Source organism: Pteronotus mesoamericanus, unplaced genomic scaffold, assembly GCF_021234165.1.
Source record: "Pteronotus mesoamericanus isolate MK-2021 breed Mesoamerican mustached bat unplaced genomic scaffold, CSHL_Meso_final contig_269, whole genome shotgun sequence".
NCBI classification, from domain to species: domain Eukaryota; kingdom Metazoa; phylum Chordata; class Mammalia; order Chiroptera; family Mormoopidae; genus Pteronotus; species Pteronotus mesoamericanus.
In genome coordinates this window covers 4,169,279-4,227,895 of record NW_026555114.1, presented here as the reverse complement: position 1 = coordinate 4,227,895, position 58,617 = coordinate 4,169,279, and the positions used below count along the sequence as shown (strand labels likewise).

Sequence of the window (58,617 nt, the reverse complement as noted above, 5' to 3'; positions counted from 1 at the left end):
CAGGGTATTAGGAAGACTACACTTGAATTACCTCAAAATCCTGTCCCATTCCTCTATGTTCTTCCTCAAAGTGACTGAACTGCTACAAACAAGTAGATTCAACCAGGCAGCCTACGTCCAAGGTCAAAGATCAAAACAGACATCTTTGAATGTTAACAGAGCTAGAAAGGTCATTCAAGTTGAAAATACCTCATGAAGTATGTAAAATTCCTAAAACCTCAATTCCTCCATTCACAAACCGAGTCCCAAGCCCTAATAATTCTATAAGAAAATTGACCTTTATTTCTTAACTGAACATTAAGTTTCACTGAAGAGCAAACGTGTACCTAGGAGCCAATACTGAAAAACGGCTAAGGGACAACGCATACTTAAAGGCAAGTTTTACAGAGAGCTGGATGGAATGCGGTGGCTATGTAAACATCCGGACAAGTCACATCCACAGTAAAATGTGAGTGTGTGTGACCCTAAGACAGTCACAGGTCTACATCGGCCAATGTTAGGGTTTTTGAAAACTATGCTCTTTCTACAGAAACTTTTTAGAGGTTTACCAACAAAAGCAGGAGTGCCTCCCCTCAAGTCTGGGGTGAACTGATACCTACCCACGTCATCAGTTCAACTTGGTGGCGGCCCAGGAGTCTGCGATGGGGCCTCTCATGGCCCAAGTCACCAAATGAGACCGTGTCTCATTTATTATTGGGTTGGCCAAAAAGTCTGTTAAATTTTTTTCCATAAAACAAAAGACACACTTTTCATTTTCACCAATAAATTTATTGATGTGGATATTTTGAATATGTTGGCTGTCTCCCACGTGGTATTATGTTGATTGTTCTCAATTAATGTCTCGATCTGATCACTGTGAACTTCAGCCGGTCTGCCCCGCCATAGAGCATGGCCTGGTGAGAAATCTCCAGCACGAAACTGCACAAACCACTTTTGACACATTTGATCAGTCACAGCACTGTCTCCATACACCATCCAAATCTTTGTGTTTCAGTTGTGTTTTTACCTTTCTTGAAATAATAAAGCATAACACACCAAAAATGTTGTGTATTTCCATCTTCAATATTAACATGGCTGCACAAAAACTCATCAAGTTTGAGAAGCTTTTTTAAACGCACACTGATATGATGGCAGCTGTCACAATACAATCTAACAAAACCGTTTCGAATGAAGTTAAAGACAACTAAGCACTTCTACAGCCATGTTATGGGGGAAAAAAAAACACTTCTTGGCCAACACAATAAAAGACAGTGATGCAAAGGGCTCTCTTTCCCCTCTATAACCGGATAAATATCACCAGAATCTATGAGGTTGTGGCACAGTGGCTGGGACAAAGGGTCTCTCCAAGCGTTTGGCTCTTCAGTGAGCTGGCATCACGACCCTCAAACATTTACCCACCATCAACTTAGTGCCAGGTTGTGAGGACACAGGAAAAACGGCATGACGGCCACCCTCTAGGAGCTCAGTCACATTGGGGCAACAAGACATGTACAGGAAAAGTCAAGTGGAAGTGATGAGTCCATGGGCGCCACTGTGGGCTGGGCCCGGGGAAGAGTATTTTGCATTGGTCTTTAATCCTCACTACAAGCCTGTGAGGCAGGTATCACTAACCTCATACTACATGGGAGGATACCTACATTAAGCTTCTCCAGAGAAACAACCAATAGGATTTACATAGATATATAGAAAGAGATTTATTAGGAAGGATTGACTCATGCAATTTTGGAAGCTGAGAAGTCACACAATCTACCATCTGGAAGCTGAAGACCCAGGAAAGCCAGTGATGTACTGTAGTTCCAGTTCAAACCCGACAGCCTGAGAACCAGAAGAACCAACAGTATGTGTCCGTGTCTAAGTCTAAGGGTCCAAGAACCAGGAGCACAGGTGTTGGGGGGCAGGGGGAGATGGATGGCCCAGCTCACACAGAGAAAATCCACCCTTTCATTCTATTCGGGCCTTCAACCGTCGGAGCGATGCCCACCCACACTGGGAAGGCGGTATCCTTTACGCAGTCTACTGATTCAAATGCTTCTCTCTTCGGGAAACACCCTCATGGACACGCTCAGAGGCAATGTTCTACCTGCTGCCTGGGCACCCCTTAGCCCTGCCAAGTTGACACAGAAAATGAACCATCACAAAACCTAAGCTCAAGGAAGTGACGTGCTGAGTTTGCAGTGTATAAGTCAGTCTGTTGGCCAAGGCCTGCTTCTGGCTGAGAAAGGACAACATCCTTAACCAGCTCCGAAGTCGGGGGGATGGGAGAAAGGGCCTTGAAGGATGGTGGACCCAGGCAAGCAGGGCAGAGCAGAGCGAGAGGGAAGGACAGGCCTGTGTGTAGGAGCAGCTGGCCGGAATGGGATCACTGGGCAGGGGAGCCAGGGCCCTCCCCCCTCAGGCCAGGTCAGGGAGCTAAGGGTCCACACACAGGCTGCAGGGAGCTACCAAAAGTCAGCAACCCAGACTGGTGAGATGAGGGAAGTGGGACCTGGGAGAGGAGGCAGAAGGAAAGAAGGAAAGAAGGAAAGAGTACCCTGTTGCTTAGGGACTTGGGGAGTGTTGACTTCCACGGAAGAAATGCACGTGAGCGTTAAGATATCCAAGAGTGTCAATGTTTATTTATAGACCGAGCCCCCACCTCACGTCAGTGCATTCTATACATAATACCCATGGTCTTACCGCAGCCCAGGCTACACAAGTATCCCCCGCTTTTTCAAAGTTCCCTTTCCGCCACTTCACTTTTATGCAAAACCGATGCTAGCACTCTATTCACTAACCAAGGAAATCTGAAGAGGATTTCCACTTCTATGAAAAAAAAGCAAGAAGTGAAAATTGTGCTCAGTGTTTGTTTTGCCGAGCGCCCTGGGAGAAGCAGCGAGAGCAGCCCCACTGAGCTCCTTCCCTGGGGAACCGCGCTCAGCGCCACAGCATCAAGCGCCAGAGCTTTGAACTGTGCCTACGAGCGGCTGGGCGTCATCTCGATTTATTCTGTGCACCTGTTAGCAGGATGCGTTGTCCTAAGGTATCGGAAAAGCCTAAGAGAGCTCATAAGGATGTCACACTTGGTGTAAAACTGGACATAATGAAGCATTTGGACCATGACAAATGAAATAAAGATGCTGCGTGCGTGTTGAATGCTGGGTCTGGGAACGCTCATCTTCACTTTAGGTCATTTTGACTTATGAGAGTGGGTTATAGGAACACTTTCCTTCCAGAAAGCTGGGGCAACCTGTCACTGCCTTGCAAGGAGAGCCGTGGAACAAAAGGAAAGAGATCATTCTTCACCCTTAAACTCAGAAAAGAGGCTTCTGAAACCCTCAGCAGAGACAACTGGTTGAGACAAAGTTCTTGCGTCTCCGAGCCTGACTGCAGGATCACAAGGGGGTGGGGGAGCTCTCCAGAACTCACTGCCCACCCCCAGCACTTTCTGTAGTGCAGGGAGGGCAGAGGAGCAGCGGCAGGGCAAGTTCTTTTTGTGCCTCAGTTTACTCATCTGCAAAAAGGCTCAATAGCCCCCCCACCTCCTGGTGTGTTGAGAGAAGAGAGTGAGTTAATTCACGGTAAGCAGTTAGAATACAGCAGCATTAGTAACCACTCAATAAATATTTTGATTACTATCATCACCGTGGAGGAATGATGTGTCTGAAGCAGTGTCCTGAACCTCCTGCAGCCCCACGAAAGGGCAGGACACCATCCAAGGTTTCCCAGGTCCCAGAGAGAAACAGAAGGGCTTCTCTGCATTAGCCAGCAGGGACATAGGACGATGAGGACCAGGTCCCTGGCCACTCTGTAAGACCTTAGAACTTCAAGGAGGGAAGGAGAAAATGCCGACTGGATGAGAAAACCTTCACTGACCTGGATTTCCCTATAAGGGCTAACACAAACATTCTGCCACAGCTGATACAGGAGATAGTCCTTTTTTGCACTGACTGCCGGCACCAAATCCGTTTCAATTGGGAAGTGCCAGCTCGCCGCTTGCTCCTTTCTTTCTCTCCAGGGCTGGCACCCCGCCTATGGTTCCGGAGAAGGGTGGACTAAAATCGGCAGCTCAAGATTGAAGTCAACCTTTTCCTGGGGCTCTTGGCAGCCCAGGCCCCTAAGATAAAGGACATCAGGCCAGGCCTGAACATCTGGGCACTTTGATCTCATGTTGGTCCCCCTGGCAGCCTCTCCTTACTTATCCTCTCTCCTTTCCCTTTTCCTCCCTCTTCCTGCCTTCCTTTCTTGGGGTCCTCCCTCAGGATGAAATCTTTACGTTACCCCTGCCACAGACTCAGCCCTGGTGCTCAAGGCAGCTTGGCAGGGCTCGGGCAGCCCTGTTCCAGGAGAGCCATGTGGTGTGGCTGGCCGGCTCCCCCCCGCTGCAGCCTGGCAGCACTGCCCACTGGGCCAGGCCAGCTCTGCCAGGACACCTGGGAGGAGGTATCTCTGCCCTGACAAAAAGAGGTTGTTAAAGGCTTGACACCGCTCGCCCATTCATTCATGGATTGAGTAGCTGTCACTGAACGTCCAGGTGGCCAGAACTGGGCCGGCTCAGTCCTGCCAGGGAAGGTTGGGCTCAGCGCCTGGCATACAGTGCCCTTTGCCCAGGCCCACGGGGATGGGTGTCAGGGCATCCTAACCCATACCCACCCCCCACCCCGGCAGAGATAGCATGTGGAGGAGGTGCTAGTGCTCAGTGAATTGACATGAGCAGGAAGGAGCCCCTGTCCTGCGCTCTGGTCAAACAGGGCCATGCTGGAACAAGAGGCAAATGGCCAGGCCCAGAGCCCCGCTCCTGCCCTTAGCCTCCTCTGGCGGGGGGAGCTTCCCAGCAACGAGGCTTAGAACAAGTCTGTGCTGGGGGCAGGAGGGTCGCCCAAGGCCCGTGAAGCGGTCTGAACAGCTTGTGGGTGGGGGCAGGGTGCCAGCGGAGAGGAATGAGGACAGGGGTGATTCAAACCTCTGGACCCTCAGCCAGCCTCTGCCTCGAGGCAGCACGGGGCATTTGGGTCCTCACTTGCTCAGCTGCCCCTGCCACCCTGGCAGCCTGTAACCCTGCCTTCGCCCTTCAGCTTCTCCCTCCCAGAGCAAGGGTTTTTTGCCCCAGGACGGCTCCCTGCAGCCGAGCTGCGGCCCGTGACTGGGGACTTAACCCAAAAAGGAAGCTGCAGGAGGGCCTCAGGCTTGACCTCAGCCTTGGACTCAGAAAAGCTGGGGTTCCCTGACTCAGAAAATGGCTGGATAAGAACAGGGTAAGACTTCTGAATGTGTTATCTTTTTTATATCATTTAGGCTTTGAACCATGTGACACTATTGCCTACTCAGAGCAGGAGAAACTTGTTTTTAAAAACCATGAACAAGGTAAAAGACACACACAATCTGACCACTGCTGCAGCCTCAAGCCAAACCACCTTCCTAAAAGGTCAGAATAGCCACTCCCATGGACTTTCCGCTCTGCTTAAACCACCACCACACTCCCCACCACTGTGCAACCACGCCCCTGCCTGCCTCCCTGCCCCCTGCCCCCCGCACTCCCCATCCCCCAGCTCCAGCCAGCTGGCCTCCCTGCCCGCCTCCTGAAGCATCTAGGACCCCCACAACAGGGCCAAGGGCACTTTCTGTTCCTCATGGCTGAGAACGTGGCCTCCATGTTTGCACTGTTCACCCCTCACCTACCTCTGGTGAGAGCCTCCCCAGCCAGTGTCCAAACCAGCACACCCTCCCCTTGGCCAGCTTTGGCCTTCCTCACAGTCTGGCTGACCTGGCAGAGCGGACCATCCTGTGCTGGCACGGCTGTCTTTGTTCCTTGCTGTATCTCCAGCTCAGGCATCGTCTGAATGAATGAAGGCAGGTCGGGGGGAGTCCAGCAATCCATTCCCCTGCCTCTGACTGGTTTCAGAGCCCACGCTCCCAAAGTCAAGTGTGCGCTTTCCTGAAGCTCAAAGGCTGCCCTGGAAGGTGGATGGAGGGCAGCCCCCACCCAGGGCTGGCCTGCGCAGCCCAAATGCTCCCCTCGGAGCCACATCCCAGGAATAACAGTAACAGCTGACGTTTATAGGGCTCTCACTGCATGAGCTCGAGGCGCTGCGCTAGCTGCTGTGCACAGATGACCTCACTTAATCCTCCAATATCCTTAGAGCAACCCTAGGAGGCGAGCCCTGTTCTCCCATTTCACACCTGGTGAAAGCTGAGCTAAGTCGCCCGAGCTCACACCCACATAACTCTCCAGGAATAGAGAGAAGGTGAGCAGGCCCAGAAAGGTGAGGCCCTGGAAGAAGAGACCAGAGTGAAGATGTCCCCGTGAGGCTCAGCGATAGAAACAAAATGGTGCACGGCAGAAATAATGAATGATGGCAGCTAAAAAATGGCATTTATCTCTTAAGTGATATGAGGAACAAGGCCCATCACAGGACGAGGCAGGAACCCTTCTCTCAAGCCTCTTAAAGGTGTTTTATTTGTGTGCTTTTCTTTTTAGGGTTTTTTTTTTTTTTTACAATAATGGCACATTAAAAAAAGAACTACAAAAAAAGGACCATGTCTTTGAGTCCATGTTCACATTGTCCCGCGCTGTGGCACCAGGACTGGCCGTACACTCCGCTGGGCTGGGATCCTGGCCTCTTGGAATGGCAGTCAGCTCCCTGCACAGGCCGTACCAGGAGCATGGGTGCTGTCCCTCTGGACCCCACTAGAGGGCGCGCACCTGGAGCCAACCAAGGCTCCCGCTTCTCGGAGGCCTCCCAGGTCTCTGGCAACACCCTCCTCTCTCTCCAAATCAGAGCCAGGAGCTGGAAACATTAAGGAACTTATTTTGGTCCCCACAGGGGACTCTTTAGGCACTTTTTAAAGCCCTCCCCCGACCGGCAGGAGATGACACCCCAGCCTAGCCCAGTCCCCCCCCAGGAGGTGGAATGTTTCTCCCCGGTCCTTTCTCTAGCCCACCTGACACCACTGGCGCCCTGGTTCTCAGGCCTGACCCAGACCGCCCCTACCATGCCCCAAGGCCACCCTAGCAGGCCCAGGAGTGATGGACACTTGACTCCTCAAGCTGACCCCAACCAAGAGCAAGAGGACTCCCCAAACCACAGGGCCCTGGCTCAGAAGGAAGAGCTGAGTGAGAAGCAAGGAGAGGAGCTGGGGGAGGGGCTCAGAGCTGAGGCTGCCAGGTGGGAAGGAGAGAAGCAACAGGCTGGCTGAGGGCTCAGCCGAAGCTCCGCAGGCTCCGCAGTGAGAAGGGGGTCCTGGGGCTTGGTCAGCAGGCCTGGGCAGGGGAGTCTAGGGAGAAAGAGGGAGAAAGAGGCAGAAAGAGGCTTCGTCCTGCCTCTGGTTACTGTGGGGGCACAGGCCCAGGTCAAGACCTTAGACCTCAGGACCCAAAAAAGGAAACATCACACTGCACTCAGCCAGTCTCAGCCCAACCCTCCAGGGAGGGAGGGGCCCTGCCAGCCCAGGCCACGCCCAGCCCCGACCCTGGCCCCCAAGGACACCCCTCCATAGGCCACCTGCCCTGGTAGCTGGTGGGGGGGCCCAGCTGACCCAGTTCCTCCTGCCGGGCCCTGCCCACGCCCTTAGCTCTACTCCTGCTGCTCGTTCATTTCCATGTCAGACACCAGGATGTTCTTCTCAGTGGCCTCGCTGGGGCTGGAGGAGCTGCGGCTGTAGCGGGCGCCCTCGAAGGCGCCACGCTCGACACTCTGTCGCCGCCGGTAGAGGATCAGGGCCGCAGTCACCAGTGCCAGGAGCAGCAGCACTGCCATCAGCACCACCACCAGGGCCGCCGGGTTCTCTGGGAGGGCTGCTGCGACAAGACAGGCACTCGGTCAAGAAGCCCCGCCACTGCCAGGCAGCCCGCTGCCCACCTCTCAAAATGTGGGGAAAAGGAGTCTCAGCCCTGCCTTCCACTCACCTGATGGGGGGAAGCGTCTCTCCTCAGCTGCAGGGAAGAGGGAGAGACCAGTTACCAGTAATAATAGAGGTGGTAGTAATAATAGGACAAGAAGCAAACACATCGAGAGACCCCCTGAGTGCCAGACACTTTTATCAGCTCATTTACTCTTGTAGGTAGTATTATTATCCCCATTTTACACATGAGAAAACTGAGGCCATAGAGTTTAAGTAAATTGCCCAAGGTCAGGAGTTGATTAGTGGTTTGCCCGGGGTTTGAACCCTGTCCATGCCCTTAACCACTGCAAAATGACGGGTTTGCTCTCTAGCTTGGAAATTTGTAGAAAGAGTCAGTCCTTTCTACAGGCCAATTTACCCAGGGGAGGGTTCCAGCGGCCCCAGACTTGTCTGTCTAAGTCTTCCCCTGCACTGTGTCTCCTGCAGAATGAGAATTGGCCCCTGGCCCCACCCCAGTGCCAGCTCCGTGGGAGTGGGAGAAGCAGGACGTGCGCCTGCCAGGGCGCTCACCTCGAGGGAGCTTGCAGACAACGCCCATGGTGATGTTGGTGCAGGCGCCAGGCCGCCAGAGCCCGCTGCTGCTCTGGATCCAGTAGCAGCTGTTGTGGCTCAGCATGCTGGGGCTCAGGCCGGGGGGGCCCCAGTTGGAGTAATTCACAGCTGTGTTGTCCTGCCAGACCAGGGTGCCCCCTATGGGAAAGAAGGCACTAAGGGGGCATGGGGGAGGACAGACAAGGCAGGGCAGGAGGAGGTGGAAAAGAGCAAACCTGTTCTAGAACCCACTCCCCCTCCCAAAAGCCTCACCCCCACCAGGCCCTGGTGAAGGGCATCTCCCCTACAGCCTGAGCGCTCAGCCTCCCCACCCCACACACAGGGTACCCACCTTTGGGGCTGAAGTTCATGCCGAGCCAGGCGCCCCGACTCTGGCCCTCAAAGCTCTGTAGATGCTCCCAGACAAACACGTTCTCCATCTCATCCCGAATGGACAGGACCGTCCCACCCACTGGACACAGAGAAGGTCCATGTCAGGATAGGTGGGTCCCCTGGGGTGGCAGAGCCCCACCAGAGGCCCCAGCCCCACTCTCTGGCAGCCTGAGTAGAGGATGGTGTGGAGTCCCCGCACGTATGTGTAGGCAGTAGAGAGATACCATGTAACGTTACACGTGGTCTACGGGAACATGACAGGGCGCTTATGTCTTAGCTTCTTTGGAAAGACTGGAGCGTGGGGACAGCGTTCATGGGGTGTACGTGTCCACGAGAGGGGTCACCTCCTGAAATGCCCGAGGGGGCTCTGGCCTGCCCTGCCCACCTCGCTGGCAGCGCTGCAGCGCCTCCTTGTGTCCCAGCCGCAGCTCCATGTGGAAGGAGTAACAGTGCTCCCGGAAGGGAATCCATGCAGAGTCAGCCAGGTCCTGGGGGCAGCTGCCATGGTAGCTTATTCTTCGGGGAGGAGGGGGCCCTGAGGGGGTGCAAAACAGAGGAAGTGGCCCAGAGTCCTCTCTGGAATGGTCTACATTTTGTCCATGCCGCCACTCCAGCGGGTGAGCACTCACCACTGTTAGCTCCGCACACCGCCCCCTGCAACTTGGTTTCACAGCTGGTAGTGCGCCAGGCCCCATCCACATCCACGTAGGCACAGCCCCCTATATGCTGGGGCTCCCTGTCCTGCCAGCTCACGTAGCTCAGCGGCTCCTCCGAGACCCAGGAGTACCTCCGGGAGCCCTGGGCAGGAGAGGCTATCAGGGTGGGAGGAAGGGGACCAGCCAGGAAGGTGGGGGCAGGGACGGCAGGGGTTAGGGAGGGGCACGGAGGGAAACCGGGGGAGTTTGGGAGCCCACCTCTTCACTGGCCAGCCCGATCCAGAGTGGCGTGCGCAATCCTCGGGCGGCCAGTGTGAGGAAGGCCTGGGTGTAGGGGTCAGGCACGTGTGCCAGGCTGGAGTTGCGGCTCTCACACAGTAAGAGGGCTTCATGCCAGCTCAGTGGTTTCTTCAGCAGCCGGAAGGAACCGTTGAGGTAGGAGAGCTCAGCCCCCGGGGCAGGGGGCGACGCTGCCGGGGATGGGCTCAGCAAGGGGTCTACAAGGAAGGAGAAAGGGCTCAGGTGGCTCTGCCTCCCTCATCCCACTCCCGGCATGAGGCTGGGGGAGTGCCAGACATGAAGCAGAGAGCAGGTCTCTACTGGGTACAGGGCTTACAGACTAACACTAAGTGTTAGCCAATGTTATGATTAATGATATATTCTTGCCAATTAATCAAGGAGCAAGCAAGTACCTTCAACCCTAGGAACCCAGGACAGAGGAACCCATGCAGAGAGTGGATGGAGCCTCAGATAGAACCTCAGATTGCTTGATGCCATGGATGCCTAGCATCTCGTTTTTCCTGGCCAGGCTTTCATACCCAAAACCTTCCTCCTGAGCCCCTCCGTGCTCACTGCCTTTCCCTCTGATCGGCACCGGGCCTTTCTGCCCGTGTTTCCCAAGCGGGCACAGGACTCTTAGGGTGCGGTCAGGAACCACGCTTCCTTCCTCCTGGCATGGCCACAGCATCTAGCCCAGTGGTGCTGGGGCTTCCAAGTTCACTGGTGGCATGTACCTGTGCCCTTCTGGCAGATGAAGCCATGCGTCTCCTCCGTGCAGCTCCGATCATCCCAGCGGCCAGTGAAGTGGGTTGAGGGGCTGTGCAGGGCCACCGCGCAGCTGGTCTGGGGGAGAGGAGCTGCTCAGGGGAGCCCCGACAGCTGCCTCCACCTTGTGCCACTGCCCCCAAAAGGCACTATCAGCAAAAAGGCTGGAAGAGGGGGGACCCGGGGAGTGAAGGCAAGCACCGCAAGCTAGGGCAGTGGGGCAGAGGGTGGGTGGCAAAGGAGAGGGGGTGTGGCTTCCTCACCGGTATGTTGCCACTGGGAGCCGGGCTAGGGCCCGAAGGCTCCCCTGGTGCCCAGTTGGCGTATAGCACAGGCTCTTGCTCCACCCACTGGAAGTCCCTCTGCGAGGCATGGAGGCCAATCCAAAGGTCAAAAGTCACATTGGGCAGGCTGGCTGTGATGAATGCTACAGTCCCCAGAAGAGAGAGTTATAAGCGAACAGGCAGCCCCCTGCTCACTCTGCACTGGCCACTTTTGGGGACTGTGTCAGAGGACACTGGGGCCTTGGGGCCTCCCCAGGGGCTGGCCCTACCTTGCTCTAAGGGGTTGGCAATGGTGACCAGCTGTGCCTCTTGCTGTTCACAGGAGAACTGTGCCTCTGACCACTTCACCCGGTCCTGGGGGTCCTGGCCCTGGATTCGGAAACACTGGCGGAAGGGGGATAGGCGTGAGGTCCAGCTCCACTCCCTGTCCCACAAACCCAGAAACGCCAGTGAGTACCCCCTCAGGAGCAGGCCCTGGGGAGGCTTTGGGGGCCTTCAGAACCAGGACACCTGGGTCTCCTTGAGCCAGTCTCCAGCGCCCTCTCAACCTGGCGCAGCAGGTCACATGCACTTGCCCACACTTCGGGGAAGTTTTAGTGGGAGGATTTCTTGGGGCCACCAAAGGCTCTACTACCTATGAGAACAGCACCTGGGCCAAGCACCACCTCACTTTCTGCTAAGCATCTTCAGAAATATTGTCTGAATTCTCTTGCCCTTTGAACATACATGCTTATCTCTGGATACTTTTATCTTTTTTTTTAAATTTTAATTATTTATTTTTAGAGAGAGGGGAAGGGAGGGAGACAGACAGGGAGAGAAACTTCGATAGGTCACCTTTCACACGCCTCCAACCAGGGACCCAGTCAGCAACCCAGGCGTGTGCCCTGACTGGGAATTAAACCGGCGGGCTTTCCATTTGCAGGCTGGCGCGCCATCCACGGAGCCACACCAGCCAGGACTTATCTTTATTTTTGAATGACCTTTGCACGGGAGCAGGTTCTAAATCTTGTAATTTTATGTTTGTCTTTTCCCACCTTCATTACTTCCATAAGGTCAAAGGAACCCCCTGTGTGGGAAATCTTTATCAAGTGAAGACTCTTTCTTTGGAAATAAATTATTTATAGTAATTTTCTGCTCAGAGGCAGTGCAATCAGGGGAAAAAAAAAAAAACATGTAAAATATATTCTGTTTTATACTAGGCGGAAGAAGCCATGAAAACACGTTTTTGGAAAAATTTAATGAAATAAGAAAATGTTCAAAATATGACACGGACCAAAAAACTGGGTATGAAATCATGTTATTTAGTACAAACTCAATTATGTGGAAAAAGGTGGGAAGGGAAACAACACATACTGATAGTTACTATCTCTGGAGAGTGTGAGTTTCCTTTCTATATTTTCTAAAGTTTTAATAATACATGTACCTTATTTCTTTCTCTTTTTTAGTAGAAAAGGTGTAATACTCGAATATTCTGAGAGGAAGAGCTCCAGGACGCTAAGAGGCTGGCTGCACTCCAATGTATGACAAAGGTTTATGGACTATATGATCGAAGGTTACCTAATCTAGTCTCCACAGTCAGGCCGAGCGGTCTTACAATATCCTGCAAAGAAACCTGGGTGGAAGCCAGGCTAATGGTGGCAGCACCACCAACACGGAAATGGTGACCTCCTCTTCCTGGAATCAGCTTCTTCCGGCCACTTGTAAAAACAATGGCAGCCTACTCAGGTCTGATCGATCGGCCCAGGGTGCAAACAGCCACTTTTCGAGGGACCGTTTTGAAAACGTGCTTAGCAGGGTAGCTCAGCTGGTTGGAGCTCAGTCCCCATACATCAAAGCTGTGGGTTTGATCTCAGGTCAGGGCACATACAAGAGGCTACCAATGAATGCGTCAATAAGTGGGACAACAAATCGATGTTTCTGTCTCTCTTCCCGTTCCTCTCTCTCTTTACAATCAATCAACATATAAAAAAAAACTTAAAAAAGACAACATGTTTGGAAACATACCGATTCTAATTAATATTATTGCCCCAAACTTTCCTACCTGCACACTCAAAACACTTGGGAGGAAAATTTTCTAAATGTTATTTAAAAAAAATAATAACCTACTTGATCAAGTCTTCTGACTAATTTTATGAGACAGATTAGTTTAAAATGCAGAAATTTACTTGTCAATTAAAAAACAAAACAAAAAAACACCCTTCATTTAACTGGTATAGAAAGACAGAAAGATGGAGAGAATGCCTTAGAAAGCCAAGCCACAGACATGAACTTTTTTCACTTCAATCAATTTGTCTTTTGTAAGACAACTTTTTAACCTGCAACAACCATTAAAATCACGTTTGGAAATAACTGGAACGTCATACAAGACCTGTGAGTCATGAATCCCGAAGTGTCAGACCAAGATTTTTTTGAAAGAGGAATATGCAACCACTGTGCTCTACATAATTATTTAAATATTAATAGTGATTATAATTGATCATTGAGTGAGCACAATGATTTTTTCATACCACTAATATAGAAAAAGTTAAAAATATAAAAATACTGTATTTAAACTTTTAGCTCATGCTTTACATTCTTTTGTTCTTGTGCATATTTTCATATATATGTCACATTAGTATAAAGGCAAATATATTTTTTGTAGACACATATATAATGTATATGTATATATAATGTACATATATAAGGTACATATATAATGTATATAATATACAATGTATACACAAACTTCAATATTTTGTTTTACTAATAGGAGTTTATTGTCAAAATGTTTAACAACCGCTGATCCAGAAAACACTAAAACTCTTTGGACACCTTATTTACTGGTGGTTCAGAAAATGTACTACACTGAGTCATTTTCCAAAGAATCTAGCCATGGCTGTGGGGCCAAGTGGGAGAGGTTGATGGGACCAGTAAGGGGCCGTGACGTTGACATTCAAAGGCCAGGGCCCCTGAGGCTGGGCCTGCTCCTAGTCACACCCTCTCCCCTGACTCCCAGGTACCCCTCACCTCCTACCTTGTTGAGGAACTGGTTCCAGCCAGAGGGGCAGCCCCCCAGGACCGTGGGTGGCAGGTCGGGGGGCTGCGTCTTTCTGGTGCTGTTGCTGCGCTTGCAGACGTAGGGCAAGGCCGTCAGGCATCTCTGGTCCCCCCAGTCCTCTGCAGAAAGCGGAGGAGAGGAGAGTCACTGCGAGCTCGGGGCAAGGAAGGCACCACCCTCATCTCAGGCCCTGAGAGGAGGCTGTGATGAGGCTCAGGTCTCTGCACCCAACTTTGAACTCAAGTTCTCTGGCTGCGGGACCGTAGGGACAGGTCCTCCCCTCTCTGGTCTAGACCTTCTTGAGTTGTGGGAACTAAGAAGAGGAGAAGAGACTGAAGGCCCTGCCCAGGCTCATGTTACTGCCCCCAACATCAACCCTCTCCTGGGCTTTTGCGCCCTCTCCGCCCCCACCTCCCCCTCACCTCGGCTGGCGGTCATGTACACGCACTTCTTATCTTTGCCGATGGGCCGGGGCTTGCCAGGTGCCCAGGAGATGAAGTTTATAACGGAACCATCTGTCCACCTGCAATGGCACCAAGCAGGGGTGACCCCAGCACTGGCCCCAGGCCTCACTGCCTCCAAATGCAGCACAGAAGGCCACGGGGAAGGGGACGGGGAAGGGCCCAAGTTCAGGAGCTCATCTGTAGGCTGAGGAGCACTGCTGTGCTCAGTGCGCTGGGGACCCAAGGACTGGTGCCTCCAGGCAAGGCCCCAGTCTCCCTGGGCACCAGTTTCTCTAACTAAGGAAGAAGTCTAAGGATCCCAGGTCCGGGCTCCAAGGACAACAGTGTGCTGATACCTGCACGGTCCTGTCCTTCCTGCCTGAGTGCGTAGTGGGCAGGCCCTGCATAAATGAGGCCCCTTCTGGACTGTCATATGTACTTGCCCATGTCCCGGGGGGACCTTATTCCTGAGTGACTCCAGCATCATATGAGTTGCCATGACTTAGTGCCCGATAATGTGCTGGATGCTGTGCTAAGGACTTCGCATACCTTATTTCGAATCCTCACAACAACCCCTCTAAGCAGTTCCCTTTATTCTCACATTCAGATGAGAAAATTGAGGCCCAGGAAGGTTAAGTCACTTGCTTAAGGTCACACAAGCAGGGAGGGGCAGATTTAGATTCAGATCTAGGTCTACGTGTATCTGTGTTGTGCAGCCTCCCTACCTCCAGCCCGGGGCCGAGGCTGGCCATCCATGCAAGTGCCCTCTCCCACACCTGCTGCCCCCTGCCCTCGCCCTCCGCCCCCCGCCCCCTACCTGAAGCGTCCATCGCTCTCTGAGGTGTGCAGGCCAATCCACCAGTGTTGCTCCTGGCCCCGGGAGAACTAGGCAAGGAAGGCGGGCAGGTTAGTGTTGGCAGGGCCTCTTCTGCTGCTGGCCCTGCCCAAGTGTGCGCCCACTTCTCCCTGTGCCCACGTATAGGCCCACCTTCTGCAGGTTGTGTCCCAGGAAATCCAGCTCAGCCTGGCTGTGCACAGAGGCCAGCTCGGCCCGGAACCACGTACAGATGCGCTGGGCCTGACTCCACATGGAGTGGTGCTCGAAGAACTTGTACTCAGCATCCTGGAAACGCAGCCACTCCCGCCGGCCTGCAGGGGTAACGCTGGTGTGGAAGAGCTGGCCAAGCTGAAGCTGCCTGCCTGGCCTCGGGGGGCGACAAGGTGGGTCCAGGGCAGAGCGAGGGCAGGCAGGTGGGCCCACGAGCCCACCCGACCCAGGCTGATAGGGCTGCAGGTGCCCCGTCTCTCAGCTGGAACCCCTAACCCTCTTCTGTGCCAGCCAGGCCCTGCCCTAGAGGTGCTGCCCCTTCCCCTCTGGACTGCTATGGGGGGTGTGGTGCGCAGGGGGCCTCACCTTGCGGGCTGACATCAGGCTCCCGCACGTCTGCGCCTGCAGGGACAATGTAGACAAAGACGCTGCAGGAAAAGGAGCCCCGCCCGTGGGTTCCCAGCCTTAGCCCTTCACCCCATCCCCAGTCCCCCAGAGCCACCCCACTCAACCTCGAGGGATCTTGCAGATCCAGTCCAGCTGCGTCTCGCACTGCAAGGCCACCCACTGCAGAGAGGCCAGGTCGAGCACTGCACAGCCCCGGATGTCGTCATCATCATGCCGGCTCCGGTCAAAATTATGGTAAGAGAACTAAGGACGGAGGTTAGAGTGGGAGAGGGTCCTCCGGCACGAGGTGCAGGCCAACCCCACCTCCGGAACAGAGACCTGGCCTGAGTTGGAAAACCCCAACCTGGGCTGGACGTCCCCACCGCCCTTCTTTCCTTTCCCTGCCAGCTCGGGGCGGAGGCCTCACCTGTGATAAATCTCAACCATCTCCAGGCCCCGTCCCGCCCCGCAACAGACCTCGCCCACCACCAAGACCCGACCACCCAGGTCCCCGCCCTCCCGCTTCAGGCCCCCTCACCCCGAGGCCGTCGCTCCAGCGCCAGCTCTGGCCTGCACTGGGATCTCGACGGTTCAGGCCCATCCAGAACCAATGCTGCTCATGGATCTCGGGCTCAGATTCACTTCAGCACAGCCCAGGGGTTGAGACAGAGAGAGTGGGGTGAGAGAAGTTAGGTGTCAAACGTGCCCCCTGCCCCTTGCAGCTCTGGTCTGGGCAGTCCTGAGGGCCTGGGGCCTCTCCATCTGGGCTTCAAGCTCACCAGGGAAGGGGGGACACTGACCGTGGCGCCCAGTTCAGGGGGTGGTGGCTGGTCTGGCTCACTTCCCTGGCTTCCCCTTGGGCTGGGTGTGCTCTGCCAGCAAGACTGGAGGCTTTGACTTTAGGGAGTTTAGGAAGTGGATGCGGATGGATACACCTGGGCTCTGGAATCAGCTAAACCTGGATTCCAGGCCTGGTTCACCCTGTGGACCAGCTCTGTGACTTTGGGGAAATAACCCAACCTATCAGTCCACAGGGTCAAAGATAATATCTACTTCCTAGGGTTACTAAGAGGATTAAATGAGGATTAAATGTTTAGCACAGTACCTGGTGCCTGGTGTGAAGCGATCAATATGAGCTATTATAATTACTAGTCAAATAATGTAATCATGATGTTCGCTGGGAGGAGATATCCCTGGAATTAAGATCTCAGGAAGCCTGGATCCATCGGGACCTTTCCCAGAGCTAAGGGGACCACAGGTGCTGTGTGTGTGTCATCGGATGCCCAGGGCCCACAGGACAGAGATGGAGTTCTGGAGGTACCCCACAGGCAAATGCTCACTTTTGTAGCCTTTCTCCTCCTGTCTTTCAGGACAAACATTTTGTCAAGGAGTGTGGGATGGTGTAGGGTGGGAGGGGGGAACATTTGACTTGGATCAGCTTCTACAAGCTTTTGCAATAGAGAAGGAGGGTTGGGGAGGTCAGTTACTTGTATAGAAGTGTGTGAGTCTGGGGAGGCAGCTGTTGCTGGCTCTGTGACGCTGGTGGGCAACCCTGGGTCTCGGGTCCCAGGGAGACCAGGGCTACTTGAGGGGGACAGAATGGTCTTGGCACTAGGAGCAGATACACAGGTCACTCCAAGCCCTCACACAGGCCTCATGGGAGTAGCCTTCACCCTGCCTTGCAAAGCCAGGAGTCACACACACGTGCACACAGGCCACTGCCCCAGGCTCAGTACCCGAAGATCTTGTTGAGCATGTTGGCCACAAAGTGCTCCTCCTCATAGCTGGCCAGGCTCAGCAGCTGGGCCCCCAACTCCTGGCAGGCCCCCTGGGCCTGGACCCAGCTCTTCTTGTCCTGCAGCCGCTCTGAGCTGAACACCTGCAGGAGCAGAGTCCAGCTGTCCAAGCTGTCCCCAATGGCCCACTTCCCCAGGGGACACCTGCCCGCCCTGACAGCAGCGGGGACCAGGGCTGGGGCCCCACTGGACAGCGGTCCAGGCTGGTTAAGACACATCTGCTCAGGAGAGAATGAGCCCCAGAGGAGAGGAGCCAACACAGGCCGCTCCTGCAGAACATTGCTGCCCAGTCCCCCAACCTGCAGTGAGACAGGAGCGCTGGCCACAGCAGAGCCGCCGTGTACCGTGGGCAAGTCCCTTCCCCTCCCTGGACTTCAGTCTTTTTCATGTAACAAAAGCCCATGGGCTACATCAGTGGCTCCCACACCAGTGAGGTTTTAAAGTGCGGATTATCAGGCCCCACACCAACCTACTGAATCCCCATCTCCACAGTGGCAGCCTGAACACTGTATTTTTACCAAACTCCCAGAAGAGGCCCCCACAGATGTGGAAACCTCTGAAACCAATGATCTGTATGGTTTCATCAATTCCTCAAATGTTTACTGAGCACCTACTATGTGCCAGGTCTCAGATTCCACTGACAAGAGTTTCACCATAAATGCTCTGTGTGTAGTCCACTGTGGGCAGAAGTGTTTCCAGGGATACCGCCTGGACCGTGGCCAGGTCTCACCGGGACCCCCTCGTCAAGGTGAGCTGCCTCTTTTGCTCTTCTCTCCCTCCCCCCATGCCAGCAGGCTGCCTACCTTATAGCAGTGCCGCAGTTTGGGGTCTGAGGCCCAGCCCTGGGGACAGGAACCAGTAAGGCTGGGTGTGGGGTCTGGCCCAGGCAGCTCCGGCGTCACTGGTGTGCCCAGGCTCTGCCGGCAGATGTAACGAGCCCAGAACGTGGTGCAGTTCTTCACCTCCCACAGGCCCATGGCGCTGCCCGTGGCCAGGGCTACGCACCCCCCTCGGCTATACCCTGAAGGAGAGAGAAGGAACACCCTTAAGCCGAGGACTCACGGCTTGGCCTTTCCTCACGTCCCCCGGGGGCACCACTACCACCCTTGCACTTGGAACCAGTGAGGCCATCCCTGCAGGGACAGTCTGTGAGGTTGGGGCCCAGGTGGGAAGAAGGGAAGGGAACTGGAGTTCTAGCTCTGTGCTCGCTCCTGTGAGCTCTTAGGTAAGTTGCTTAACCTCTCTGAGCCTGTTTCACCACCTACCTCATCAGGTTATTAAAAGAGTTAAAAAAGATACTGAATGTGAAATGGTAACAATAGCAGCAAGCACTTACATTGCGCTTACTATTCTAAGAGCTTTACATATATTAACCATTTAAGCCTCACAACCACCCTATGAGGAAGGTTCCAATATACCCATTTGACAGGTGAGAAAACAGGCTCAACGGTGTGCAGTTAATAAACAGCAGGGTCAGGATCTGACACAGGTGGTTTGGCTCTGGACCCTGTTCTCCTCATGGCTTTACCGCATTGTACGAACGATCAGTTCACTGGGAAGCCTTGGGTCTTGGTCCCGGCAGGACTAGGTCCCCCGAGGAAGTCAGAGAAAGGGGCTGACTGAGTGGCATGGCGGAGGGGCTCACCGGGCTGGTCCCGGTTCCAGTGGGTGTACACGACCTCATCCCCACTGAGCCAGCGGAAGGAGCCGGTGCTGTTGAGGTCCTGCAGGGCAGTCCAGAAGTACTCGCCGTCCCAATTGTAGATGAGGCTGCTGACAAAAGCCTGCTCAAACCTGCGGGAAAGGGGCTGGTCAAGGCAGGCTACCGCCTCCCTCCACTCCTGCGCCACAGGCCAGAGGCCCTGCCCGGGAACTTAGGTGCTGTGTCCGGCCAGTAACTTGTTTAGAGAAGTGGGGACCCCAAAGGACCCTGCAGCTGACATACAGCAGCCCAGGTCGCCCTTTACTTTCTGCCCTCCATGCCTGGCTGAGGAGAAAGGAGAGACAATCAGACCCAGCCAAGGCCTCTCTTGGGCATCTGGCCCACACCCACAGCTGTTTGTGCCCCTGCCCAGGCCCACCCGGCACTGGAGTTGCTTCATTATCAGGAATCCTTCCTGTGACAATATTAGAAAAAGGCCCTGGAGCCTGTCAATGACAGGATGCTACCCCGTTTGATGGAGGAGCCACGTGAAGCCAGGACATGGGTGAAGGCCGGTCTGGGCACCCACCCCTCCTGTACCTGTTGGTGATGGTGACCAGCTGAGAGCCGTAGTCCGCGCACAGGCGCCGGGCCTCACGGTAGGTCACTTGGTCCTCTCCCAGCCAGTAGCAGGATGGGCTGTGCCACTTCCAACCCTGGCTCGAGAGAGCGGGCAACAGCGGGTGTCTGTGGGGAGGGCACTCCTCCCTCACCCGTAAATCCTGGGGTACGCAGATGCCATCGGCGGCACCTCTGCATGCGCTGTAGGCTTGGGCACAGGACGAGGGGACTTGTTCGACACCAGACATGGTCTTCCTGTGCTGTACTCTGCCCCGGTCACTCCATTCCCCCTCCCACCATTACCTACAACTGCCAGACCAGAGGTGGAAGCACAGCCCAAGGGTGGCAGCTCGAGGACAGTCAGCGACCTGGCCTGTGGCCTGGCGCAGGAAGATAAGTGACCCATCAGACTCCTCTTCTGAACATTTAACCAAGAGAAGCAGTGGGGAAATTGCCAGTTGGCTGAGAAACCAGAGCCAAAAGGCTGGGGAAGCTGCCAAGATGTGGAAGGGCCTGGGTAATCCTCAGGGGCCTGGAAAAGCTGAAATGGGGGATGTGTCCGGCCAGGCGGTAGAGAGCGGAGCAGGCCCTCAGCGAGCAGGCTCCCTGTCACCCGGCCCTCACCCCTGACAGGCCCCTTTCCCCTTGGGCCACCCTGAGGGGCTCTCTGTTCCCGTCTTTCAGAGGAGGAACTGGGGCTCAGAGAAGTTAAAAGGCTTGATTTTGTATGCAGACCGTAGGAGGGGGAGCCCGGACTCAAACCCACACCACAGAGGCTGTGCCTGTCCTCACCACAGCCCTGCTCCTGCTCAGGTGACCCCAGATGCCTGCCAGGGCCTCCGCTTCCAGCAGGCCTTGAAGTGGGAAGCCCTGGGGTGGGCTCAAAGTCGGGGGAGAGATGCGGCCCTCTGGGCAGGAGCCAGGGCAGAAGAGAAGCTGCCATGAGTTTGTGCTCGCGCCTGTGTTGTGTGTGGATCCCGCGTGCCCAGCGGGGCTCTGTTAAGACCCCTGGCTCTCCCGGGGTGTTCGGTGCGGCTACTTAGCACCCCCCCACACACATTTCAGGCCAGCCCTGGTGCAGGGGCAGTTAGCAGTAATTCCTCCCCACTCCCACCCCCCCTCACCCAGGCCAGGACTGGCTGGGCCATTTCCTGACCATGCTGGTGACACAGACACTGGGCCCCGTTTGCTCTCTCCCTCCTCCCCAGTGGGGGTCATGCCTGTTGTCACTTCCTGCTCCCTCCCCACCCCCGGGGTAGAGTTTTGGGTGCAGGTGGGGTGGGGAGCGGCAAGGGGGCTTAATCCAAGGGAAGATAGAGGAGCCAGACTGGCAAGGGGCCGACTGGAGGAGCATGGCCCTGGCAGATAGAGCCGTCAGGGGCCAAAACACCACAGACACATCCACCCCACTCACAGCTCTGCTCGGCCAGCCCCGGGGCTGGGGCCTGGCAGGGCTGGAGCGGGGAGGTGGGTTGCCTGCCCACTCTCGCGCTCATTCACACACTCACCCCCCTGCCCACTTATCTCCCCACTGGGTCCTAACCTGTTCCCTCCCCGAACATCTGGTAGACCCTGGGGCTGAGAGCACAAGGGAGGAGACAAGGAATGGCCTCCGTCCCTCCAGAAGAGACAGACAGATGAGCACCCACATCAGATGACGCAACGTATGCCAGCAAAGACAGAGGGTGCACAGAGGACACGGGCTCACCCCAGCAACCTCCACTCAGGTGACAACTGGCCAGGCCCACTGCCACGTCCTGTTCTCTGCTGCCTTTGCGGAGTGGCTTCCTCGGCGGGGGGGTGGCGCTCAGGGATGTGGTAGGGAGCTCTGCTTACTCCAAACAGCCCCCACCCCACCCCACTCAATGCCATGCCTGGAAAGGGGCAGCAGCACCCAGACCCAGAAGCACCCTCACCTTCCGGCAGCCGTGATCCTCCTCAGAGGCCCCCTGGCTCAGCTGGCCTGCTTTCTTGCAGATGGACGGCAAGGACTGGTTACATGGACTGTCATTCCAGCGACCCTCCTGGGGACACAGGGTGAGAGGGAGTCTCAGCTGCCCGCCCCCAAATCTCCCAAACCCTTCGGCAAACCAGGTCTCTAGACCTGACCCTGCCTCTGCTTGCTGTGCGATTCTGAGCAAGAGGCTTGACCTCTGCGGTCCAGGCTATAAAACAGGGAAAGTGCGATTAGTTCTATGAGCCTCACTGGGCTGATGAGGGCACACAGAGTCGATGCATAAATGCCTTGAAAGGTTGGCAAGCACTGCCAAATGGGAAGAGGCACTCCTTTAGATTATTTATAGCTCACTGGCAGGACAGAGAGATGAGATTCCCAGTTCTGCACGGTGTCCAGCCAGTAACTGCAGAGCCAGGCTGAGCAGAGACTGCGCCCAGACCTGGATCGCAGATGATGGAGCTCAACAGGAATTCAGTCCTCAGCCCCTCCTAAGGCCTTCGCCCTCCCCTGTCCTCTGCGTCCCAGCGAGTCGTCTGTCTGCCTTCCCAAGGGCGGAGGTGCTTGTGCATCCCTGCCCCCAAGAGAACGCCTGGCGTAGGAGACACTTAATTGTTTATAGAAGTTAAACATGGCAGCCCCTACTCTAGAAGGCTCTGTCTTTACAGCCCCTGGCACGATCGGTGCTATCTCACGGGCAAGTGTCCTATGTCCCTGGAGTGGGAAGTCTGTCCCTATCGTTTTGTCCTTTTAAAAGCTTTCTTATCTCTGCTTCAAGTCTTGCACCAAATCCTCTACCTACACACACTGCCTCTGAATCGAAGCCATGGGGAACAGTCATGAGCCCCCAGAAGTTCACGAGGAGACAGGACCCTGCACAGAGCAGCCTCAGTCTGGCCTGTGGAACAGCAGTTGGTGGGACCAACATGGCTCCAGGCAACATCCTAAGGCTTCATGAGAATTAACTCCTTTAATCCTCCCAATGACCCTCTGAGGTTGGCACCATTAGTGTTCCATTGACAGATGAGGAAACTGAGGCACAGAGAGGTTAAGTAATTTGCCCAAGGTGACCCAGCTATTTGAAGGAAGAAGGAAGAGTCAACCACTGGCAATCTTTTCATGTGGAAAGAAAGGAGTCTGGCAGTGGAGGGGGCGGGAAGATGGGGTTTCTGAGAGGCACTGGGGCGGGTTCCCGGCAGGCACTAATAGGACTGGGGTAGCACCAGAAGGCTGGAGGGTACTTGGAGCCCTGTGACAGCGAAAGGGGGTTCTCACCGGCCCCCAAATGGTGACACAGTCCTCCAGGCTGTCCCGGAAGTTGTTAGGCTCAAAGGGGTGCCAGTGGGTGAAGCTCACAATGCTCCCATCAGACCACTCAAAATTCATCTGCAGCTTCAAATCGTTGAGGCCAATCCACAGCTCCTCCACCTCTGGGGGTACAGCAGGAGAGAGGACAGAGAGGACATGGAGAGGTCAGCCTTGGCCAGCCGCAGGGGAGGGACCGTCCCCAAGCCTCCTGGGCAGGACCAGCTGGGCTTCGGGAGGCCCTGTCCTCTACCACAGACCAGCAGCGGCTGAGCAGCCGCTCACCTTGCTTGATCTGCTTGGTGATGAACTCCAGCTCGTCCATGCTGTGGATGCTGAGCAGGTCGCCCCCGCCCCGCAGACATGCCTTCTTGGACTCCTGCCAGCTGCGCTTCTCTGCTTGCAGGCGGTAGCAGTGGCCCTGGAAGGGCTGCCAGCTGGGCTCGCACTCCACCTTCATGTTGGCCCGCACATCTGCAGAGACCCACGAGGCCGCCACTCAGGAATCAAGCTGCCCAGCCGGGGCACCGGACCCCCTGGGCATTAACACAGGCAGGGCCTCAAATTCATTTCCCCCCTCAGCTGTCACACATCAACCCTTCCCGCCAGAGCAGGTCTGAATGCTGAATGGTGATGCAACGACAAAACCTTCCAGGGCTGCAGGAGGCCCCGAGGCAGAGACCCGGGAGGTGGAGGCAGAGTCCAACCAAGAGAGGACAGCCCCTCTAGCTGGGGCTTTCAGAGACAGACGGGCAGGGATGCAGGACAGACCAGCCTTGGAAGCCTCCGTGTCCTCTTCCGTAAATGGAGTTTCCTGCTATAAGCTTCAAACTTAGCTCATGTCCACCTTGTTTAATAAATGAAACCGATGTCATTATCTCGAATAACATCTACTTAATGTGGGCTCGGCGCTGGCCCTGGTGGGCCAGGATGAAGAGAATAAGGACATGGGGCCCCACCAGGTGGGCAGCAGGTGAGGTCGCTGCTGACTGGCAGGGAACCCCGGGCTGGGATTTCTCCTAATGCCACTTGCCCCACCCCAGCTCCTCTCCCTGCTCCCCAGGGCTGACAAACTGATGGGTCCCACGCCCTTCCTCGCCCTCACTGCCATGCCTTTCAGGTTCACCGTCTGGGGATCGGGGTTCCCAGGGCAGCTGAGACAAACAAGCCCTCACTTGGGCCTTGGCAAAAAGATATAACGTTTTACCAAACCACCCACAATGTCAGGCTTGGGCAGGATTCCGCCTGGCTGGGCGGGAAAGCATGTGCTCACTCGAAGCATCACCTGAGACTGGGGTTCCGGGATCCACTCCATTCTGGGAGCCGCTGCAGGGTCTAGCCCAGCAAAGTGGGCAGGGCTGAGAGCCAAAGCGGATTGCTCCTGGGCTCTGGGCCTGTCAATCATCTCTGCTGGCCACCAAGCAAAGACCCAAGGTGCTGCCCCAGACAGAATCAGAATTTAGGTGGGTGTTCAGTATCCAGGGGCCTTCTTTGGACTGTGGGGGGAATGGAGCTCAGGAAATGTGGAAGTTTTGGGGGTAGAGTGGTGCCCGCCTTTGAAATGAAACCCAGAAGGCAGAAGAAACTGTCCAGGGAAGTGCCTCCTACAAAGGGAAGTGGACCAAGATGAAAGGGGAAGTCAAAGGCCACAGTTATTTGCAGGTTCCAGAGATGACTCGCTGCAGGGATCACACCTAGGAAATACAGGGGACGGGGTATTGGGTGAGGAGCCAGTCCCCAGGGGGACCAGACGGCCTAGGCCTGCCCGCACAGGGCCCTCCCTCCTCCAGAAAGCAGCTTCTGGAAGATCTGGAATTGGTGCTAGAGGTGAGGCGCTCTAGATGTGGGGTGGGCGGCAAGGTTTTAAGCCTTTGCTCCTGACCCCCGAGGAGGGGCGGGGAGACAGCAGAAGCTGGTAGCCCTCAACCAACCTTTGACATTTTAGTGTTCAGAAGCTGAACTTCCCCTCTATAACCTCTTCCCTTTCAGTGAGTCTGTAAATATTTTTTTTCTGGTTTTCCTGTTATTTTCCTTGCAAAAATTCCCTCTTCCCCATTCTCAGGGTCACTGGATTCCTGTAGGAGCCCCTGCCACCTACACTGACAGACTCCGAAAGGCTCCTTTGGGCCAGGTCAGGTCTCCAGCCTCACAAACAGCCCTTCGAGGGGTGCAAATTTACTCTCAATCTGCAACTCGGAGACCACACATCAGGGAGGGGCAGAGTCCCCAAAGCAGTGCCCCACCCATCGTCCCCCACCCCCCCAACTCTTCCTTGAGGTCCCTATAAATCACATGTCAGCAAGACACTCCCTGGCTTAAAAACCTGCAGAGGCTCCCCACAGCCTAACTGGCCCCACCCAAACTTCACCCAGCAGCCAAGACTCTTCCGGGACTGGCCGCAACCTGCCTTTCTGAACCGCCCTCTTCCCCACGCTCTCAGCCCGCGCTTCTCACATGGTACCTGCACAGGACACGCAGGTAGAGGGTCTCGTGAAGTTCAGGTCCCCGGTCAATTAATCCTGAGCAGGGCCTGAGTCTCTGCATTTAGAACAAGCTCCCAGGTGACGCTGTGCTGCTGGGCTGGTCTCAGGATCGTACGTTAAGTAGTTACAAGCCTCTGCTCCAACCAGAGCACTCACCAACCTCACAGCCGTGATGCTTCCACGCCTCTGCCCACGCAGTCCCCTCTGCCAAGAATGCCCTCCCTCCCTCCTCTTCATGTCTTTTTAAACTTAGTCAACTTGGAAGGCCTAAATCAAATGTCACTTCCATGACACCCTCCTTAACTCTCAGAAGTTTAATCAATTCCTTCTCTAGGCACCTCTTCTATTCTAATATTATTGCACTTATCTCTATAACAGTACATAACAGGATATTCCTCAACTGTTCATTGAGATGTCTGTCACCTCCAGCAGACTGTGACCTCCACAAGGACAAGGTAATGCCAGTATTTAACACAGTTCTCAAGAAACCCCTGAATGAATGAATCACTGGCGCTTTCCAGTGTGTTCAGACCTTAACCAAACCCTTACGTAAGAACAGGGAGGACCAGAGTCGCCTGTGCTGCGAAGCTGTGGCTGTGCCTCGATGAGCCCCACCCCCACCTTCCCCGCCCCACTTGCGCGTGACCAAGGCTCACTGGGAGGCTCCGGCTCCGCTGGGGCATTGAGCTTCTTCTTGCACACATAGGGCAGCGCGATGCTGCAGTCGCGGTTCTGCCAGCCCCCGGAGGACTCCGTGCGGATCACTCCACAGTTCTCCTCGCTTGGGTTGTCCGGCTGATCTGTGGGGAGGGCAGGGCGCCAGCACCCCAGGAGACAGACTCACACCCCGGCCCCTGGAGCCCTCTCTGAACCTCCCGCTCCCTCAGAAGCCTGAGCCAGCTGGAGAGGCCCAGCACTCCACTCAGCTCTCCCTCGCTGGGCACGGCGGGGCCTCACTGCTTTATCAACTGTGGGCCCACATGTCCTGAGCTCTATTCAGGAACTGGGCACCAGCCCCACCCAGCTTCCCTGGCCCGGCTGCCAGTGCACTGGGTACACGGGGCTGAAATCCCATCCCCGGCCCAGTCCTGGGCCCCAAGCGTAAGTTTCTAATTCACGCCAGTGCACCGCATGGGCTGGTGGGGCCACTCCAGGAGGAGAGGCCATCCCCCCCCACCTCCACTCGGAAGGGACAGTGCCCGTGGGGTCCCCAGGCCACCCTGCGCCTCACCACTCTCCCAGTTGAGGTACTTGAGGGGTGAGTTGTCCGACCACTGCCAGCCTCCACTGGTGTCCAGGTCGTTGAGGCCAATCCACAACGTGGAACTATAGCCAGTGAGGAGCCCTGACAGCAAGACAGTGACAGTGAGAAGCCGGCCGCCCATCCTCAGCTCTCCTAGGCCTCGCCCCCGCTGCCATCCTTACCCCCACAAGCTGAAAGGGCTCAGGGTCCTCCAAAGGTAGGAGCAGGCCTCAGGGTCCTGACGCCCTGCCCTGTCCTCCGGTGGGTCACTCCCCGGCCGGCCAGCCCCGCCCGGGGCTGCCCGCCACCTCACCGTTGATGTAGGTCTGCTCGTGGATCTCGGTGATGCTCAGCAGGTCTGCCCCTTGCTGCTCACAGCTGGCCCAGGCCTCCCTCCACGACAGCGTGGACTGGAAGTTAAACTGGTAGCAGCTGTCGGTCAGCTGGTCTTTGTCCCAGAAGGTCTCACAGTCATTACCTGCCACCACGACAGCCAGACATGGGTCCCCCCCCAGTCCTCTGTTTCAGGGCTTACACAGGGGTCCCTTCCGGAATGCGGAGACGCCACACAGGCTGTTCCAGGGGCCACTTCTCACCCCAGTCCTGCCAGTCCTGCCACCCGCCCCCTCAGGTTCAGCCTCCCGCCAGGAGCCGCCCGGCCCTCACTCTTGATGGGGCAGAAGCCCCAGCGCTCGTCCTTGCCGTAGTCCTGGGTGGTGGCGCACCACAGGTGCCCGTCCTCGCGGCCCGTGCTGGTGCAGCTGTGGAACCACTGGTTGTCATACTTGAAGGGGATGGTGCAGGGTTTCCCATGGGAGTTCCCCTGGATGGTGTAGACCTCTGCAAGGAGGGGAGCCAGGCCTTGGCACAGCGATCCTTGAGGCGCCCACCCCCTATAACCCAGGGAGCCAGACTGGGCTGGGTCATTTGCGGGCAGGTGGGGTGGGGGGTGGCATCAGACAATGGCTCTCAGGCTCCCTCTGCCATCAGATCGTCCCAGGAGCCTGGGAGCGGTGCTGCCGCCCATCCCACACGGCTGAGAAGGGGTCCGCCATTGCCCTTGGTGGCTGTCCAAACTCCTGCTGGGTGAGGGCCCCCCAGTCACGTCCAGAGGTCTGACTCTGAAGGGATCCCTACACAGCCCCCCAGTCTGGGGGCTCCCCTGTGCGGCCCTCCTCCCCAGGTTCCATCCTGGACCTCAGGGTGGCTGCCAGGAAAAGCACCCCAGGGTGGAGCTGCCCGGGGGTGACCCTGGGTCTCCCGGGAGAGTCGGCCTAGGGAAGGAAGTTTTACATTATACACTTCTGTACTGTGTGAGGTTTCTACAAGTGTGTATTAATTTTGTAATTTTTAAAAAGTAAATTAAATGCTTTTGATGTTAATTTTCTTGTTCAAAAATGCTTCCCATCACAAACATGTGACAGCCAACAGTCTGCAGAGGACAAAGGCCTCGTCACTCAAGTCTGTCCCCCATGGCTCCAGTCCCCCCGACACTCTCCCCTGCAAGCAGCCTCTCACCATAATAGGGCCGAGCACAGAGATCCTCTTCGCTGCCGTAGATGCGCCACGGGCCACTGCGGGTCTGGTCGCCGCGCTCGGGGGTGCCGGCCTTGGACGTGTTGCCAGCACGACCCGCCAGGAGCAGGTTCAGCTGGTCACCCAGCGTGTGACAGTGCCAGCGAAGGTTCATGGCCTCCCGGTCACATTCGTACATGCCCAAGGAGGCTGTGGTGTTGGTGCCGGGCCAGCCTGTACCCAGGCACTGCATGGTACCCAGGTTGAAGAGCCGGTTGCGGGAGACCCACTTCCAGCGCTGGGCAGGGAGGCTGTTACTGCAGCGTGGGGAGACCCTGACTTGCCCAGCCTGGGCCTCCAGGCAGCCCTCCAGCCCATAGCTGAAGATGAGGAAGACGTTGGGTTCTAGAAAGGAAGGCAGGACATGAAGCCATCACAGGGCCTCTCCTGGTGAGCCCTTGATGGCCAGTGCCACCTGCGGACAGACACTGACCACGAATCTGGTGCTGGGTCGCAGCCCTCTGTCCCACCCCAACTCCACATGGCAAGTGGGTACCGTGTTCTTTTCTAAAGATCTCAGGAGAGGCGGAGGCGCTCACATCACATGCAGTGCACCCTTTATCCCAGTCTCCACTGCACAGCACGGTTTTCTGCCAAAGTGCTCTGGCCTGGTGGCATTTTTGCCTCGCTCTTCCCCCTTGCCCCTCAGTTTCACTGGCTCCCTCCTTTCCTCCCATCTAGAATCTCCCCGAACCACTCACCACCCCTCACACCCAACCATTCAACAGCCATAACCATTTCACTCCTATTTTTCAGGCAGCATTTAGCTCTCTGGATGCCCCAACCTCGCACCTTTTCGCCCGTCACCTTGCTGCGGGGACACTCTGTGGGAGACTGAACTCCAGCCTCCTGCCCAGCATGCCCACGTTGCAGGTTAAGAAATCAAGACTTCAAACTGATAGAAAGCAGACTCATGGTTGCCTGGGGCTGGGCTGAGGTGATGGGGATTGCGGGGCCGCTAAAAGATACAAGGTTTCTTTGGGGTAATGTTCTCCGATTAGATTGTCATCATAGTTGCATAACTCTGAATACACTAAACCTCCATTAACCGTACAATTTAAATGGGTTTTACAATATGTGATTTATATCTCAGTGCTGTTATATCTTAAAGCTATTATTATATTTGAAAGTGAAAAAGAGAAAAAGAGGAGGCAAGAAAATTGAGAAGAGTTGAGAGACAGGAAGTGACCTAATTGTATCTCACAGCCAGTAAGCAAATCCAGTCTCTCGGACATCCATGGTTCACCACCTTCCTCCTGTCTCCCAGCTTAGTACAAATCACATACACATGGCACATGCCAGTCTCCATTAGCCACCAGCTCTTCCAGATAATTTTCATGCCTTGAAAGCATGAACTTAACTGCCAGGGTTCAAATCCCAGCTCTGCCTCTTAATTGGTCACTTGGGCAAGTCGCTTAATTGCTCTCTGACTCAGTTTCTTCATCATAAGACTGTCGTAAAGGACCCTGGCCAGTGTGGCTCAGCTGGAGTGTCGTTTTGTAAACCGAAAGGCTGCAAGTTCAATTCCCAGTCAGGGCACATGCCTGGGTTGCAGGTTCAGTCCCTGGTCAGGGCACTGATCAATGTTATTCTCTCACATTGTTATTTCTCTCCCTGTTGCTCTCCTTCCCTTCCCTTCTCTCTAAAAATCAATTTACAGAAGAAAAAAAAAAAAGACTGTTGTAAAGGTTAAACGAGATAATATTATATGTGTAAAGTGTTTGGAACAGGGCCTGGCACACAGTAAGGGCACTACTGTAACAGTGGGGAGTTGTAACCCACCCCATCGTTCTTGACACTGTTTTTGTAAATGCTGACTCTGATATGTAGCTTACAGAGAAATACCATGTTTGTTAAGAACCCTAGGAACTAATTTCAAAAGACACAGACTCCAACCGTTAAGCATTCCAGCTCCGGGAGATTTGGTGCCCTTCAACCATAAAACCAGGAAGACTAAATGAAGATGACTGACACACACCGGACCATCACTTGCCTCACCCGAATGGACTGTGCCCTTCTGTGTATAGAGAACTTTTCAATCTCCTCCCCTGATATCTTTATTCTGCTTCCCCTCTCCCTCCTTATAAAAAATCTCTGCCTGAGGTTTTGTTAAGATGGCCTTTGAGATAAGAATTCCCCATCTTCTCAGATTGCTGGCATCTGAATAAACCACTTTCCTTTTCACCAGCACCTGTCTCACGAGTTTGGCTTTCGTTGCGGCAAGCAGCAGGGCCTGCGTTCCATCCTACTATGTTTATTATTATTACCATTGTTATTGTTTATTATTAGTTCATGTCAGAGGTAAAGAGCCTGCCTAAAAGGTGGCAAAAATATTTGACCACAGTCACAGGCTGGTCAGAGGTGGAGCTGAAAGTTGGTCCCAGTCTTCTAAGCCAAACTCTGAGCGCCTTCTATTCTTCCATGCTGGTCTTGCCATCCCTCGATAGGCCATTCTCCATGGCTGGCCAGAATGACCTTTTAAAGATGTAAGTAAGTTTTAAAATCCTTTTTAAAATAATATTGGAGTGTTGAAGGTCATAACGAAAACAATAATGAATTTCATGAACCAAAAAGGGGTGCTGTAAAAAAAAAAAAAAGAAATCAAACCAAAAGTAACTTCACAAGATGATCTGATCACTTGTTTGTAATTCTCTTGACGTTTATCTGGTATTTTGTTTGGCATCCGCACCTGCTATGTTTTCTCTTGATTATGGGTCAGTTTCTCTCCCAGCCTGCGTGTCTAGTAATTACTATAAACTGGACATTATAAATAATGTAAGGAGTTGAGATTCTTTTAGTCCATATGGGACCTTGTGGAGGGCATGTTTCAGGGAGTTTGGATTTATCTTCCTAAAAGGAATGTTGAGTTTTGTTCCAGCAGGCAGTTAAATTACTGGTGAAGGAACCACCTTGATCCTGTAGGGGCTTGGTTTTAGGCTTCGCTAGGGTGGGGTTGTTTTGGTTTGTCTTTAGTTTAAGGGTGTGGCCCTTAGCCTTGGGTTTAATCATAAGGTGAGGCCCTTCTGGAGCTTCAAAGGGAAAAGCTTATGTATGTATGTATTTATTTATTTAAGATTTATTTATTTTTATAGAGAAGGGAAGGGAGGGAGAAAGGAAGAGAAACATCAACTGCCTCTCAAATGCCCCCAACTGGGGACGTGGCCCACAGGCTAGGCATGTGCCCTGACTGGGAATCAACGGGTGACCTTTTGGTTCTCAGGCTGGTGCTCAATCCACTCAGCCACTCGCACCAGGGTGCAAAGGAAAATCTTATTTAAAAAAAAAAAAAAAAAAAAAAAAAAGGAAAACCTTAGGCAATTACTAAGCACCTCTAACTTGGTGGAACCTGAATTCCCAGCTGCGTCCTGGACACCCAGCAGCAACGAAGACCTTGGCCTCCCAGCTGCCCTTTGTCTCTTCCTGGGTTCCTTAAAGCTTCACAGTTCAGACTGCCCAGACCCAATTTAGCAGTGGCCAAGAACTTGACGGGAGTTTGTAGGGGACATCTCTACAAAGGAAGGAGTTTGTATGGCTCCTTCCTCTCCAGAATTTTCCCACTTGATTCTGAGCTTTTCCGGTAGCCTCAAACTCTGACCAGTAAAATGGCACCCTTCTGTTTGAGCTCCCCTGTGAACTAAAAAGGGCTTCTAGGGAAAGTTACCTTGCGGGGTGATCTGATCATAAATTCCTAATTGGGCAGGTCATGGTGGGTAGTCACACCCCAAGCAAGTAAGTGCTTTAGTAAAGGGCTTGTCTTGTCTTAAGCAAGCCCTGTCCATCGCTTCTGTGCCAGTAGGTCAACGCACCTTCTGGCCTCCCTCAGGAGAACACATAACCTTATTACCTACCCCATAATCCAGTCCCCACCTTGCTTTCTCCCACCTTCATGTAATTTTCCTTACATTCCCTCCTTAATTCCAAATGCATAATAAAAGCAGCAACAAACTGTCATTTCTTGGAAGTATTTTTCTCAGTCTTGAGAGCTTGTTTCCAGGTGTACCCTCTGTTTAGATCAAATAAGTTTTTATAAAAATTATTTATGGGTTTGGACATTCTTACACTGCCACCTCCTAAGGGGCAGCACTCTCGGGGTGAAAATCCGCTTCGGTGGGTCACTCACCTTATCTGCTTCTTTTCTTTCAAAGATTGTTTCCTCCCCAGCATCTGTCTGTTTTTGATTGCTCTCAGACCACTGCGTTTTATATTTTATCCTTAGTCTACAAGTACTCTTGGCCAGAGAGTTAGGCTATGTCAACATAAGAAACTCCAAAACTGCAGATAACTTTTATGAGTTTATATGAGCCAAACTGACAACAATTGCTGGGAAGCAAAATCTCAATGGATTGAGAAAATGCTGCAGGGAATGGAAGTTTTGCAGCTTACTTTATACATTAGAATCAAAGGAGAAGCTGTAAGAAGGGTTTGGTGAAATTTGTTGGTGGCAGATTAAGGGGGCAGGAGAAAGCAAAGGGCGGGGGAATCTGAGATTCGGTAAAGAGTGAAACAGAGACACAGACCTCTTTTACGTCGGTGGGTACAAGAGAGTTAACACGGAACATTTACAGCACGGAGAGATGGTATGGGGACAGTAAGATAAAAAATAATGGTGGCAGCTGTGGCCTGAGAGGTCTAGAAAAAGAGATTACCCTGTCCATTTCAAAGGTATGATATCTTAGATGCAAAAACACGATGCTTAAGGTGAAGACTGACCCTCTCCAAGGCCTAGACGTGACTGCCTGCCATGACCGGCTTTTAGTTAAGAATTTTATGTGCAGACCCTCCTATGTGGATATTTTCCGCCTCCCTTGAGCTTGTTGGGTTTAGTATGTGGCCCCTTTTATACAAGCTGTCCTGCCATTTCCAGAACCCATGACCTGACATGTTTTTGTTTATTTTCTGTCTCCATCCTTGTTCATCAACTCCTGTGGACTTTCTCTGTCTTTGCCACTGGATCCCCAGTAACCACACCTCTGCCTGACACCCAGTAGTACTTAATGCATACTGAATGAACAAATAAATGAATCTCATGCCTCGACATCACAGCCAACCAGTCCATCTTCCCGCTTCTTGTCCCAGCTGCCAGGTTAATTTTCCTAAAACAGAGTGCCCACAGCTCTGGTCACTGAGTGCTCAAAACACCCTGGTAGGGAGACTGGTAGGGCAGGGACACTGGTCACTCTGTTCTTCAGCAGCACCAGGCTAGGGGTTCTCTCTGGGCAAGACACAGGTGACTTCCTGAGGGTCTTTCAGGCAACGGTCACAGCTACTCATCTCTCCTTGGGGCACTTGCCCTCAACCTGTTCCTGCCCTTCCAGCCACCCTCCAAGAACCATAAACTGGCCATAAAGCTTGACCTAGGCCTGCCCGAGCTTCCTCTAGGGTCTGGGTATTTGGTTCTCAGAAACTCCACTTCAGAGAAGACAGTCGGAACAGAAAGTGACCCTCAGCAGGGAGCAGGGAAAGGGTCCTGGGACCGGAAGAGAGAGAAAACAGTGCTTGCTTTTATGGATGCTTCTCAGAGATGGAACTGGACAGTGCAGCTCAAAACATCACAGAAGCCCACTGCAGCCCAGGGGACAGTGTCATCCCCTCCTGCTCGACCAGAAAACCCACACGTGGGCCACAGCAATTCCAGCCAGGCTGTGCTGTTGTAATATAAAAGCAAGTAAGGGCTCTGAAAGGAACCCATGTCAGTGGGGAGAGGCAACCCCAGCATCAGGCCACCTTCCCCTCACTTCACAGATGAGGAAACCGAGGCCTATAGAGGGAGAAAGATCAGGAGGCTCAGTCTCAGTACCTCAGTCTCCTCCTCTGTCACATGAATCGTGGCTGCAAGTCCCGTCCCTCCTGTAACATTCTGGGTTCAAATCCACATATCTTCCTGGAGCACCTGCTATGTGTGCGGCATGTCCCAGGCAACACTGGGGCCACGAGCAGACTCACAGCACTGTCCTGGTTAGAGAACAGTGGCTTCTGGACACAGCAGGACACAAGGGTAAAGAAGCCCTTTAAAATCCAGGTATCTGGGGGGCATAGGAAGGGTCTGTGCCTTCCAAGGGCAGAGAGACTCCCTGAAGACACAGGATCTGGCAGCAAATACAAAAAGGACGAGGAATTTGGGAGCAGAAGGGAGGTCTGCAGGGAGGTAAAAAGCAAAGGGGAGGCGGAGGGGATTCTGGGGGTGGATCCCAGCGACCCTGCCAAGCTGCAGGCTAGGGAACTCCGAGAGAGCGTTTTCCACCCACCGCAGACAGGAGGCTGTTTCTCCAGGCCCAGGAGAAAGAGAGCTTGGCTGAGCTTGATCCCCCAAGGGGAAAAGGAAGGGAAGGGAGGCATTTCGAGATCTGACTCTGTTCTTTGCATCCATGCTCTCAGCAAGCCCACACGGAGCAGCAGAGGGGGCTCAAAGAAGGGAGGCCTCATGCCCCCCATCCCGAGAAGGCCCCCTCCTGCTTCACCCCCCTTTTAGCCTCACTCTACATGCCTGAGAGCAGCAAGTGCCAATGCCCCTGGCTAGGGCCTTGGTATGATTCTCACCAAGGACAAAGACAACCTCTTGTAGAGTTTGCTGGCAACCATATGCTTGACACCATAACCAGCACAGTCAGCAAGTGAATACACAAGTGAAGCCTGGCAGGAAACTGCATTAACCACCAACTTGATGTCGTTCGTTCATTTACTCAACAAATCTGTACTGAGAATGTCAGAGGTGTCAGCTGGCATGGTGCCAGGTACAGTGCTGAGCAGTGCAGACATAATCCAGCCCCAGCACCACAGGGTCCGGTAGGCACGGGGCTTTGCATGGAAGATGGGGCGACAGAGTCCCTGACCACCTCCTTGACTGCTCAGTCTCTGGCCTTTGTTTTGTCTGCCCAGCAAACTTCCCATTCCCTTATTATTTATACAGAATTTCTCCACACCTCTGGCTATGTGAGGGGGTGCAGAGCTCACTCTTGGCCAATAAGAGTGCCCATCTCCCTGGCCACAGTGATCAGAGTCCTCCCTTGAAACACATGCGGTTTTCTCTCTGTTGAGATTGCCAAGCTGGAGCTGTCAATGGCCATGTTTCCTGCCATGAGAAGACCTTTCTGCTACAGGCAAGAATGGGCCTAATACAGGAAGAGACATAGAGCTGAGATGGATGGACAGGAAGCGAGTCCCAGTGGTGCTGACCAGACAGTCCCGGTCCCCAGGTTCCTAAGGCTTCTCCTTGGCTTTGATCATTGGCAGCCACATCCCCATTTATTTTGCTGGGTTGCTTGCACTGGGTTCTGTCCTTGTAACCAGAAGAATCCTGCTAAACACACAGCCCCATGTCTTGGAGCCAGAGCCTCTCTCCCAGTCCAGAGCACTGGCGCATCTTCCGTACTCCCCTCGAGGCTGCCCTTCCAGGACCCCTCTGACCATCAGACCCTGTCACAAGCGTTCTGGGCCTGCTGCAGCCTCTGGGCCCCACCCCACCCTGATAAGCACCCTTTTCGTTGCTCCCCCCAGAGGCTTTCTCAAGCAGGCAGATAACAAGCACTTGTGAAGCACTGTGCTCCAGGGAAATGACACAATATTCCCTCCTGATGTTTCCAATGAAACTGGAGAGGCCGAACTCACGAAGCCATCCATGAAAGAGCTGCAAGCAACACATCAAGTGTGCAAAACAAAAAGAGTCGGGTCTAATTTACACTGCATGGCTGGGGGTGCGGCTGTTGGCTAGAGATGAGTTTTCCAGATAACTGAAGTGTGACAGGAATCTTTCTGATGTGCAGCCTACACGTCCTTGCTTCGCAGACACCCAGGCCACCATCCTGGAAATCTGTTCCTGTGTTCAGAGGCCAATGGATGGTTGTGTTTGTTTTTTTTTAAATTATTGAACGTCTTGGGGTGATATTGGTTAATAAAATTACATAGATTTCAGGTGTGTAAGTCCGTAATACACAATCTGTATATTGTATTGTGTGTTCTCCACCCCAAGGCAGCAGGGATTTAAAGCTATTTCCTCTACATTGACTGACCCCTCTCCTCCCTGCCTGTTGGTGGTCACTGTCGCCTTGCCTCTCCCGTCAGCTACAAGGTACCCGCAATGCTCTGGTGGAGTCACGAGGCTGAATGCAGAGGCTGTCTGGCTGCCTCTCAGGAGCAAAACTCTCAGCTGTCCCTGCAGCTTCCTGGGACTCAGCCCAGCAGCAGAGGCAGCCAGAGGTCTGACCTCGGATAAGACGGCTGCTCTCCATTACAAGCTGAAGACATCATGCTGAAGGCAGCACAGAGGAAGTAAATTCTAGCACAGTTCCTGGCACGCAGCACACTCTCAACAAGTATCTGCTGAATGAGGCACGTCAAACAAAACCATGAAAGGCTTGAGCAGAGACAAGAACAAGCTGGGTGTTCCAAGCTGCAGGAACAGCAAGAGCAAAGGCTGGGGACCCAGCAACCAGTTTGGCTCAGTTCCTACAGAGCTGGGGACGAGGGGCCAGCTGGGGAGCCCTGGGGACTAGATATGGTCCAGAGGGTATGGCAGGGTGGCCTCCAGCCGCTGAGCCTCTCCCGAAGTCAACACCCCTCCCTGCAGAGGCAAGGGGTCATCCCAGGGAGAGTCAGAAGCCGCCCACAGGGCTGCCAGCCAAGAGGAGCAGCTGTTTTCAATGAGCAGCTTGGCCCTGAGGCCAGGCCTGGAAATGTCCCTGAGTCAGCAGAAGCTGCCAGCCCTGCCCTGCTGAGAGGCCAATCCTGGGGACTCAGCACCCCACCCTGCATCACCTCTGCTAAGAGCTATATCCATGTCCAGGCACGCACGGGGGACCTGTATATGGGGGGATGGTATCCCTTCTATGGAAGGCAGGGGAGTCACCCAACACTGGGGCCCCAATACCCTGTCCAACTGTCTGATATTCATGGACTATTGTGGGTTTCCCTCTACCCTCCACCCCCAAAGCTTTTCACACTCTGCACCCTGTCCCTCCACTTCCACCAGGACAGACTGCTAGCCCTCCACTGCTTAAAGTGCTTTTGACTAAAGCCAAATGGCCCCATTTGGGCTCCACTGCTGTTTTACACGTGTGCAGTGTATGCGCGTGTCTGTCTGTGTCTGTGTGTGTGTGTGTGTGTGTGTGTGTGTGTCTCTCCCTCCCCCCCCACCCCTCCCTCTCTCTCCAGTTGCAGTGGGCTTCCTTTATTATTCATTTCTAGAAATGCTCTTCATCCCGCTTAAAATGTATGTTTGGCAACTGTGATATGCTGTGTTCCAGGAAGATGTTCAAGCAAATTCCAGCAGAGAATGGGTTAAGGGTGGGCTTATCACTTCCACCTAATAAATGCAAGAGAAGGAGGTTGTGATGGGAGTACTGGGGAATGGAAAAATCATGTAAATTCAGAAGGGCAACCTTCACCCTCCCCTGGCTCCATCTAGTCCCCCGGAATCCCCAGGTGGTGCCAGCTCACTGCAGCTGGCCCCTGGGGGTCTCTGGAACACAAATCCTCACCCGCCGTATCGTCCTCTCCTGAACTGAACCGCATTTAATCTCACCGCCTGCTGGCTTGTATATTCTCAGACTAAAACATTTTCAGCCTGTCCTTTCCTAGAGCCCATCTTATAGGACGAAGGCGGGGAGCCGCCGACCCTGACAGCACGGATATTGCCTCTCACCTCTCGCCCGACCCGGCACCTTCCACTCCGGGGAAGTCCCATGGACCCCCGCCTACTTCCTCCTTCACCCTGCCTCAGGATTTGGGGCGCTGGGAGCATCCCATGCTCTGGGTCCTCGCGGCCGCTAAGGCAACCCCCTTACACAGCTTATCCCGCCCCAGGCCCGCGGTGCGCGCCCCGCCTCTGCACACCGCCCCCTCGACGCGCTCCCCGTCCTAGTGCACCCCCACCTCGCTGGTGACTCTCCGCGATGTGCCTCCCCCGACCCCACCGCGCACTCCCCGCCACCAGCCACACCCCCGCCGCCCCATCCCCGGCAACCCCTCGCTGCCGGGGCCCGGAGCGTTCCGGCGCAGAGACCCCCCCGGAGATCCCGAGGTCGCCGGGCACCCCAACTCAGCGTCGCAAACGCCGGGTCCGCACGGTCCCCGACGCCGTCGGCCAGCTCGCAGCCAAAATAAACAGCCCAAAGCCACTTCCTTCCCCGGGGGGCAACTTTCACAGCGACGACCGGCTCCAGTCGCGTCAGGAAGTGGCTTTCTGAGCCAGCACAATCCAACCTCCCTGACCCGGCTCGGAGGGCATGACTCCGGAATCCAGACTGGAGCTGCGCCCAGCTCTGCAGTTGCCATTGGCTGGGAGCGCGCGTGGGTGGGGGCTTGCACACGCCCCGGCGCAGAAATCACCTGCAGCTGGGAGAGACCGTGTGGCCCACAACGAGGCCCACCTACTCATTAAAGCAGGTCCCTGGAGGTCTCTGCTGAACCACGCTAGCTTTATGTATGCGTGGGAGGGGGTAGGGAGCAGATCATTTCATGAAATCTCTTAAAGGAGAGCCCTCTGGGGCGCCGACCTGAGCACCATGTTAGGTGGTCCATACCTGGCTGCCTGAGGATGACTTAGAGTGATGGAATGTTGGAGAACACCAGGCAAATTTAGAGGAGTGATTTTTTTAGGTTAGTTTCGACGGTGTGGCTGCAGAGGTGTTTGTGTATATATGTGTGTGGGGCGAGGGGGGGGCATAATTTAAAGCTAAAATACGTCCCCTTGGTCACTGCAGTCAATAAAAATGAAGGAAAAACTTTTGAGGTCTTTCTGTATTTTCTAATTTTCCACAGTGAAATCAATACTATTTTTAAATGTAACTACCCACTCACAAGGAAGAAATATGCAGAGAATTGTACTGAAATGGAATAATTTGTGAGAAACTGAGGTTTCAAATATAAACATTCAATTCGCAAGAAATATTTTATGAACAATTTCTAGTAACAGTTTTTCAAACAACAGAAAAGGAGGGCAGCTCCCTACACCACAGGTCCTTCGCAGCCGCACACCCTCGCAGGCCAGGTTCTGCCCTCTGCCTCTCCATATTGCCCAGGTATGTCAGTTAGTGTCTGTTGAACGACTGAATGACTATGAGCCGGGAGATCTTAGAATTTATCTTGTCAATCTTTATATGGGGACACTGAAACAGAGAAAGGTCAAGGACTTGTCCAAGGATGCTCATACAATTGGCACCATCACCTTTTCATTAGGAGTAAAACTTTGCTGTTCAGAAGTAAAGTCCCGAACAGCATAATGCCAGTATTTGCTTATATAAGTTAACCATATAATTTATTGTCTTGTATGGAGAATGAAAAGGGGGGTTCGTGATAATTACACCAGTACAAGCTTGGACCAGGACTCTCTCAGGCAAACTAGGACATATGGCCACCATGCACTTACAGAAAGAGACATATTAAAGTTTATCATGACACGGGTTCAAATTTATCATGTGCTTGCTAGGTACCAGGCACTGGGTTCCAAGGCCTTCTCTTTAATCCTCTTGTTAATCCTCAGAGCAACCCTCAGAAGTAGGTGAAATTCCATTTGGCAGCTAAGGAAACTGAGATATTAAAAAACTGAGAGATTAAACATCTTGATAACACTGCTAATAAGGGGCAGAGCTCAGATGGGAGGCCAGGAAGACGGGTTCCAGAGCTGAGCTCCAAACAATTGTTCCAGGTACTTGAACCTATAACCACAGGCAAATTGTATTTGGCCTTCACCATGCATGAAAGAAAAGGGAGCCCACATTTAAAACTGCCGAGATTTCACAGAAAAAGTCTGGATTTCCAGCTTCTGTTGGAAATAGAGAGGCCTGACAGCACTGAGCCAGGGCGCCTGCGGGAAGCCAGTCACAGCTCCCCGGGGGAGCTGCCCACCTGGGCGGGGGCTCACCAGCTGGCCAGAGTCCCCACGCATCCCTTTTGTGCCCCACACCTCAACACTGAGGTGGAATGAAGAGTGGCCGTATATTATACTTGCACACTGTTCTTACCAGAGTAGAGAAACATTCTTCAGTATCCTGGTCTCTGTAAGAATGACCAGAGGGCCATGCCTATTTCGAACGGGGGGGGGAAAAAGGGGGGGTGCTGAGTTCCTCTAAACAAGGCTCCACTGTCCTGCAACCACAGCGTCCCTGTGACATGCTGCATTCCCTTCATGAAATGCATTTGAAACAGAGCACAATACGATTCTGAGAAAGCATAGCACATTTCATAACCAGCTTTCGCTCTCCTCGCTGGCCATTCCCTGACCTTCTGACCTGGTGACACTCAAGGGTGACTTGTTTGCTTCGAAAAGCAAACCATGGCCCTCTTTGAAGTTAACTGAACTTAGAATCTTTTTTGCTAGGGAACCTTCAGGAGCTCCCTAAAACTGGATGCCAAAGATTAAACACCTGCTGACTTCTGCAAGGACAGGCCAGTGGGACCTGCCCACACGTTCCCTGGAGGCGCCTTGGTAGAGGGCTACTCCTGACGCTGGACCCGCCCTTTTCAGGCCCTGGACTGGCTGTCTCACTTCTGCTGGCCTCGTTTTGGGGAGGACATTAATTAAGACCCATCTCATGGGTTTCTGAAGGATTTAGCAAGAAAACGCTTGAAGATGCTCTGTACCCAGTAAGCACTCAATAATGGAAGGTCAGTATTGTTTTTGATCTTTAGGTAAGACCCTCTGTCGTGATTGGGGCCCTGAACTCAAGGATCTGTTTCACAGCACAGAGCCTGGGAACTGGGCTTAGCAGACACCGCAATTTGGATAAGAGAAAATTACAAGAGGAAATAAGGCCAAGGGCTTGAGTGTTTAAGCTGCTCTTCAGAAGAATTCAAAGAAAAATAAATCTATGGTCCAGATGTGCAGTGCTCCTCCCATTCCCGTGGGCGCCTGCTCCCTGGCAAGCATCACTTGTTTCTGGCCTCTGAACATGTGCACCCTTCCTCAGGTGTGCCTGGAAGGGAGGTGCTAGGGGCCAGAGCCACAGGCAGCGTGGCAGGGGAAAGTGGGGCAACTTCTGGGAGGGCAGGGCCGCCTGGGCTGCGCTGCGCACCCATCACATTCTGGTTCTGCAGACGGAAACTCCAGGGGCAGCCACAGGGGGAAAATGAGGTCACAAAACATGCAGCGGGAAGGCAGGGTGTGCAAGGAGGTGGGGTGATGCCTGTGCCACTGGGCATGGCAGATGCTGGGACCGGAAGAGGAGGACAGAGGCTGCAGGGGACCCTCACGGGGACTCAGGCAGTCACGGGGCAGTGGGGTCTGTGAGGAGCATGGGCTGAGAATCGAGATCTAGCCTAGGGGTTCAGATCCAATTCTGCCCTCACAACCTAAAGGAGTTTAGGGCACTCTAAGTATTTTCTTACCTGTAAACTGAATTATAAAATACCCTCCCTGCCTCTTCACAGGCTCCTGGTGGGATCTACAGGAATACTGACATGATCCTTTTAGGGTCTCTCTCCCCCGTTAAGTGCTGCCTTGCGAGCGGGAGCTGTGTCTTGTCCACTTGTCTCCCCAGTTCAGGGCACACACAGGTGCTCGACACAGGTGTGCTGAACGCAGCCGGACTGGGGAGGTGGAGAGGCACGCTGCCCCACGTCCTACGGGCAAGGGTTTAACATCCTCTAAATTATACCTTCCTCTAAAAACAGATCTACATATGGACGATGAAAAGAAGGGAAACATGAAATTATTTCTTGTGCCAGGAGGTTGGGATTATATGTAACTTTCTATTATATTATTATAATCTTTCTAGAGTAAATAAAACCGAGGGAAGAGAGACACAGGGGGCATCTTAAGATCCTTGAAGCCAACAAAAGCTTTCTGCATTTCCCACAGAACCCAACTCTGGCTCAGTGTCTGTCTGGTGAGTTTAACTTGCTTTTGCCCTGAACAGCCAGAAAGGGTCATACACATACCACCACCACCATTAGAATGTCACAACAGGCGTGACCTACAAAGGCATGTTGGCACCGGTCCCTCCAAATTCCTCCCCTTTCCCCACGCTTTCACTCTCTTTTCCTGATTTCTTCCATACATTTTCAGAACCATACAAAGGACTGCTCCCACAACCATCACTGTTCCTCCCTCTCGGATATTAATTAAAAGTCAACAGCATGGCTAAGAGGGCTCAGGCTCCTGATATAGGCTGGGTTTGAACTCCTGTTCTTGACGAGTCACTTGGCCTCATCAGGCCTCGGTGTCCTCTTCTGTTGAGCAAAGACAATACTCATGTTTATGGCACATAACAATCACTGTGCACCCAGCATGTGCCAGGAGCCACCCCCAGATGGCAGAAATGGCCCCAGCGGGCAACCCTTCAGGAGGGGGTTTGGCCTCAGGATTCACTTCTTAGGAATATAAGGAAGTAATTCAGAATCTATGCAATGGACTTTGGGTGATAATAATGTGTTATTGTATATTCATTGATTATAAAAAATGTGCCACTCTAGTAGGGGCTGTTGATAATGGGATTATACAGGAAATCTCTCCACCTTCCTTTTAATTTTGTTGTGAACCTAAAACTGTTCTTTAAAGTCTTAATAAAAGATAAGTAGATTGACATACAGAAGAAAAAAAAGAATCTATGCAAAGACTTAGCTAGTTACACAGCATTATTTATAATAGCAATGACTGGGGAAAATTAATGTCTAATGATACAGTGTTGACCTAGTAAACTGAAATATACTCATATAATGGAATACTAATATAATGCAGATAATAGAAATTAACTTGTAAAAGAGTATTTAGGTGTGGCTCTGATTTTTTAAAAACTCAAAGTATAGTATGACATCATTTCTATTTTCTCTTAAATGGAGTGAAGTCTGAAAAGACATTTTTGCGTTCCTGTTCTTGAACTTGGGTGTCCAAATCTGCAGGGGAGCTTGTCGACCGTGCAAGTGCCCGGGCCCTAGAGCAGACCTACTGAATCTAATCTCAGGATGAAGGACGATTTGGATTGTAAACAAGATTCTGAAGCGCACCAGCGTTCCAGAACCTCTATATATGCCTACATGTTAACAGTGGTCATCATTGACTTATGGCACAGCTAGGGATTCTTATTTTCTTCCCTTTGTATTTTCTACAATTAACATATTTGGTAATTAGAAAGAGATAGGACTTAAATGTTCCACAAGGGGTAAGTTATAATATATTGGTACAGTGGACTCCTCCATGGCCAATAGAAGCACCGGGTGGAAATCCATTGATGACATATTGGCATATGAAAGAAGAATGTCTCTAATCAGTATGAACACATCCATGTAAAGTCTTATACAGGGAGAGGGAGGGAAAGGAGAAGACATGCAATTTGGAAGGACATTCTCCAAAATGTTAGCAATAGTTGTTTTGTTGTGGTGAAATTTCAGGTAATTTTTCTTTATTTCATAACTTCTTTATTATTTGAATTGCATACTACGAATGGGTACCTTTTTTTACTATCACAAAAAAAATGTATTCTTATCCTGAAAAAAATACGTATGTAACATTGTCTTTTTTGCAGCCTCATTCAAGTTCACTAACCGAAGGGCCCATCAGTTCAGATGCACTGCTGAGAGCCAAAGGAAGAAAGGAGGGCTAGTCAGACAGAGAGCTGGGGGCGCGTCGGCGGGTAAACACACCAGCTCTCCGAGAAGGGGAGAACCCAGTCTGACTCCAAAGGGCTTCGTGAGCTTTACCAGAGAGGCCAAGTGTATGGAAGAGAAGAAGGGATAAAAAAAGATACCCCGCAAATAAATTTTAAACGAACAACGGAAAGATATTTGTAACACATATGGTGAGAAACTCATATAAGCCAATGAGAAAAAGACAGACCCATATCATTTTAAGGTGCTAAGACCTGAACAGATAAGATAATCAAGGCTATAAACCGATGGTTCACAAAGAAGAAATATCTACATTTAATAAGCCTACAGAAAATGTTTAAGAGTGTTTGGAATACTAGTAATGTTATTTGTTGAATCTGAGTGTTGATTACAGGGGTACATTCAGTTTGTGAAAATTCATCGAGATGCACGTTCATGTGTTCACTTTCCTGTATTTATATTATACTTCAAGAATTAAAATTTTTTGTCGTGGCCAGTGTGGCTCAGTTGGTGGGGGGCTGTCCCACAAACCAAAAGATTGCAGGTTTGATTTCTGGCCAGGACATGTCCCTGGGTTACCAGTTGGTCCCACTTGGGTCACACGTAAGAAGCACCCAATCGTTTCTCTCTCACATTGATGTTTTTCTCCCTCTCTTTCTCCTGGCCCTTCCCCTCTCTCTGGGATCAATAAAGGAAAAAAATAACTAAAAATTTTTTTCAAAGAATTTATTTATTTACTTTTAGAGAGACGGGAAGTGAAGGAGAAAGAGGACAGAAACATCAATGTACGGGAGATACATCGATTGGTTGCCTTTCGCATGCCCCCAGCTGGGGACCTGGCCCACAACCCAGGCATATGTCCTCCCTGGGAACTGAACCAGCGAGCTTTCAGTTCGTAGGCTGGTGCTCAATCCACTGAGCCACACCAGCCAGGGCAAGAATTAAAATTTTTTAAAACAAAATAAAGATTTGTGGTGGGAGCAGGGGGAACAGAAAGGGAGACAGGAGAGCAGCACATAGGAGGGCATGCCTCAGAGATACCATGGGTTCAGTTCCAGACCACTGCAATAAAGCGAGTCACAGGCATTTTTGGTTTCCCGGTGCATATAATGATTATGTTTACACTATTCTGTAGTCTATTAAGCATACAATAGCATTATGTCTAAAAAACAATGTACTGTACATACCTTAATTTAGAAATACTGTACTGCTAAAAATGCTAACCATCATTGAACCTTCAATGAATCATAATCTTTTTGGTGCTGGAGGTCCTTGCCTCAGTGTTGATGGCTGCTGACTGATCAGGGTGGTGGTTGCTAAATGTTAGGGTGGCTGTGGCAATTTCTTTTTTTGTTTTAAAGATTTTATTTATTTTTAGAAAGAGGGGGAGGGAGAGAAAGGGGGAAACATCAATGTGTGGTTGCCTCCCGAGCGCCCCCTACTGGGGACCTTGCCCACAACCCAGGCCTGTGCCCTGATTGGGAATTAAACCGGCAACCCTTCAGTTTGCAGGCCAGCACTCAATCCACTGAGCCACACCAGCCAGGGTGCAATTTCTTAAATTAAGACAACAGTGATGCTGGGTGCAGCATCAATTAACACTTCCTTCCCTAACTGATTTTTCTGTAGCAAGCATACAACACTGATAGCATTTTGGCCACAGCAGAACAACTTTTAAAATTAGTGTCAATCCTCTCAAATCCTGCTACTGCTTTATCAACTAAGTTTATACAATATTCAATTTTTTATATGTGATATTCTAAATCTTTTGTTGTCACCTGAACAACCTTCACAACTTCTTCACCAGTAGATTCTATCCACAGGAAGGAACTCCTCACCTATTAACCTTTAATCAGGAGACTGAAGCAACTGAGTGAGTCAAATCTTCAGGTTTCACTTCTAGTTCTTTGCTATTTCCAACACATCTGCAATTACTGCCCCCACTTAAGTCTAAAACCTGAACGTCATCCATGGGGGTTAGAATCAACTTCCTCCAAACTGTTCTTAAAGGCATCTAGAATGCTGAATCCTTTCCAGAAGGTTTTCAATTTACTTTGCCCAGATCCATCAGAGTTACTATGTATGGCAGCTACAGTCTTACAAAATGTATTTCTTAAATATTAAGATGTGAAAGTCAAAATTACTCCTTGGACTGCAGAATGGACGTGTGACAGCAAGCATGATAACAACATTAATTTCATTGGACATCTCCATCAGAGCTCTTGGGTGCCCTGGTGCATTGTTAGTAATATTCTGAAAGCAATCTTTTTTTCCCCCCCTGAGCAGTAGGTCTCAACAGTGGGCTGAAAATATTCAGTAAACCATGCTATAAATAGATATGCTGTCATCCAGACTTTTGTTGTTCCACTAATTAATTTTTTGAGAGAGAGAGAAATATCAATTTGTTGTTCCACTTAGTTATGCATTCATTGGTTGGTTCTTGTATGTGCCCTGACCAGGAATCAAACCCACAACATTGGCATATCAAGACTATGCTCTAACCAACTGAGATATCCAGCCAGAGCTGCATCCAGGTTTTGTTCCATTTATGCAGCAAGGCAGAGTAGATTTGACGTAACTGTTAAGGGCCCTAGGATTTTCAGAATGGTAAATGAGCAATGGCTTTAACAAAAAGTAACAAGTTGCACTAGCCTCTAACAAGAGAGTCAGCCTGTCCTTTGAGGATTTGACAACATGCATTGACTTCTCCTCTCTATGAAAGTCCTAGATAGCATCTTCTTTCATTATAAGGCTATTTGCACTGGAAATCTGTTTAGTGTAGCCACCTTCATTAATTATCTTAGCTAGATCTTCTGGATAACTTGCTGCTTCACTTTGCATTTTTATGTCACAGAAACAGCTTAGTTTCTTGAACTTCATGAACCAACCTCTGCTTGCTTCAAACTTTTCTTCTGCAGCTTCCTAACATCTCTCAGCCTTCACAAAATTGGAAAGAATTAGGGCCTTGCCTCGGATTAGGCTTTGGCTTAAGAGAATGTTGTGGCTGGTTTGATCTTCTATCCAAACCACTTAAACTTTCTCGGTATCAGCAATAAGACTGTTTTTGCTTTCTTATCATTTGTTCTCAAGAACTATCCTTTGCATTTACAACTTGGCTAAGTATTTGGTGCAAGAAGCCTAACTTTTGGCTTGTCTTAGTTTTGGGCTTTGGATATGCCTTCTTCACTAAGTTTAATCATCTCTAGCTTTTGATTTAAAGTAGGAGACCTAACCCTAGCTTGTGTGGCTCAGCAGATTGAGCACCGGCCCGCTCAATGGTGGTGGTTCGATTTCCAGTGCAGGGCACATGTTTGGGTTGCAGGCCAGGCCCCCAGCAGGGGGCACGTGAGATGCAACCAAACACTGAAGTTTCTCTCCCTCTCTCCCCGCTTCCTCTCCCTAAAAATAAATAAATGTTTTTTAAATCTTAAAAAAAAATGAAGTGAAAGACCTGTGACTCTTTCTTTCACTTGAACACTTAAGAGGTCATTGTAGGGTTATTAATTAACCTAATTTCAATATTGTTGTGTCTTAGGGAAAGGGAGACCTGAGGGGGTGTTGGGGGTCGAGAGAGGGAGGGAGAAACAGCTGGTGGATGGAGCAGTCAGAACACACACAACCTTTACCGATTAAGTTCTCCTTCTTATATGGGTGTCATTTGGGTGCCCCAAAACAATTACAACAGTAACATTAAAGGTCACTGATGACAGAGCGCCATAACAAATTAACAATAATAAAAGAGTTTGCAGTATTGTGAGAATTACCAAAATGAGACACAGTGACATGAAGTGAGAAAATGCTGTTGGAAAAATGCCTCTCACTAGATTCGTGATCCTGGGTCTCAGTCTCTTTGGCTCAATTGGGCAATAGTGACCCTGGCAGATTTCAAGTGCTCAGTAAATACTCATGTAGTCTGCACCTTCCTTGTTGCATAATGTTACACAGACACGTCATAAAAGTTCTTAAAATGCAGCAAGCCTTCCAAAAACCCATCCTCCAGCACCGTTACTTGTCTCGTTTGCACTCCGGTCTCATCCATATGTACTGCTATCCCGCACTTGTAGAATTTTGTGTCCTGCTGCTCTCTAAATGTTAGCTATATTACAGCACTGAGTCCTCTCCCGTGGCCTCCTCTGTAAACACTCAGCTAATTAGTGCAAAAGGAAGAGGCTCGTGGGTAGGAGGCTGTTCATGGAAAGAGCTCCGAACCAGTGAGCACCTACAATGAGAGCTTCAGAAGAACGTGCTCTAAGGCTGAGCCTCCTACAAAGGCCTGCAAGGGGAGGAAGCCCAACTCCAGCTTGTCCTTTAAACTTTTTTTAACTTATTGATTTTAGACAGAGGAAGGAGGCAGGGGTGGGGGGGTGCAGAGAGAAGCGCTAACCCGTTCCTCCACTGACACACCCATTGGTTGCCTCATGTATGTGCCCTGACCAGAGATAAAACCTGCAACCTTGGTGTATTGGGACACTGCTCTCACCAACTGAGCTACCAGCACTAGGGCTCCAACTTGTCCTTTACAGCCGGAGCCCTGGTTGTTATGGCTCGGGGGACTGAGCACTGGCCTGCAAACTGAAAAGTCACTGGTTCTGGGTCACAGGCCAGGTCCCCAGTTGGGGACAGGCAAGAGGCAGCCTATCGGTGTTTCTCTCCCTCTCTTTCTCCCACCCTTCAAATTAATTAATTAATTAATTAAATCTTTCAAAAAAGCACCCCACATCGGGAGGGACAGGCATGGAGCTGCCCGGAACACTGCAGCCAGGAGCTCAGCAGGCAGGGTCTCAGTCCCTGGGGCTGCCAACTCCACACCCAGGGCCACTCGAGCATCCCCACGCACAATGGAATGATAGCCATTAAAAACAAAAACAAAAAACAACAACAAAAAAAGCCACAATGAAATCTTGCTATTTGCAACAACATGGTTGGACCTAGAGGACATTATATATGTGAAATAAGTCAAGACAGAGAAGGAGAAACACTGTATAGTTTCACTGATGTGTGAAATCTAAAAAATAAAACCAACAAAACAGACTCATAGATACAGAGCACAAACTGATGGTTGCCAGAGGGGAAGGGAGGGAGGAAAGGCAAAAAAGGTGAAGGGGAGTAAGAGGTACAAATTTCCAGTTATAAAATCATTTCGCAGGGATGTGATGTACAGCAGAGAATATAGTCAACATCAAAACAACCTTTGCACAGTTGTCAGATGGTTATGAGACTTTATTGTGATCACTGTTAGGTATATAAATGTCAAGTAACTATGCTGTATACCTTCAACTAACATAATATTGCATATTAACTGTATTTTAATTTAAAGTAAGTTAGCATTACCCTGGCCAGTGTGGCTCAGTTGGTTGGACCGTCGACCTGTAAACCAGAAGGCTGTGGGTTCAATTCCCAGGCAGGTTTGCGGGTGTGGTCCCCAGTAGAAGCCTGTGCAAGAGGCAACTGATCGATGTTTCTCTCCCACATTAATGTTTCTCTCCCTCTCCCTCCCTCCCTTCCCCTCTCTCTAAAAATCAATAAGCATGTCCTCAGACCAGGATAAAAATAATAATACAGAAATTAAAGTTAGCATCACCAATAAGGCAACAAATTGACTTTTTTTAAAAAAAAATTATTTATTTTTAGAGAAAAGGGAAGGGAGGGAGAGAAATATCAATGCCCAAGAGATATATCAATCTCTTGCCTCTCAGATGCCCCCAACCAGGGACTTGGGCTGCAACCCAAACATGTGCCCTGACCAGGAATCTAGCCAACGACCCTTCAGTTCACAGGTTGGGGTTCAATCTACTGAGGCACAACGGCCAGGGTGGAACAAACTGACTTAATGTGATATAAGGAAAAGGACACAACATCCCACACATAGTTTTCTTTCCAAAAATGTTTAACATGAATTGAACGATTAAACGTTATACTAATTTAGACTGTGGACATCCTACAAAACAACCGGCCAGGAATCATCAAAAATGCAATGCCATAGAACACAAAAAGGCCAGGCAACTATTGTGGTTTGAGGAGACTGAAGGGACATGATGCCAAATTGGACCCTGGACAACTGCCAAAAAAAAAAAAAAAAAAAAAAGGCTGGAGAAATCCAAACATGAACTGCCTATTAGAAAAAATAATCCTATCTGTTATAGTTCTTGTATATGTGATTATGGTATTATGGTTGTATAGAATGTCTTTGTTTTTAGTTGATACATGATGAGTATTTAGGTGTGAAATGTCACATCTACAACTGCCTACAGCTTCACCCCCTTCTCCCCCCACCAACACACAAACATGAGGTAAAGCAAGTGTGGCAAAATGTTAAAAGTTAGTTCTTCTAGGTGAGGACTATATAGTTCCTCATGGCATTATGTATTTTTTTTTCAACTTTTCCAATGGTTTCAGAGAGCGTAACACCAACATAGTTCTGTGGGATTTTTCTCCATCCCACATGATGTCTCTAAAATGAACCCAGGATAATGTGTGTAGCTGAGGTTCATTCAGTCACTGTTGCATTATATTTCATTGTGTGTCTGTATCTGTAACTTATCCATATTTCCTTTGATGTGCATTTTTGGTTATCTTTTGGCTATTATAATCAGTGCTGCTTTCAAGCTTTTTCCAAACCATCAATGTTCTTACAGCCTCAGATCCTTCAGAAAGGAGGTTAAGCATTAATGGGGTTACACCAGAAAATCCTTCCCTCAGCGACCAGGACTGGCTGCAAGACTGTTTCCTGTTGACCTGCTACTCTGCCATGCTGGTCTGACTCAGGGTGTTCTCTCCAGTCAGACAGGTTATCGACCCTATGCTTTCCGTTTTGGGGGATTGCTCTCAAAATACAAGCTTTGGGAAGGTAGGAGCCACAACTGATTTGCTCACCAAACACCAAATACCATGACGAGCACATGGTTAGCATCAAATACCATACATAGCACACTGTCAGTGCTCAGGAAAACAAAAACAAAACTGAAAACAAAACAGTTAACTAAACGAATGAACAAATGAATACCAGCGATCAGGCACGCATCTCTACTTAACGGGGTGCACATTATTCTCTAAGATTGCTGTACAGTCATGAACTTCATTCTTAAGACTTTTTAAGATTTTATTTATTTATTTTTAGAGATGGGAAGGGAGAGAGAAAGGAAGGGAGAGAAACATCAATGTGTGGTTGCCTCTCATGTGCCCCCTACAGGTGACCTGGCCCGCGACCCACGTGTGTGCCCTAGGCTGGGAATCAAACCAGTGACCCTTTGGTTCACAGACCGGCACTCAATCCATCGAGCCACACCAGCCAGGGCATCATTCTTAGACATATTTCTAGGTGCTGACACTAGCTGTGTATTTGCTACTTACATTAGCTATGTACATTGTCTGTCACGTTAAGGCATCTTATTGTCAGGCATGTAGATGGTTCCCAATTTGTTTTGCAACCACAAATAGTACTTCTATGAACGTTTTTTTCTCTTCAGGATTAATGCCTTATGAATTCCCAAAAGTGGAACTATGAAGTCGAAGTCTACGAAGTCTTAACATATCTAGTTTCTGACATATTGTCTAAGACTGAATCCTGAAAGCCTCACCCAATTTATAGCACCCCAGTCGCACATACTGGCTCTCTTGTAGCTCTGCCAAGATTAAGTTTTCTGTTTTTACAAGTTTAATTATGTATTTAAAGAAAGTTACATCTTTAACTTGTAGTGATCTTTGCACTTTCTTTGTGACAACTTTCTGAGTTTCCTCAAATGTGATCAGCTATAAATTGAAATTAAAATTTTAAATTATAATCCAGTTGTCCAATAACTATAAAAGTAAAGATTCCTTTCTCCCACTAATGTGTTTTTTCTGGTGTGTCTCATATTAACTTCTTGTAACAGCTTAAGTCTACTGGAATTTATTTCAGTCCATTGGAATATGTTCTGTTTATTCAATGCCATATGTTTCTTATGATTGTGACATCATTCTAAAACTCTGGAAGGATGACTCTCCTCACTGCCTTTCTACTACACAGAAAAATTCTCATCACAAGAAAAAAATATTTTGTAACTACGTGAGTGATGGCTATTAACCTGTGGCAACTGTTCTCTAACACAGCATATCAAATCACTATGCTATGCACCTTTAACTAATACAATATGTTAATTATATCTCAATAAAACTGGGGGTGGGGGACTCTTTGGAACACTGTTTGCCTGCTTTTTTTTTTTTTTTAAATAAATATTTACTATGCCCTTACTGGTGTGCCTCAATTTTTGGGCATCGTCCCACAAAGCGAAGCGTCCTAAGTTCAATTTCCCGTCACAGCACATGCCTGGGTTGCAGGTTCGATTCCTGGTCGGGGTGCAAGGCAACCGACCGATGTTTCTGAATGATGTTTCTCTCCCTCTCATTCTCCCTCCCTCCTTCCCCCTTTTCTAAAAATAAATAAATAAATAATCTTAAATAAATAAATGTTTACTGAATGCCACTGTGTCCAAGGTGCTGTGCTGGGACCTGTGCAGGAAGAGAAGGGAGGAAGTGCCCCAGCAGGCGGGTGACAGAGATGAAATGCCAGAGGAGCTCTGGGAAAAAAGACGTGCCTGGGTCACCAGGCAGATCCCCGGCTGGTGCAGGCGTGCGCAGGCGTGCGCGAGGGAATGGACTGACATTTCTCTCCCTTTTTCTCCCTCCCTTCCACTCTCTCTAAAAATAAACAAAACCTTTAAAGAACGTTGGAGTCCCACCGATCCTGTCTCGCTTTCCGTTTCAAAGGACTGAGAGTGAGCAGAAACACTCCCAGCCACGCCCACGCCCACCTCAGTCTACCCTGGAGAGCCTGGCAGCCGTCTCACCTCCCCAACACTTCTCCCTCCCTAAGGCTCCCTGAGGGCTTCGGGGGAGGCTCAGAGCTGGCTTTTTGTTTTCCTAAAAGAGCTCCAAGCCCACCACGGAAGTTTCTCACCACTGAAGTTTCTCACCACTACGTCCCCTTAGAGGTAATCCTGGAGAAATAGCAAGAGACCCTCCCGCTCCTTTCTGGGGTTTATCCATGTATGACATCTGGGTGCTTGTCACTCCTGAGCCCACTTGAGCCCCCGAGGCAGTGATGAGGATCCCATGATGTCCTTCTGCAGAGTCTTGAAGGAACGGGTGGGCACAGCCAGGGAGCAGAGGGGAAGGGCATCCCAGGTAGGGGGACCACTGCGTGCAAAGGCCTGGGGGTGGGGAGACAGAGAAGGTTCAGGGATCATGGAGCAGATCATGCTAAAGAGAACGGGGTGGGGGAGGGGGGAGGTGTGGGGGCTGGTGACCTGGGAAGAACCTGAGGTTCCACAGCTACTGTCTACCAGCACAACTAGAGTTGTAGGGGCAGAATGCAGAGTCCGAGGAACCGAGGCAGGGGAGCGGCAGGGCTGAGGCAGAGAGCAAAGCCTTGGGGGGGGGGGGCTGCATAGTCAAGGGGCTAGTGAGAGGGGACTGAGAGGTCCAAAGAACAGGAAAGCAGCTATCCACTGGAGTTCCATAAGGGCCCATGGTCAAGTTCAGGGAGCCAACCCCATCGGGGGCTGCTCGATGCTGGCAGGTTTCCGGGGCCACGGATGCCTTCATCCAGTCTGCCCGGTGACTGACACCACCGGTAACTGAGGAGTACTCGGGATGTGCAGGACCCAGAGTGAGTTCCAAGAGCTGCTCCACCAGTGCGATGGCCCGCCCCGCCCAGATTCACAGGATCCCGTCACGGGAAGGTGCGCCCCCCCCACCTCGTGAAGGACGAAATAGGAAGAGACACTTCCCCACAGCAATGCCCAGGCCCTCCAAGGGCAGGGCCCCCACTGGAGGAACAGGGGGAGGCGGACTCCAAAGACCAGGACCCGGTCATCCCCGCTCTCAGCACTGCGCAGGCTCCGTAAACATCCACTGACTGAAGGAAGAGATGCATCCCTGGCCTCGGGGAAGCTGGGTGCTGGGCTGGCGCTCGCTCCTCCCCCGTCAGGCCCCTTCAGTCACTCACTTGTCCATGGCCTCCTCAAGGCGGGCACCTCACATACCTTGAGGACACTTAGCAAGGCTTGGACCCTGCCTCTGGACCCACTGAACAGGGGAGAGAGAAGCGCTCGTACAGCCGGAGTGTAACAGGGCTGCCCCCTCTACGCTCCCCTGGAGTTCCTCTCAGGAGGACACAGCAAGAGATGCTTGAGAGGGCTTAGAGCTACAGGGAAACCCATAAAGCAGAATTCTCCGGTCTTTCCTAGCACACACCCTCACTGCGCTTAATTTCACAGGCGCAGCAGCCACGCCTGGGTTCGAATCCTACCGCTACCACTTTCAAGTGGCGGGGTGGTGGTGGTGGTGGTCATGGTCTTGAGCAAATAACTTCCCATCTCAGATCTGCTGCCGGGCGCCCGACGGGTGGTAACGCCCTCCTGGGCGGGGAGAGATGGGAGGGCCCTGCCTGTGAGCCAGCCGGGCTCCTGGTCAGTGCTTAAATTAGTGGCCAATCCAAATAAGTGCCCTTCTGAGAATTTCAAAATACTTCTAAGTCATCTCACCAGCCCAAATCACTCTACCATGAAGGCATCAGAAAGCCAAGGATTCTCTAGTGCGAACAAACAGGGGCCCAGACCGGGACTTCCTCCTCCCCTGCCCGCACCCTCCCCTTGCCCAGGTGGACCCCAGGGGGCCAGGGGGCAGGGAAGGATGCCAGCACCAACCATAGCTCAGGTGGGCAGCACCCCCTCCCTGGCAGCTCACAGAAGGTGAGGGGGTTGGAACAAGGAAGACAGACTGCTGGGGGGAGGGGCTGCAGGAGATTTGTTGGGCTGACTCTAGCAGTACCAGCAGGTACCTGATGCCTTTCCAAAGGCATCCCCCTCCCTGTCCTCTAGACAGAGGAATCTGTCCTCACAGGAAGACATCCCAGGTCTCCTCACTCCTCAACCTGCATCCCTGGGGCTCCCAGCAACTCTCTTTCCAATCTGCACCTCATTGCCCTGCTCAGAAACCTGCAGGGATTCTCTAGGGTCCCCCACTGTCAGCTGGGAAGTCGCTCCCTCATTCTGGTTTCTTTAATTCAAGGTTCCCCCCCAAACCCATGCCACTCAGGAACTCTTCTCCCCAGCCCAGCAAGCTTCCACATAACCTCCAGAACAGCCCAGCCCACCTTCCTGGCCTCGTCCCCTCTGCTCCCTTCCCTGCCTCTGCAAAGCCTGGTCCCACCCAGCCTCCCTCCAGAGAGCCTTGCTGAACCTTTGCCCCACAGTTTCTCCAGCCTCCAGACATTAAGTAGCCACAGTTCCAAATTTTCACTTACTAGTTATGTGACCCAAAGTAAATGATGAAACTCCTTTTTGTCTCCATTTTCTTATCTGCAAAATGGGCCCAACAATACCTACTTCCTTGGGTTATTAGCAGAATTAAATGAGAAACTGCACATAAAGAATTCAGCATGGCTCCAGCCTTGAGCAGGCACCCGGCCAACGGAATCCCGCTTCCCCACCCTGTTTAGTATGTCACGTTTCATTCTTCAACATTTTCTTTTCTCCAAGAACGCATCTTACATTCTTCTGCACCTTCCGTCCTCCTCAAGTATTTGGCTCTGCACTGAACAGTGAATGCTGTTCAAGCACGCAAGCATTTACCCCTGATTGGTGTGGCTCGGTGGGGTGGGCATCCTCCCCGAAAGGCAAGAGGTCATCGGTTTGATCCCTGGTCAGGACACATGCCTGGATTGCAGGTTTGGTCCTCAGTCAGGGCACACGCAAGTGCGAGAGGCAACCAATCAATGTTTCTCTCCCTCTTTTTCTCCCTCCCTTCCCCTCTTCTCTAAAAATAAATTAATAAAATATTTTCTTAAAGTGCAGTCATTTGACAAGTTAACAAAGAGGTCTTCCAGTCACACGCATTGGGGGACATCCACGGAGGTGGAGAAAGGATGTGTCTGCCAGCCCTCACCAGGGGGACGCCGGTGCTGCTGCACCAAGGGGCTCCGCAGGCACTCCATCCTCTCAGCCCCCTGGAAGCCCCCACAAGTACCCCTGTCCCCAGCGTAAGTTCCACCCCAGCAGCAGCGGCCAGCCAAGCCGAATCCTAGCTCCCACAATCACTTCCTGGGGTTATTTGGGTCCTGGTGCAGCTGAATTCTTCCCAGTGCCCACCTAATTCATCAGGTACTGCGGGATGAGGAAGGAATTCAGCCTCAAGGAGCAGCATTCTGGACAGAGGGAACAATGATGTGCAGAGGGACAGGACCTGCAACTTCACCCTCCTCTTCCTTAACTACTGCTACGGAGACCAGGACACCCCACCCCGCCCCTAAGCTTCTTCAGTGGGGGCAACGATCCCTGCAATGCCACTGGGAAGTGGGGGCTACAATACAAGGGCAGGGACACAGCCCGAGGGAGAGCAAGGTCTGGGAGGAGACCAGGAGGCAGAAGGGGCACTCCAGGTGACCTCCCTTACAGGGCCTCTCGCTAGACACTCCCAGGTCCCTCTGTCAAAAGGTCCACTACAGGGAGAAAGGCCGAGTCAGCTCTCTGGCCATGACTCTCCCAGGGCCTGGCTTTAAAATGTGCTCTGGGACTCTGGAAAGGCCTTGCTCCTCCTCCATCGCCCGCCCCCACCCCCGACCCCCGGCCTTCTGGGTTCCTTCACAGAGGAGCCAGACACAGACAGGGGGCAGGAGGCAGGGGCAGCCAGTGCACCCTGACCTGCAGGGGCTGGGGAGTTAAGGACCTGGGTGGTGTTGGTCCACATTCAACTCCAGGTGGGTCTGAAATTCAGCAGGGATGAGGGGCTCTGCTTGGTGTGAACAGAGTCACCCTGACCTCCACCTCTCCCATCAGCACAGTGGGGGCAGATATGTGTTTGGGTAAGGAAAGTCGCACTCGGTGTGTGGGCCAACCCAGCAAGCACTGGCCATGGGGCATAAAATTGCAAACACTGCACTGACTGTCCCTCTCACTCACCCCCATCCCCAAATTAAACATAAAGCAAGCAGAGCTGGGCTCAGCACTGGGCTGTAATTACTGCACTCCCTGGCAGTTCGAGCTTTGACTCATGTAAGTCCCCCAGAAAGTGGATCTTTCCTTTTAACGCTCAGAGTCTTGGTGAGGTCTTTCCCCACACCTCATTGTCACCCTTGAGAAACAATAGCAGAAAGAGAAGGTACAGCTTAAGATTTTTGGTTTTTGTTAGTTGGGTTTTTGCATCTTTAGCAGCTCTTTGGCCGTCCAAGATCTGTCTACTCTGGAGCGGTGCCAGTTTGGTCAGAGGCGCCCCCCCCGCCCCGCCGCCCCCACACACAGACACACACGCTCTGTCCAGCCTGTTGCTACGGCCTGTGGCACAAAACTGGCCCACACAGCTCTGTTCAAGCAGTGAGGATGCTGCATGCCACAAGCTGCCCTTAAAGATCAAGTGTGGAAAAGAAAATTATAAACACCCGAGATTCCAGGAAGGCACACAAGTTTTTACGAATCACTACAAAACAATCATAACGCATCAGTCCTGGGGAGAAGCAAGAAGACCGGACTGGAGTCTACTGGATGGAGCCTTAGGTTCCTGCAGGCGCGCCGCGCAGGTCCCGGAGCCGGGTGGTCCGGGAAGGCCGGCGCAGGGGTCCTCCCGGAGCCCTCCCTCTTCCTCCGAAGCTGTTCGAGACCCCCGGGTTCCCCTCCCCCGCTGCCCGCCACATCTGGTTCCACTCAGGTCCTCCCCCACCTCCAGGCGCGCTCCTCCCCCTCTCCTCCCCGCTTTCAGAAAAGCGGAGACAATTTTTAAAAACTCGGTGTCTCTCTCTCTCTCTCTCTCTCTCTCTCTCTCTCTCTCTCTCTCACACACACACACACACACACACACACACACACACACACACACACACACGGTGGGGGGAAAGGAGGGAAACGTCGAGAAGAGAGGCCCGCTTCCTGGCGTTTCCCCCGCCGGGGCCCCGAAGTTGGCAAAGTTGGCAGCGCCTTACCCGGGAGGGCGACGGTGTCCCCGGGGGGGCCGGGGCGGCCCAAGTGCAGACCCCCGAGAAGCAGGACGCAGCGCAGCAGGTGATGAAGCCAGGGTGCTGGGGCCGGCCGGTGGGGCCCCATGCCCGCGGCGCACCGATCGGGGGACGCAGGGACCTTGGGCGCACGGGCGCGGAGCGCTGTGGCAGCCGGGCGCTGGGCTGTGATGACCGCCCGCAAAGGGCTGCGTCTTCCTCCGGGTTGGGACGAAGTGATGCCTCCCGGGGAGAGGAGGCGAGGAGAGGAGGGAAGGAGGCAGGCCGGGCGGAGGGAGGGCGGGGGGAGGAGCGCAGAACCCGGGAGGAGGGTGCGAGGGGCAGAGGGGAAGGGAAGCGGGCAGCTTGGGAGGGGAGGGGGAGGCGTGGGGCCGGGGCTTAAGAGCGCCGAGGGAAAAAGGGAGGGGAGGCGGAGAGGAGGATCTGCGGGGTCGAGGAGGGCCCCGGCATGCGCGCTCTCCTGCTCTCTCGGTTTCCCTCTCTCCTTCTTTGCCTTGCCTTCCCTCTCTTCTCCGCCCGGGCCCGGAGCCCCAGACGCTGCGTCACAGCTCCCCGGCTGGCGCGGGCTGGGAAGCAACTGCAAAACTTTCCGCACACTTCGCGGCGTGGCCGGACGTGGACTGCGAGGCCCGGCTGGGCGGGGGCAGGGGCGGGGGAGCGGGCGCACTGCTGACCCGGGCGGCCACACTCGGGCCGCTGGCGCCCCCTCTATCCAGCCTTCTTTCCGCCGACCTCTTTAGCCACAGAGCATCCGCTACCTTCACTCCTGAGAGGAT

General features: G+C 52.2%; 1 protein-coding gene across 1 annotated transcript; it reads right to left on the bottom strand.

Moving 5' to 3' along the window:
- Positions 1-6,405: 6,405 nt before the first annotated feature.
- MRC2 (mannose receptor C type 2) lies at positions 6,406-58,034 on the bottom strand. The gene is made up of 31 exons (XM_054574906.1): positions 57,809-58,034; positions 28,264-28,665; positions 27,412-27,585; positions 27,059-27,223; positions 26,734-26,847; positions 26,159-26,302; positions 23,305-23,493; positions 22,990-23,144; positions 21,677-21,784; positions 19,740-19,855; positions 19,143-19,291; positions 18,301-18,518; positions 17,438-17,580; positions 16,240-16,342; positions 15,827-15,965; positions 15,681-15,716; positions 15,255-15,415; positions 15,084-15,151; positions 14,246-14,346; positions 13,800-13,942; positions 11,056-11,170; positions 10,766-10,929; positions 10,472-10,580; positions 9,717-9,955; positions 9,432-9,600; positions 9,188-9,337; positions 8,762-8,881; positions 8,389-8,568; positions 7,883-7,909; positions 7,479-7,774; positions 6,406-6,764 (listed from the first exon to the last, which is right to left on the bottom strand). The coding sequence occupies exons 1-30, from the start codon at positions 57,927-57,929 to the stop codon at positions 7,551-7,553; spliced, it is 4,446 nt and encodes a 1,481-aa protein (XP_054430881.1). The 5' UTR covers positions 57,930-58,034; the 3' UTR covers positions 6,406-6,764; positions 7,479-7,550.
- Between the last annotated feature and the right edge of the window lie 583 nt (positions 58,035-58,617).

What these genes read in the sequence shown, in the direction of transcription:
- MRC2 (XM_054574906.1), bottom strand. Translation starts at nt 57,929, where the DNA reads ATGGGGCCCCACCGGCCGGCCCCAGCACCCTGGCTTCATCACCTGCTG. An exon ending in CTGGTCACCATCACCAACAG is followed by an intron (nt 19,292 to 19,739) that starts GTACAGGAGGGG and finishes CCTTTCCCGCAG; the next exon opens with GTTTGAGCAGGCTTTTGTCA. An exon ending in GGTGTGCGGAGCTAACAGTG is followed by an intron (nt 9,338 to 9,431) that starts GTGAGTGCTCAC and finishes GCACCCCCTCAG; the next exon opens with GGCCCCCTCCTCCCCGAAGA.